The sequence below is a fragment of the Haliotis rufescens genome, unplaced genomic scaffold (assembly GCF_023055435.1).
Source record: "Haliotis rufescens isolate VD_foot unplaced genomic scaffold, xgHalRufe1.0.p SCAF_31, whole genome shotgun sequence".
Classification (NCBI taxonomy): Eukaryota; Metazoa; Mollusca; class Gastropoda; order Lepetellida; family Haliotidae; genus Haliotis; species Haliotis rufescens.
The window spans coordinates 1,880,419-1,952,507 of record NW_025964013.1 but is presented as its reverse complement, the minus strand read 5'-3'; the positions used below and the strand labels follow the sequence as shown (position 1 = coordinate 1,952,507).

General features: G+C 41.4%; 1 protein-coding gene and 1 non-coding gene across 2 annotated transcripts; one reads left to right on the top strand and one right to left on the bottom strand.

Annotated features, from left to right (window-relative positions):
• Nucleotides 1-37,409: 37,409 nt before the first annotated feature.
• On the bottom strand, nucleotides 37,410-54,777 carry LOC124136776 (EGF-like domain-containing protein 2). The gene is made up of 11 exons (XM_046502803.2): nucleotides 54,595-54,777; nucleotides 48,775-48,856; nucleotides 48,166-48,291; nucleotides 46,700-46,834; nucleotides 45,968-46,167; nucleotides 45,651-45,793; nucleotides 45,161-45,312; nucleotides 43,424-43,517; nucleotides 42,494-42,653; nucleotides 40,050-40,158; nucleotides 37,410-38,626 (listed from the first exon to the last, which is right to left on the bottom strand). The coding sequence occupies exons 2-11, from the start codon at nucleotides 48,821-48,823 to the stop codon at nucleotides 38,397-38,399; spliced, it is 1,398 nt and encodes a 465-aa protein (XP_046358759.1). The 5' UTR covers nucleotides 48,824-48,856; nucleotides 54,595-54,777; the 3' UTR covers nucleotides 37,410-38,396.
• Nucleotides 54,778-55,537: 760 nt separating this feature from the next.
• On the top strand, nucleotides 55,538-55,616 carry Trnas-gga. The gene has a single exon. It is a non-coding gene; the product is annotated as a tRNA-Ser (tRNA).
• The last annotated feature ends 16,473 nt before the right edge of the window (nucleotides 55,617-72,089 follow it).

Sequence of the window (72,089 nt, the reverse complement as noted above, 5' to 3'; positions counted from 1 at the left end):
AATTACTCTGATGCAATGCCCGTCGTGTACCATACGTTCACGTGTTTTTCTTCAGGTGAACAACTGACTCGGCTTGTATATGTGTTTGTGGAGGGTGCCACCGGAGAGGCAGGGTACGGCCACCTTTTCGTAAACACCTGATGTCACCACTATTTGAAGGAGATTCATTAACACATGCTCATGATATAGGCGGAAGCGTACAATTGACGCCTGTATTAGTATTAGATTTCTTACGATTGTAGAAAGGGTTTTATTGTCCACATTATCCTTGGGGATCTGGGCAGAGTAGTGACTTATGATGGTCTCACTGTGGTGATTCCGGTCAAACTTGGGCCTCAGGACTAACACAAACGAGGATCCGGTGGTTACAACCTTTGACTTGGCTGAGTGGAGAGGCATCATAGCCTTGGCCCAGAATATGAACAAGGCGTGGGATATAGCTCGTGTCGCTGACAGCGTAGTAAGGCAACGTTCCTTACGTGGCCACCAGCACAAAGGTGAGGGTCAACAGGTGCATATAGGAGGGGGGGGGGGGGGGGGGGGGGGGGGAGGTGCACTGGTGTCGATAACCTTCTGTTGTTCACCCATTCATAGATATTCACCTTGTCGGGAGTCCGGGGTAGAACCATTACCCAACGAAGACTCAATGTGTATCTTTTTGCCTGAAATGCCTAAATCGTTGCTGTCAACCACTCTCATATGATCAATCCAGACTTGACTATGATTTACAGGCCATGTGATATAGATGACCTAGTGTTGACTGCGTCGTAAAACAACATCCACCTAGAATTAGACTTAATTGGGACATGCCCTTCTCGTTACAGTGTGTTATAGTGTGTTACAGTGTGTAACAGTGTTATAGTGTGTTACAGTGTGTAACAGTGTTATAGTGTGTTACAGTGTGTTATAGTGTGTTACAGTGTGTTACAGTGTTACAGTGTGTTTCAGTGTGTTATGGTGTGTTACATTTTTTTTATTGTGTTACAGTGTTACAATGGTGTAGTGTGTTACAGTGTTACAGTGTGTTACAGTGTGTCACAGCCTTGTGGGGATTCCATGTCATGGTTGTCGTGAGAGCCCAGTGGATATCGGGCGGTCAGGTGCTGTGTAGTATATTCTTTAGAGAGTGTTGCTTGTGCTTTCTGTCCCTCACCCTGATTCTGTCTGACCAGATCTGAAAACTGACAGGCTCTCTTTACTGGAATAGTAATGGAACGGAAATATTGCTGTGGCGGCGCTGAACAACATTCATTCGACTACGTGCCATTGGTATATGAAGCAAACGTAAAGTGTTTTAAGAGAGAGATATTTTATTAGTTTATTGAAATAGCAGGCGTAGTGTTTACTGATCACTAGAACTGATTGTATTAATACCACATCCAACCACATATAAATATACACTGCATACACAAGTACATCATGATACACAATAAGACGACAGAGTGTCATATCATACAAGACATGGGGACTTAAGATAGCTCTATCTTCTGCTTATACCAATGTATATGTATGTATGTGTTTCACTATTGTCAATGGCCTTGATCTGTATACCAAACTCTCAGTGCAGACACAAAGTGTCTTAATCGTGCAAGGATCGACAGGGCTGGAGGCCTTATTCCAGGATGCTGTGTCTGTTACACTGTGTCCGCACAGCGTGCAGAGTACAGTCCCTTTGTAAAACCAGGATTTGTGAGCAGAGTTCCCGTGATCGTTGGCTTAACCGACGGTGGTCAACGTCTGTGAAGTGTGTCCTCCCACAAACCACAAATATCTTCACTCTCTCATTATACAATATAAGTTGGGAGGTATACGTAAATTCCGACGAGAGTAATGGTATCAGTGGTTCATGAGTGAGTGAGTGAATTTGGCTTTACGCCGCTTTTAGCAATATTCCAGCAATATCACGGCGGGGGACAACAGAAATGGGCATCACACATTGTACCCATGTCGGAAGCGAACGCTTTAACCACCAAGTTAACCGACCGCCCACTGTGGTTCGTGAAGTTACGTGTACACCCTGCGCAACTTTAAGCATTAATATTATAAGTGTGTCATACACCATCTATATCCAAGTACTGATTACATAAACTTCTGGGCTAAAAAGAGTATACACACATGTTTGATGGTGGCTAAAATTAAAAAAAAAAAATGGTTATTCGATGGTGATTTATTTTATACGGGCGTATTTGATACGCTTGAAATGTTTTGGTCAAATCAAATGTGTATACTTTCTTTTGCCCGTCAGGATATCTTGAGATGAGAGGTTCCCCTTATGTACAGAGTATCATCCGTCAAGCATGTTAATAAAAACCTGTTAATAATAAACGTTATTTCAATGTACATGTAACTTATATATTCATACGATGTATCCCTATGATGTAAGAATTAACAGCTTACTGACAGATGGGGTTAGATATACCGTCAGTTAAGCGAAGCTTATGTCGGTACAGTGTAACATTTATGTTCTTGAGTACCCTATATGATTTGCTACAATGTTCATGTCGTGTTTATCTATACAATTTTAACTTCAATTCGGTATGAAGGTTTTCATCATATAAACGTTTCCTTAGATCTGTTAGATCTTAGTGGTGTGAGGGAGTCAAATGGAAGAATGCGTCATCTAAGTTATTCATACAGGCAAACTGGCAGAAACATGTACATGTAACGGAACATTTAGGCAATCATTACGAGGGCAACAACTAACTCGGGTACCCACGATCCATCAATACTTAATGTGGACATAATGTGGGATACCAAGTATTTGTTGTAACAGAAGATCTCATGCGACATGAAGAACTGCAGTCAAAACATATCAGATGTACACAATGTTTTATGTGTAGCCTTGTGGACGAGCTATCCGAATATGTATTTACAGAGTCATCAGATTCATCATATCTTGTTGTAACACATTCTGGCATTGTAGTCAATACTGTCTCGTTTCCCTTTTCGATATCACTGTCACTTTTGTTTGGAGCGTTTCTCCCTTTTCGGTTTGGTCTTCGTCCTAACACCGTCATCTGTTTCTGATGTCACTGTATCTAATTCTGGATGGATTTGTGAACCTTTACGAAGCTTCTTCCTCCTGGTGCCGGAAACCGCGCCCACTTCTGACATTTCTGTCACAGATTTGTCCGGAGATATTTTACTTTTTACTTTATGTTTTTTCTTCGTTGAAACTTTACCTGCTTCCTTTGATCCGCCTTTGGCCTTGCTCCCTGTGCCGTACAGTCTGTTTCGGACGTCTTGGTCCCAGGCTTTAATTTTCTTTTTGTTCTTCTTGTCCCTGGTTGGAAGTCGTCCGTACATGCTAGAGTGAGGTGTTACCAGTTGTTTTCGAGCAACTTCGCGTAATTCCTCCTCATCTAACGAATCTGTAATAGTAAGAACTACTCGTGGTTTTCCCATATCAATCTGACTGTCACCGCTAGACTCCGTATCGGAATCATCAGAGTCGTCACTTTCTGTGCCATCATCATATCCGCTGAGTGTTCTGCCTCCAGCTCCTTCACTATCGCCAACACTGTCTGCCTGCCTCCCCACAGCGCCGTCCCAATAGGAGGTCCCGTCCCTTGTGTCGAGGACATTGAATTCACCAGACATCAGCATGTTGCTTAATTCAGCATTCATCGGCTCAGACACTGTAGATACAGTATTACGAGTCGCAATTTTGTCTGAAGTAACCGTAGACTGTGAAACGTCATCAACCAGAGCGGAGTCATACTGAGATGCAGTTGAGGAATCTTGATACCTGTCTGATTTAGGAGTTGGAGAACCATGACTGGCATCATCTTGCACGTTACACCTACTTGAAGTTCGTCCATTCTGCGAGACACCTGATGGTTCACAATTCTGCATTGTTGAAATCTTATCAGTGGAACCTTGACCACTTGAAGCTGACATGAAGGATTCACACATGAGTGATTCATCAAGCTTTGTTGATAGGTGTTTTCCTTTCCTTGTATTTGCTGCCAATTCCTTGAATTTCTTTTTCAGAAAGTACACTTTACCACCTGTTTTGTTAAACGCCAGTGCATGTTTCTGTAACAACTGTGGCGCTTTTCCTTTTTCAACCTCTTGTTGCATTATTTCTTCTACCTGGGACTCTTTAACTGCAACAATGTCGTTTTCATTGTTGACATTACCTGCAGAGTTGACTGATTGTCTTGCAATTTCGGTAAATTTCTTTCTGGCCATGTATACTGTTTTTGTGAGAGGGTTAATGCCTATTGCCATCCTTTTCACAGTCTCTTCAGCACTCGACTGGTCACATTCAAACCCTGCGGATATCATCTGTTCCAATTGATCCTGTGAGACAGACACCATCTCCTTGTCCTCCGCGTCTATGTCTTCTGGCAAACCTGCTTGCTTGTCTTCCATTAATTTCATAAAACGACTTTTCGCAACGTATGCGACGCCTTGCGAGTCATTAAAAGCAAGGGCATGTTTCATCAACCTCTCCTTATCTGTTCCTGGGTCATCAGCTGTTAGTTCTGCTAATTGCTCCTTAGATAACGCAATTATCTCTTCCTTCGTGTCGATGTTATTATCGGCTGATTTCATTCGTTTTGCCATGTTCAGAAATCTGTCCTTTGCCACATATGCTACCCTCTTTGTTGGATTAAATGCAGTGGCATATTGCTTTACAAGGTCTTCTGTTGACTGTTCTTCATTCGAACCAGTCAACTGTGCCAAAGATTCCTCAGGGACAGCTACCAAACCATCACTGCACACAATATCAACTCCTTTATTGCCAGCACTTTTAGGGGGCTGACAAAATTTGAGAAATTTACTTTTTGCAATGAATGCGGTGTTGTTATCTCCGGAAAATGCAAGTGCACATTTAGATAAGTCCTGATCAGATCCTCTCTCATGGACAATCTCAGCAAGCTTCTCCTTCGGCACCGCAATAACTTCATCTTCTTGTTTTCCAGTCTTTAAAGTACCAGCAACGTCTAGAAACTTTTTTCGTGCCATAAACACAGCACCAGTTGCTGGGTTGAATGCTTCTGCGTGTGCACGGATGAAGCTGCTTGCCCTATGAGTGCCCGTCGTGGTTAACATCTCTGTGAGTTGTTCTCGAGGGACTGATACCAACTCATCACCTTCTGGATCACATGTCTGCGATCTTGACTGTTTTTCTTTCATCATATTGACGAATTTCGATCTAGCAACGTAGACTTTGCCAGTGGTAGGTGTAAAGGCAAGAGCGTGCTTCTGTAGAAACGTCTCATTGTCTTCATCTGTATCAGCAATTTCGGCAGCTTTTTCTTTTGTCAACACAACCATGTCACTTCCGTCATAATCATAACTTGATAATTCAAGAAATGTTTTTTTGTCTATGAACACACTGCCTTTCTTTTCATTTACAGCTATCACTTGAACGTTGCTGTTACCCACACTTTCTGACATGTCATCCATAGTATCTTTTGATACTTCAAGCATCTCATTTTCCTCCACATCAGTGCTTGACCCCTTCCCAGATGTAGATGTCAAGGAAAGGAATCTGCTTTTTGCAAGGAATACACGTTTTGTTCCTGGCAAGAAGCCAAGGGAGTGTAGTTTCAAGGCAGTTTCTACACTGCCTGGGTCTGCGCCATTGGATGCTATTAGTGCCTCCAGATTGTCCTTCTCAATTTCTAATACATCATCAATATTGCCAGGCACCTCTTTGGGATTGGATAGCTCCATGAACCTTTTCTTAGCCATGTAGACGACACCAGTGGCAGGAGAAACAGCCTTTACATAGTAGTTGAGGGTTTCATTGCATTTGGGATTTTCGGAGTTTTTCTGCAACAACTCAGCGAGTTTGGGTTTTGGGACAGCAACCATATCATCAGTATTATTGTCATCTTCCTTATTACTGTTGACGAGGTCAAGGAAAGCTTTCTTGGTCATGAACGTTTCCCCACTTTCACCGTCCACACCTGATACAAACTGCATGACTGCACTATTTTGTTCAGCCCATGGATCCAACTTGCTTTGAATTAATTCCATCATATTGTCTCTGGGCAAAACCAACATCTCTCCTGATTCCTCTTCTCGATTCCTCACAAGATTGAAAAACTTTTCTTTGGCAATATACACTATATTCGTGCCTGGATCAAACCCTGATGCATATGCAAGTATTGCATCATTACTTGTGAGAAACGTGTTTGCTGTCTGGCTTTCCTTCAACATATCAAGAAATTTGTCCTTAGCGACTGCAACCATGGCATCTTCACTGCAGTTGAAACAACTTCCATCAAGAAGGGACATAACATCCAGAGTTGGAGCCTCCTTAGATAAATCCAGATCAGCGTTTTGAGTATGTTTCGTGAGCCCAAAGAATTTGCTTTTAGCAATTGCAACAATGTCTGTATGCCTTGAATCTAAATCTTGCTGTATTTCAGGAGCTTCAGATGGACTTTTCCTCAAGAAGTCAAGAAGTTTATCCTTGGCGACATACACCATTTCACCTACCTCGCTGTCAGTCTGTGGAGAAGGCTCCTTCAACTTCTCAAGAAACTTAGTTCTAGCCACAGATATCATCTCATTGTCATAAAGATTTACTCCAGAAGAATCGGAATAAATTTGGACTGGACTCGGGGAAGCTTCCTTTCGTCGTAATCTTAGGAATTTGCTCTTGGCAGTCAGTGTCATCTCGTGATTGGCCATTACACCCAGATCTGATGAATCAATAGCTGACCCTTTGCGATGTCCATCTAGGGGTTCAGGCACCTCATTAATCACATCAAGATGGCTCGGAGTAGGGGTTGATGACGACGATGAGGGGCCAGGCTTGACCTGACTCTTACTAATGTTCTTTTTAGCGGCTTGTTTCTTGATATTTTCCATGCCATGCAAAGCTGAAACATACACAATTATGTTTTTATTATCATTAATTGGACTTTACGAGTATGACATTTACAGGCAGAGAGAAAACAAGTCCTTATTGGTTATATAAATATCAATATTATTCCTGTTATGTATTGTAATTTTGCATCACAGTAATCTGGCTAACGCACCAAGAGTTTTAACCATCTCTCGTAGTTAATGAAACAGAGCATTTGTGGATATGACTGTTATCATTTTCGAATCTTTTGTTTTGAAGGTTCTAGTATTCATTTGAAGTGGAATATCCACGCAAGTAATCTGTCTGGAATTCTAGCAGAGATCCGAAGTTCCTCATGTGTGTTTAACACGTTAATCAACGATTAATAATTCTCGGAATTCTGTAGAGTACACGCATTCATAACAATAAAATTTAAAAGTTATATCTTCTGCCGTCTTCAAAAATATGAAATATGAAAATTCCTTGTTTATGTTTGTTTTCGAATTAAGATTTTTAAGGAAGTTTTTGTTAGTATTGTTTGGAATAAATGTTACTTTAACATCAATTACATGTGCATGAAATGTGAATATAGGTTTTACATACCTTCACTCTATATTTAGAAGCAAACAATAAATGAATCTGCCTTTTGTTTCAACATTATACATTTTAAAATGTTGCAATACGAGTTCTTTCGAGATAGGTTTCTGTAGAATATTGTATTCAATACCTCATTTATCGGTTCTATACAATTGTAAGCCAAGCTATCGGCGCAGATGTGACTGGAAACGAGTCTGTGGTATTTGTATTTGTATTGGTATGTCGCTGATTTCAGGAGAATACTGAAAATGGTTAGTATGGTCCACGTGACCCAAGACACAATAAGTAATTACTTGTATCAAATGGTCGATCCCTTAGAATATAATACTTAAATACGAACGCCAAAGCTTTGACTACAACATCAATAATGTCTTACCCGTTTCACAGCCTAGTGGCTCCTTCCTCTCAGGATGTTCGGCTGCTGATGCTTTCTTTAAACTATAACATAACAACGATGATTGTCTGATACTCTGTAATATACATGTTCTATACCTGTGTTTCAGGGGTTAAAATGGTATGTACACTTCACGTGGTTCTACTTTCGTGTATTTATTGATGAGTGAAACCGAAACTAGTAATGTTTATAGGTTTATTTCTTATAGATTACCACTTTTTTGCAATCTCTCTGTTGTTTTTCATCGTTCCGTTATTTGTATGAATAATATATGTACGAGTCGACGTTACAGTTATTATTCAAAATTAACTATACTGTTTTCTGGATAAAAAATGACCTAACTATATATACAATGATCATGCCTCCATCGAAATGCATTTCAAATGGACCAACACATCAAAAACATGAATTCTTCATCTGAAATGTTATAATAAAGACTTATGGGCCCAAAAACTTCTCACTGAGTTTGATTGTCAGTAAAGTGAAACAAAGACGAATAGCGTTGACATGAATGTGATCAATTAGGTCATCATCTGATAGTTTCACATTGGAATAATATAACGATACGGTGAGAATCAAGCATGTGAAATCCTGAGCACACATGGGTCCCAAAGAGACCGTTTTCATCCTGACTTGTAAATAAACACTTGTAAAACTGAAATTGTTTCTGTAAGTATTGTTTTGGCGTGACTAATTACGCGTGTATCCGCCACCTGCACTAATGTACGCTACCACACGTCGTCTTATTGATGTTGTCAGCCGTCATACGGGATTTTCCGCCATTACTCCAGAGGAGCATGTTCGAGCTGACTTCTGTAGACCAGTTGCAGATTCACGTCCGGTGAACATGCTGGTCATGGCAGGATCTGCACATTGTTGTTGCTTAGGTCGCCATGGACACGTCATGCTGTACGGGGTCTTGCGATGTCATGTTGCGAAATCTTCCCTGCGCCGTCCACATAACGATGTGACAATACAGCTGGCTGGAAAACATGATCTATAGGTCGCTGCCCGTTCAGTTTGCTGTTCACTTGGCGCGTTTTCAGGTCATCGCATATGTCTTCCCATCCCATATCTCGTTCGTTCTGGGCAACTAAAGGTTCTTACGGTATGCATCTGTGTCGCCCCCAATTGGAGCTATACATCGAAGTCTCTTTCTCTGCTCCAGTGATAATCGTGGCATTTTTCTTTTGTGTTTTTTTGTTTGCGGTACTACAGGACCGTAACGTCCAAGCCATATAACATTTCTGCCTTTGGTCCCAGTCCAGTAAAACCTGTTATACTATTTTTCGGAATTTAGTTCAAAACACGTCGGTAGTGTTTGGGTGAACATTTCAGCTCTGTATACGAGCTTTATGAGTTAAAATGAAACACAATTTCAGTGAGAAGTTTCCTTTGCCCGTCATTAATACATGTATGTGTAAATGATTACTTTCCCAGGGTAGCATATGACAAGTTCAACATACCAGCCACATCTCTTTGCAAGGACGAGAAGAACTGTCATGACAATGATGAGACCTTCCACAGCACAGGCGACCTTCAGGTAAAGTCCAGTTCTAGAGTCTTGTTGGGAGGTACTGGAAGGCTGGCACACTGCAATAACATACATAGAATAGAATCTGCCACAAGAAATCTGAGAAACAGAAAATCTAGCAAACTTTAAAAAGACACCGGCCTCTTCAAGAGGGCCTTTGACCAGATCAACCATGGCCTTTGACCACATAAATCATTGTCTTGGAGCAGTTTTAAATTGGACAATGCGCTATACATTTTCTTAATTTTTTTTTTTTAATTCAATAATATAGACGCCATCCGATTTTTTCTTGATCACATGTCATCGTGACTGTTCTTGGAGGTAAAATGGGGATCAACGTCACATTTATATTTGTGCATGTATGTATGGCGACGTTCACGTGTGTGGTTGCTGGTACTAGTCAGGACTTATGCAGGGATACCATGCCACAGTTTATCATGGATACCCGCTCACACATACTGACTGCGAGCCGTCCTGGACTTGTTTTATTTCCTTAAAGCCGTCAAACAACAAGTAGGAACTTTTGACATTCTTAAGTATAATGCGGTCAGGCGATCGAACAACCGACCTTCCGCTGCCCTAGCTGGTGCTATATCCACTGTACATAGGCGGACACCCGTGATTGTCAATAACAAATGAACATGACCAGAGTGATGTGATGGTTGGTTAAATCACCGTTCTTGTGGTTTTTTAAATAACACCATAAGTAATAATTCAGAAAGTTATGCATTCAGTTAAAAACCTTTGATACAATTAAATACAGATGTTAATCAATTAATTAAAATCAAAATCTTCACACTTACTAATTACGCACGAATGAGAAATAGAATTTACTGAATGATAATATGGTGACAATTAGGTACTAAGCATTATTATACACGGGGCATATATCAGTTTTTTTCCTATTCTAAGGACCAAAGACAATGACGATGTTCTCATTATCAGAGCTCCCACTACTACTCTTTTGGCTGGTGATCCTGTTCACAAAATTCAAGCCATTTCTTTAAAATACAGATTTTTTTATCGCCTTTAAAAAGGATTAAGGGACGAAATAAATACGATAAACAAAAACGACAAAAACTTTTCCATTATCAGTAGAGATCGCAACTCAAAACAGAGTCTATTGTACAATTCTGACTATGTCGTAAGCATATGTTTATGAATCACTATCAAATACTGATGACAGCAGGAATGTGTTCATCACGTTGACATGTTCTAAAAATAGGAAGGTTCGCAAGATTTTACAAAGTTTTATCAATCGAGTAGTTGATGTTTCACCAAATTACACCCCTCAAAAAAGATCGGACCACCAGATTCCGTCATATTACTATAGTTAATTAGTACATCACTAATCTGTTAGAATCGGGTGGTCCTTATTATTCTGACTAGACCTTGGCCCAGACCTTGGCCTCCCTAAGATGCTGAAGTATATATTCACCTGAAGGCCCTCTTCCTCCGGTGACATCGGGCACGTTACTTAGTATACTCTGCAGCTGGGAACCCTCCTCGTAGTCATCCACCCCGACCTTCACATTCTGGTCCATGGTCAGCACGCTTTGTCTGTGGTCAGTGGAGTCTTTAGTGTCCGTCACGGTCCCCATCTTTGAAGATTCTTCCTGATTTGTTTGTCCAGAAGAATGTGTTGGACTAGCGCCCGATGGCGGAGATGGTGTTGGCACCTGACAAGGGAGGTCTGTCAGTACGACTGCAGCTTGACTGGTAAGAGGAGGGTCGCCGTTGTCGTTCGCGGTCACAGTAATTACTGGAGGAATGTTTGTATCATTGCGAGGGTCTATTCCTGGTCGAAATTTCAACAGCCATTTTTCTGAATCCTTTGAGAGTCTGAAGTAGCGATGGGCTTCCTTTCCTAAATCTAAAGTAACAGCAGATGATCCATCACGATCGTGAACATCAAACGTCAGCAGAGGTATTGCAAAATTCTTGAATGTTTTAACACTTACTGTGTGTAACGTGTGATTAAACACTGGTTCATTGTCGTTTGAATTTCTAATTATAACTTTCAAGTATCCACTAATGATATGTTCTCCATCCGTCGCCATTACAAGGATGGTATAATAGTTTACCCCTCCGGTATCAAGATCACAGTCCAAGATGGATGTAGTTCTTAGCTGGCCAGTCTTCAGGTCGATTGTGAAAGGTCCGGTGATGTTTTTATCCTTATCTGAAGGGGAACCGTGATAATATTTGCAACAGTTATTCATTATACATTTGACCCGTAAAGAACATAGTTGCTGTAAAAGGCGACAAAGCTTGTCGTAAGAGGCGACTAACTGGATCGGGTGGTCAGGCTCGCTGACTTGGTTGATGCATGTCATCGTATCCCAATTGCGTAGATTGATGTTCATGACGTCAATCACTGGTTTGTCTGGTCCAGACTCGATTACTTACAGACCGCCTTCATATAGCTGAATATTGGTCGTTAAACAACAAACACACAAACATTATGCATTTAACCACGAACCATATCTCTACTGAGACATATATGTATATATGAAAAGATACTTTTTATTTACTTGTCTACTATGGTTTGGTGAAACAATTAATGGGGTATTGTTGACGACTTGTAACCACTCTGGTAACCATTTAGATTGGCGTCATAACTGATGGATGTAAATGTAGCAACCCGCTCTCTTATCGTTTCGATCAGAGTACCCCACAACAGTCATTTATAAAGGCGCGGCAGTGTATATGTAGCTTATTGATTTATTTTTAAGCGTTCGCTCCTTACGCCAACTCTTAATTTCCTTCCCCACATGGCCACACTGCGTGTTCTATATTTCTTGAGGTGTTCTAGCTAGAATACTACTACTGTCATCAAGTGAATGCTCAAGCATACGGCCGTGTTCGCTTGAGTGAAGTGATATGGCTCATCTCAGTCAAATCACGGTCTGCTAACTTTATGACAGAAAAATACGGGACCTGACACAAATTATTTTTCGTGAAATATTTAATATTTAACGTCAATGCCAGAGAATTTTACCAGTCTCGGTTATCCTGAAACAGTTTCCATTCGGCGCAAAAAGGGAAAAATAACGGTGAAAATTATATGAATAGATCACTGGAAACCAGTGATGACACCGGGTGCTCGCGGAAAGGGTAAGCATGTCCTGCCCTTACGGTACACGCACACAATTTCAATTGATAAGGATATTAAGATACCAAGTGAGGGTCGCTATCGAGACTAATCTAGGCCTGGAACAAGGGTGAGCGTCCTTGGTGGGGGTACAGAAGAGTGGAAGAGTTCTCTCTAGACGAGTAACGCAGCCTACCATCTGTCGTGGAGGCTATCATGTATGCCACCATCGTTCCCAGGTCCTTATCGTCAGCTACGAAGGTGTTCACCACTGTCCCCGGGGACGTAGACTCCGGCACCGTGACGCTCGGGAAGTTGTGTTTGCCGTCGGGGACGGGGGACTTCCACTGGGGCTTGTAGTCATTCACACGGCGTGGTGTCCTGTGCGGAAGCTGTGGACCAAATACCATTGGGTGAGTGAGTGACTTGGGTTTAACGCCGCTTTTAACAGTATTCCAGTTATATTTCGGCTTGTCAGCTTAATGTGGGAGGAAAGCCCGAAGTGATGCAGGTCTCAGACGTTTCACCATTTCGGTGAAACCCACGAGCACGGGTATGGTACCGGGATTCGAACTCACAATCATGCACAGCGAATTGCGGCGCCTGAGGCGACTGGGCCACACCCCAAATACCATTTGACTTAAAAACAAGTTTAACGGCTTTCAAGAATAACTAAACTCGTTTTTTTAACGTAATTTCAAAGATAAAACAGATAGGTAATTATGCCGTCAAGAATAACAGAATATAAAGGAAGAGAATTTATGGATGTCAACTTCTTTATTATGAGGAACACAACGTTCTCTATTCGCTGCCTCATAGTGTTTATTGCAAACCTTTGTTATCTCATTACTTTTGTTGTTCTTACAGGTACATATGTATTGTCCTCACAGCATTTATTCGCCTGATGAAGGAGTAAGCATATACCCCGAAACGTTGTGTTCCTCATGATAATGAAGTTTGACATCCATAAATTCTCTCCCTTATGGGTTTCACTTCTAAATGCCTTTCAAAGACCTAATAACAGAACAGTATTGATACCATCTGTATCGTCATGGCAGGAATAGTTTGAGTACTGAGTAGGTACCGCGTTATAGAGGTTACTGTTGTAGTATTTAGCAACAACTTTGCATGGAGGTATGATGATTTGGGACTTTATAATTACATTCCCAATTTTCTGCAGGGGATGTGTTCTCGCTATCTCAAGGTCGGCACATTGGTAAATTCATTGATTGGTAATTCAATGGCGACACACCCTTATAACAGACACGAGACACCCGTCGAGCAAGCATCAAAATCTCGCCACACAGACGCATATCACAACCAGTAGGTCAATGCTATGTAAACCATTTATAGATGAGGTTCCATAACAATAATTTCTATGATAAGCACGTTTGATAATCACGCTCTACTAGGTGGTCAAAGCGGTTAGGGAACACCCACAAAAGACGCATTAGCATTAGGGCATGCCTCTTAATGCCTTGACCTACTGGTACACCAGCCCTATCGAACACATGCTTGTCTTGCCAGCCACGCACCCTTACTACTTGAATATAATGTGAACTTAATTGAAAAGAATGACTTATTCTTCTTCAAGTATTGATACTTGGAACACAAACTAACAATGTCGTAATTGTTATAGGTAATTCTTACTGCATATAAAACTCACGTTGATGACGACAACAGCTGTCCCGGTATTTGCTCTTCCTTGTTTGGGCGTGTCTATTGCCAGGAGAGTGAGGATGTACACACTGCTCTCCCTCCTTGACGATTCTCTCCGGAGAGTATCAACATCTGCAAACAGGTCGAATGCCGCAAGCCAAAATTTCTTTCTGTAATCTCTGTGTTCTGCGCTTGGAACTATCCGCAGTGAAAACTGGCCGTTGCTTCCCTCATCGTCATCGGTACAGGGGATGTTCATGATAGCATGATCTGAAATGAGTTTGTTTGTTTGTTGTTTAACAATATATTCAGCAATAGTTCAGCTATTGATTGACATTACGAGCATCGATCCTCGCAGTTAAGATACAACCACAAACAATCAACCAAGTCTACGAGCCTGACCACTCAGATCCATGTAGTCGCCTCTGACAACCTCCCATATTCCTACCCGGAAACCTAAGTGCTGAATCAAGTCATCGAGCCTGACCACTCAGATCCATGTAGTCGCCTCTGACAACCTCCCATATTCCTACCCGGAAACCTTAGTGCTGAATCAAGTCACCGAGCCTGACCACTCAGATTCATGTAGTCGCCTCTGACAAGCTGGGGCCTGTATTCCTACCCGAAATCCTTAGTGCTGAATCAAGTCACCGAACCTGACCACTCAGATCCATGTAGTCGCCTCTGACAACCTCCCATATTCCTACCCGGAAACCTCAGTGCTGAATCAAGTCACCGAGCCTGACCACTCAGATTCATGTAGTCGCCTCTGACAAGCTGGGGCCTGTATTCCTACCCGAAATCCTTATTGCTGAACCAAGTAAACGTCCAATGGTTGCAATGGCAAGAGAGATAGTTCTCTGATGTAAAAACATCATTCGAGGATGATGTCACGCCGTTACCACATCCCATCACAAGAATATTCAAAGACATAATCACGAATGTGTGTGTGTGTGTGTGTGTGTGTGTGTGTGTGTGTGTGTGTGTGTGTGTGTGTGTGTGTGTGTGTGTTTGTGTGTGTGTGTGTGTGTGTGTTCATAAAACACCACATCCTTGTAGTTTTTAAGAACATGTACTTTAAACGTCATCAATAAAGTTGAGCCAAGCTGTGATTTTTAGATTCTTTAATAGAACGAATTATATTTTCACAGTATTGCGAGTAGTATGCAACGTTCTTAAACTCGTGTATTCCAGGAAGTGTCTCAAACAGACTGTCTATCCAAAATTCTTGTATGGTGGTCTGTCTTTTGCTGATATTAGTCTGATGTATATACTGAACAAAAACGATAGGAATCAGGAATATTTTGGGGTATATTTTGATGGAATTGTGTTCAGTCTTCCCTACAAGATAGAATTCTCAAATTATTCGTGGTCCCTAACTCTTTGTGTTAAGTATATATGGTATTGTTGTCTTATGATGTAATACTTGTCATCTTCTCCAACTAGTTGTAAGTCAATATGCGAGTTATTGTACCTCAGGACAGGGCTGTATATTTCATTTAAGTTTAATACAAAGTCACATAACGGCTGAAATATTGCCTACGTGACTTTCATTTTAACTCACTCACTGACCATAATTCAAATATTCGCGCTTTCATTAACTAAGGTAAAGCAGAACCCACCGCTGTTTGCGCTCGGTTTGATTGTCTTGGAGAAGAAGCCAGACGCACAGGTCGGTACGTTGTCGTTGATGTCGGTCACGATGATGGTCAGCGTGTAGGCCGAGTCGTGGTGAGCTTCATCTTCTACGTGTAGGGTCAGTTTGTCCAGCTTCTTCCGGCCATACGGTCCATCACGATCGATCCGGCGTTCAACTCTCATCAGCCCCGTGTCCAGGATGCTGAGATATTTACTGTCATCGCCTGTCAGTTGCAAATACAAAACATTGAAGCTAATCCTGGCGCTACCAAATATGATGGAATGCGGAATATTAATAACTTGCGTATGCAGTCTTTAAATAGTATCCAAAGAAGCACTGCATCTGTAAGATAAGTACATGTTGTATACCATGATCTGGCGCCATCACTGATTTTCAGTGATCTTTTCATATAACTTACGCTTCTTCTTTGCCTTTTACGCAAAACAGAATCTGTTTCGCAGAGGGTCGAGACTTATTATTCTCTGGCATTGACGATTTATATTTTAAGTTTATTAAATAGGTCGTTATCATTTTCCAGTAATTTGTGTATGTCGCATATTTTTGCTCGAGCCAAAAGGATAAACGTCAATAAATACTCGTACATGAATATATCAATTGTTCTCTACTCTGTATTCACGTTTCGAAAACTCCGCTGCTACCCCGCTGTGCCCATCACCTACTGAGATCAGCTGACGGTACAGATACATGTAGTTCATAGTGCATGGTGGATGATGACGGTTACGTTGTTGTACACATACTTAGATGAAAGGTTCATTCATATTTTGTTACAGGGGATAAAGATTACATTAAAACATTAATGACTTATCTCGAATAATGATTCACAGCTCCGACATTTCACAATCTCCAGATACATGTGTTTACTGTTCCATATTTTGGTACTTTCACGTGAAGATTTTTTTTACTTTTTAATGATTTCCTATAGTTTCATTCTTAGTTCAATGTTATCTCGACATGACAGAAGCGATATTAGTAGGCATGTTCACTGTCTTATGCATACTGTATGGAAAACTAGGAATGTTGTATGGAAAACTAGGAATACTGTATGGAAAACTAGGAATGTTGTATGGAAAACTAGGAACACTGTGTCGAAAACTAGGAATGTTTGTATGGAAAACTAGGAATACTGTGTGGAAAAGTAGGAATGTTTGTATGGAAAACTAGGAACACTGTGTCGAAAACTAGGAATGTGTGTATGGAAAAGTAGGAATGTTGTATGGAAAACTAGGAATACTGTGTGGAAAACTAGGAAAGTTGTATGGAAAACTAGGAATACTGTATGGAAAACTAGGAATGTTTGTATGGAAAACTAAGAACACTGAGTGGAAAACTAGGAATACTGTATGAAAAACTAGGAATATTCCTATCAAAAGTACATAAAGTGGTTTAACAATATTGAAGAAATGATGGTGTAAGTCTGATGACATGTATCGCAGTGGTAGCTCATTGCTTTGACACCATTGACATTAATCGCTAGTCATAACAGTAGGCTAATCATTATATTCATTATCATGATCAATGTCCAGATGAAAAAACACGTGTGCATTTAACAGTTAATTTTCTCTAAATGTTAAGATTCCCATATGGCGAAAACGTCAGTGACCATTCGTGTTACCTTCAAGTCTGTATGTCAGAGTGTCGTTGGCGTCCTTGTCATTCGCGGTGAACACTCCTCCAATGATGAAGCCCACTGGGAGTTCCTCTGGAATGTGGACACCTTCCCCCAGGACCACTTCCGGCGTCTCATCGTTCACATCCTCCACCAGCACGGTCAAGGTCAAGTTGACGTCCTGTTGTTTTGTCCTGCAGTGGATGACAGTCAATGATATATTCAATATAATTACGTACTACTGAAAACATAGTACCGTCATTAAACTTAAAGGGGTGGTGTTTAAATGCTTACATAATGTATTTAAGAGTGAGTGAGTTAGGTTTACATCCCGGCGTGTCAGCATAATTAGCGTGGGGGGAAAGTGATGCAGGTCTAGGAGGTTTACCACTTTGGTGACATCCACGAGCACCGGAAGGTGCTAACAAACCTAGAAACGTAATCGAGGCGAACCGGGATTCGAACCCACAGTCATAGGTTTCTGGCGTGCCCAGGGGACGCAACTCTGTACATCGAATTGCGGCTCCTCAGACGACTGGGCCACCCGTATAATGCATGATAGTGTGAATGATGAACATTGGGTTTTATCACGCACTACCCCTGGTTCACATTACATGTGGGAGCTTACAGCCATTTGCTTGCAAGTACGTGAAATAAAATATTGATCCAAGTATCAGTCTTTTGCTGAGGTTACGAGGGTGGATGAAAGGTTCTGAGCTGAAATATGATCGACGGCGAAGTATTTTCCAAAATCATCCCCTCCAAGGCCTACATACTCTGTCAACGATGCTGGAGTGCCCAGATCCCACTGGTGCAGAAGGCTCCCGGTAGTGTAAAAAGTCCTTCACAGCAGAAATGACGTTATCATTATTTGTATAATGCTTGCTAGCCAGTTCTTTCTTCGCGTTTTGGAAGAGGTGGAAATGTGACGGTGCCAAAGTGATCAAAGCTCAAATCTTCAGCATTGCATGTATCTGTAGTGAGTTTTCTACGACATTTAGCCTTGATATTCTCAAATAGTTACCAAACCAGATTTAGCATAATATTGGTCATTAATGGTTGGACATTTCAGGAGGTGGTCCTCTCAAAACTCTATTTGAATCCCCAAACACCGAGGCCATTACCTTGTCAGATGACTGAACAGACTTTACCGTCCTCCTCGGAGACGTTAGATGTGACCACTGCTCTGACTGTTCAGACTCATCCATGGTTACAAATCGCTCATAAAACTCAACTAGGTGTGCTTCAAAACGATGTAAATGCTCACGAGAGATGATGTATCTGGAGCGTGTGAAAGCCAAGAAACCCAGCGTGTTGAAATCTTCGTCATGCCCAGTTCATTTATCAGAATTTTCGAAAGTTTCTCATGAGCTATTGGCTACGTGTCGTGTGGTCAGTGGTCCATCCTCCATAATGAGATCATGTATTCATCAACAATGTCCTCAGTGGTCCATCCTCCATAATGAGATCTTGTATTTATCAACAATGTCCTCAGTGGGCCATCCTCCATAATGAGATCATGTATTCATCAACAATGTCCTCAGTGGTCCATCCTCCATAATGAGATCATGTATTCATCAACAATGTCCTCAGTGGGCCATCCTCCATAATGAGATCATGTATTCATCAACAATGTCCTCAGTTGTGGCAGTTGAAGGTCTTCCTGATCTTTGATGATCTTCATCTTCATCTCTTCTCCCCTTTCACTCCGCTGCACACCTCTAAACAAGCAAAGGAATTAGCATCATCCCCTAAAGTCCCTGCCGTTATGGCCATGGATCGCTGTGGAGTTGTCCCTTTCTGTTGGTAGCCGATTTTGTCAACTTTCATTAACAGAGAATACCTAGTCACTTTAATGCCTCCAAAAATATGTTGCCTGGTTGTGTATTGGGTTCAACTGCAACCTTTAGGCATTGGACGTATTGTACTTACTATACACTCTTCGTACAATACATCCTTCAGCCACCACTCGTCACAACAAGTATATATTTATCCATTTAATTCGAATGTCAAATCGGGCCTGGTCTTACCTACCTACGTGCGCTTCTAACTTGAATATGCAAGTATACATTGCTTGCTGTATATACTTGCAACATAAATAGTGTTGTACTTAAGAAATAAAATCTAAAAATATAGTTTGCTCTACACTCAGCTGTAGTAAAATATATTTATGCCTTAAATTATTATGGTTAAAGTACGATGACGCTTTAAATATTTCGCTGCAAAATTGTACTTTATTACATATTGTACACATGGGGAAGAGCAAACATTAGAATTCAATTATAAAATACCGAATTTAAGTCTAATGGGGTATTTTAAATGGGTTTAAAATCAACTCTTTAGAAAGATGCGCCATAAAGTGAAAATCAGTCCACTTGTTGCAGAAAGACATGTAGTCCACTGATCTGGTGCAAGAAGACGTGTAATCCACTGATCAGGTGCAGAAAGACATGGAGTCCACTGATCTGGTGCAAGAAGACATGTTATCCACTGATCAGGTGCAGGAAGACATGTAATCCACTGATCAGGTGCAGGAAGACATGTAATCCACTGATCAGGTGCAGAAAGACATGGAGTCCACTGATCTGGTGCCGATAGACATGTAATACACTGATCTGGTGCAGAAAGACATGGAGTCCACTGATCTGGTGCAGAAAGACATGTAATCCACTGATCTGGTGCAGAAAGACATGGAGTCCACTGATCTGGTGCCGATAGACATGTAATCCACTGACCTGGTGCAGGAAGACATGTAATCCACTGATCAGGTGCAGGAAGACATGTAATCCACTGATCAGGTGCAGAAAGACACGGAGTCCACTGATCTGGTGCCGATAGACATGTAATACACTGATCAGGTGCAGAAAGACATGGAGTCCACTGATCTGGTGCAGAAAGACATGTAATCCACTGATCTGGTGCAGAAAGACATGTAATCCACTGATCTGGTGCAGAAAGACATGAAGTCCACTGATCAGGTGCAGAAAGACATGTAATCCACTGATCTGATGCAGAAAGACATGGAGTCCACTGATCTGGTGCCGATAGACATGTAATACACTGATCTGGTGCAGAAAGACAAGTAGTCCATTGATCAGGTGCAGAAAGACATGCAGTCCACTGATCTGTTGCGGGAAGACATGTAATCCACTGATTTGGTGCAGAAAGACATGTAATCCACTGATCTGGTGCAGAAAGACATGGAGTCCACTGATCTGGTGCAGAAAGACACGTAATCCACTGATCTGGTGCAGAAAGAAAAGTAGTCCACTGATCTGTTGCAGGAAGACATGTAATCCACTGATCTGGTGCAGTAAGACGTGTAGTCCATTGATCTGTTGCAGGAAGACATGTAGTCCACTGATCTGTTGCAGGAAGACATGTAATCCACTGATTTGGTGCAGAAAGACATGTATTCCATTGATCTGGTGCAGGAAGACGTGTAGTCCATTGATCTGGTGCAGAAAGACATGTAGTCCACTGATCTGTTGCGGGAAGACATGTAGTCCAACGAGTTGGTGGAGATTCATAAGCCACTGAATCAGCGAAGTCACATACATGTAGCACCCGATTCAACTAAGTTGCCACTAACGATCAACAATAGGTTGATGGAGACCTATTCCAACCCTGGTCGACATGGGGTGTCATTTTTAGGAGTCTTCTATAAAAGGAACCTCTCAAAGCTCCCAAACAACACGCAATGCACCTGAAATGAAGGTATTATCCCGATAGTATGAAATAGGCAAACGTCATTTTCCTTACCTGAAGCGAAGGATAAAAAAGCTGTCTTTTTCAAAGTCCAATTTTGCTGTAGTCAGCATTTCATTTCCGGTAACCTTGAAGTAGGATGTGTTTGTTGTCATGACAACGTCGGTGCTGGGTGTGCTTACAAACGTATATAAGACACTGCCAACAGCAACGTCTTCCTTCACAGACACCGTGGACGACCCGTCTGGCTGGGGAGCAGTAAACACGACATCTTCCTCTGTAAAAAACAAATGGGAAGGTAGCCACAGACAGAACAGTATTTTGAAACATTAGACGCAATATGCTCATACTACATTATTGAGAATATAAGGTGCAATAGCTGAAAAGGAAAGCTATTTTATTGACTTGCCATCATTCTTGGATATATCTTATTTCTTCTATTTTCATCAAAATCACTTTAGTTTATTTAAGGTTTCGTTGTTTAATTTAAGCGGAAATAATCATGCAATCACAGTTTTATGTGGAGTCACTGTTGGTGCCATATAGTGTTTTCATATATGTTACAGTTATTGCAAACAGAAGGTCGATATGAACATAGCTGCCACCGATGTTAATAGGGCAATCAATCTGATTTAAGACTCACTAGTTTTGTTACAATGATATATTGTTTTAAAACTTGTTAAACTTGTTCATTTTAGCTTGTGCAAATAACATATGCTTATTGATTATTCATCATATAATATTGTTTTTTTATGGATATTATATTATATTATCCTGAAATATGTGGCAATTGCTAATTTTAGCAGATTGTTATTCAAGGTGTTTGATTGTATTAATTATGATATACGATGCGTGTATTTGTAATGCATCCGTTGAAGCATGATCTAAGGCTACATTAATAATAATGGTAAATAGATCAGTGCGGACTCATTGACGACACCCTTGGGAATAGACAACTCAACTGACTATGTGGCGCTAGAATTGACTATGTGGCGCTTGAAGGGCAATCGACGAGTTAGCGTATCACACTACCCAGCTTAACTAAAGGGCCAGCTGATTGTTTCATATCAATATAGTAAATCTGTCATGGCATGACGTGTGCTTTTATTTCCTTGTTCATTACAGGATGATAAGTGCCCATTTTCACACTGAGGATTTCCAATTTTAAAGTATTGTCGTGAAAATCATCACACATGTTCAAATAGCTTGGGACTAACCTTGTTTTCTACACTTGTTAATTGTATACTTCATTCGAGAAAATGGAGAAAACACTGGCTGGTGGCACACTGATTTCTGCTCAAGTTCGCCAAGTGAACGACCACAATCCATGGTAGTGTTGCACCATATGTAAATGGTTGACGATACGTTAAACTAGATTCCATTGCATAAACCATTACGTTTTACCACAAACTATGTGAGATATTTGTAATAAGTAATCAACAAAGCTCTTTTGGAAATACCTTTCCCGAAAAGCGGGTTTTAGTGTATTATAAACACATTTCCATTGAAGTCGTCACTAAGAGACCGACCATTTGATATTCTAGTGGGGAGCTGGGATTTTATCGAAAAAAATACATTGTTGTTAGGTATATTTCTTTAAAAACAATTCAGGCTCATGGTTTTACATAAAAACATATCTGGTTTTATTGTTATCTAAAATATCTCCATACAAAAACACAGCCCCCAAAATGGGGGAACTTTGCCTCCAAGCCTCGTTTTCAATTCAAGATGGCGAAAGCGGTAAAAGGTCCACAAGTCTTTATGTACTACGCGCTCTAAGCAATAACATTTTACCGAGCAGTTGGATGAATAATATATTGTAAGAGAATCCATCGCAGACAAAATTAGCTGCATTCCTCAGACGATACAACAGCGAGGGCAATGTTGTTTGGGGTGTTTTCAATTATGCTCATGTCAACTACATATCTGAACTGAGAATCCTATCAGAGGTTATGATTAGAATCATTTACAGGTATCGGTATTTCAGTTTCCGTTTACTTATTTCGCCCCACTTAATTTTCAAAGCCAATTTGCCCATTACGCCCAATGGATTGTTTCTATGGCCTTGACGTTTTATGTTTAGGAGATATATATTTCATTTCGTAAGATTTGCGTTATGTTATGCTGAATGAATGTACGGAAATTTCATTTGAAAACGACGCCGAAACGAAATATTTATCGACATTGTGACATGAACGTTAATTAAAATCGATGTCTTACTTTACATCGCCAGTTTGCCCTTTACACTCAATGGATTGTTTCTTATATTTATTTATTAAGCATAACTGAAGTCGTATTATATAGTTCTGATGATCATCTTAACTGTCACAGTTGCAGTCTACCCTCATGTCATCTTTCTGTCATTGTACATGCGTAACATATTTGCTCGAATAAAACATGATAATGACATATACCCTGCTTTAGTTCTCAATACAGACCGCCTCCGTGGTCTAGTGGTAGAGCGTCCGCCCGGAGAGAGGAAGGTTCGGGGTTCGATTCCCGGCCGCGTCAGACCAATATACGTTAGAAGATGGTACTTGTTGTTACCCTGTCTGGCGCTCGTCATTAAGGGGCTAAAACAAGGACTGGTCGGCTCGGAGTCAGTATACTGTGTCTGAGTGTGGTGTTCATGTTACACTGCGGCATGGTATCTCAGTGAGCTAGCACTATAAATCGGCATCAGTCCGGACTAGTACAAGTAGCCACACACACACACGTGCATGCACGTCGCTATATAAGTGCAATAATCTTGGACGCGACGTGACACCCCATTTCACCTCACCTCACTTTATTCTCAATACAGGGTGTTCCATGTCCGCTGCATCAAACATAAAAACGCAGTATTGAACCGCATGCTCTTTCACAATAATAAACAATACTAATACTCACGTAGCAGGAATTTCCATTTGTTGGGGGGTCTAATGGTTGTCACCAGTGAAAACCTGACTGGAAACGGGCGATCAGATGTGTACTCCATCAGCATATTCTCTCCTAATGTGGTTCCTTCCCCGAATCGCACTGAGCTGGTTCCATCCCAAGACAGCCAGAACGGTTTGTAAGTGCTGCAGTCTAATATGGTCTTCTTTATTGACTTCTTGGGTTTACATCCGAAGCAGGAATCTAGTAAATCGACCTTTGTATTTCTGTTCCTGCCTAAGTATATCATAAAGTACCTTCCTGTAGTTTTGGTTATTCCAACAATGTCGGATAAAGCGAGGATAGCGCCTCCACAACTCATTAACTTGAAGACGAAGGAGTTCTTGCTGAGTGGCGAAACACCAACTTCGGAGGTTAAACGAAAAGTTCCTTTGGTCATGGTTACAATCTCACGCTCCACAACTGAAATAATATCCATATCACACAGCATTATTATATGTTGTCAATATCTCGCACTTGTTTGTCTAGAACAAAAATGCGAAATGCAGTAAACTACTCTATAACAAACACGCTTATACAGAACTGACGAGCAAAACGAACGTATTGTTTGGTCCCGACCATGTGTTATATACATGCTGTACATATGCTTAGAACGAACTACGGTTACAAGAAACTAAAATAAGGGGTGCCTTTGAGTTTGTTATAACCGTACTTTACTGCATAACAGCATTTTTTATCATTATTGTCAGAGTTATGTTTAATTCGCTGCCATGAGTTTATAAGAATTAAAACATAACAGTACATATGCAGAAACGTGAATACAACCTCTAAATCAATCATTGTATCTTAATTATCAAGCGAGGAATATGTATCCTTTCAAGGATGTGTCCAGCTGTGTATGGAAGTAATTAATATGCTAGTCATCATTTTCCTATTCAATGTAATAACTGTTGATATTGATCAATTATTCACAACAGAAAGGTACCCATGATGTTCTTACGATATATTTCCCTCCCAGGTGGGATACATTGTATTTTATTAAGATCACGTGAAGCAATCAGATCTAATCATTCTGACATGGAGGTATGATAACTGCTTTTAATATATTCAAAGAAATTGATACCATGTGGGCCTGCTTGATTTCAGCTGAGGAAAACACGTTGAATTATGTCAAAATATTGCATTCACTTTGTACAACACTATCTCAAACGAGAAACAGCGCCTCTGTGGTCAAGTGCATACAGCATCTGTACGGAGAGCGGAAAGTCCGGGGTTCGATCCCCCGGCCGCGTTCCAAAGACGTTAATATATGGTACTAGTTGTAACCCTGCTTGACGCTCGGCATTAAGGGGCTAAATCAAGGACTGGTCAGCTGGGAGTCAGTATTCTATTTCTGAGTGGGATGTCCATGATATACTACGGCATAGTATCTTATTGGATAGCACAAGTAAACCGGCTTTAGTCCGGACTAGTGCCTACATCCACACACACACACACACACACACACACACACACACACACACACACACACACACACACTTGGAAATGAAAGCATATTGTGCAAGAAACATCTATTGACATTGGAGAAAGAAGTAAGCATCCCCCTGGGCATCGACTGTATTCACCTTCTTGCTGATCTGTTTCTTTATGCCAGGAACAGAATTTCTGCTCCAAATAGGTATTTGGCCAAGAAGTTTAACTTAAGCTTTAGGTATATCTATGGTCTAATATCATTCAATAACCATCAAATAGCCAATTCCCTTTCACTGATTTATCCAGTGAAGTGAAATGAGTGCATAAAGAGTGACAATAACGTTCCACAAGACTGTATGACAAGAGGGATGACTTCAACTTTCCTAATGTCAACGCTCACTTTATGAGGTTCAATCGAGCATGCCCTTTTTAACAAGATTTCAAAGAGCGTCATGTGAATGTTGCTCAAACGTGGTTTGATCAGGGTTACAACATTCATGCCTCAGTAAAGATTACAAAAGGTTTTATGGTAGACGCGTGGGGGATATTTCTAAATTTGATGCATTAGTGACAAAATGATGTCTTATACAATACGTATATAGACATGTACCATATGTTCCCTTGGGATTTTTTCAGGTGAACCTTTGACTTGCCCTTGCATGTGTTTGCGACGGGTACCACCCGTTGGACAGGACAGGACAGCACCTATATCGCCACTATTTGATAGTGATTCATAAATATAAAACGTCAACGCCAGAGAATATCCATTCCCCGAAACATACTCCGTTGGACGTTACAGGCAAAATAGCATAATACGTGATGGATCACTGAAAATGAGTGATGACACAAGGTGTTCGCATAAACACATGCTTTTGACATAGTCGGAATCGTACAATGAACTCTCCTTTCAACAGGGCTTTCTTATGATAATGAAGTGGGTTTGGTCGCTGTTATAACCTTTATCATCACTGACTAACCACACAGCGTTCCTTGGTAGTACTCTCTTCATTTATTCCTTATTGCTTTATTCCTTATTGCTTCATTCCTTAATGCTTTATTCCTTAATGCTTCATTCCTTAATGCTTTATTCCCTAATGCTTCATTCCTTAATGCTTCATTCCTTAATGCTTTATTCCCTAATGCTTCATTCCTTAATGCTTCATTCCTTAATGCTTTATTCCTTAATGCTTTATTCCTTAATGCTTTATTCCTTATTGCCTTATTCCTTAATGCTTTATTCCTTATTGCCTTATTCCTTAATGCTTTATTCCTTAATGCTTTATTCCTTAATGCTTCATTCCTTAATGCTTTATTCCTTAATGTTTTATTCCTTAATGCTTTATTCCTTATTGCCTTATTCCTTAATGCTTTATTCCTTATTGCCTTATTCTTTATTGCTTTATTCCGTATTATCACAGGTAATCAGCGACTCCATATACTTTTGTCTGCTGAGGTAATCCGCATTTACGCGTATCCATGGTGACAGTGACTTTGGTTGGGGGGGGGGGTGATCTTATTTCAAAATAATTTGACTAGAAATAAAACAAGTACAAGATAAATGTCCTTTTGTACTTCAACCTTGTCTATTTCAAACCAATAAACCATCTTTATGTATATAACCCTCACTTCATCGTGTTGTACATCACTTGATTACAGTGGAACCTCGCCTCACTTGAACTTATGTTTCTCCTTAAGAACTTCAACATTGTATTGTTGAATCAAAGTACTTTTTTCTCCTCCTTTCAATAAAAAAGTATTGTCTCCAACAAAACTCCCAGTATCCTACCTTTGCCGAATAGAGGGTAGCAAGCACAATGCTTATAGAGATTATTACTTGATCAGTGTGTTATGCTGATCTTTCGAAACGAGTGTCTGAGTTATTTGTATTTCCCGAGCGAGAGCGAGGCTAATACATGAACTCTTACACGAGTTTTGTAAAATTAGTATGACCTCCATGCGAGTGTAATAATGTCTTTATTACTCATTGTATCTAAATCAATGACCCTCTTTCGAAAAATGCACTGATCACGTCCACCTTCTACGAAAACAACAGTTGTCAAATGACGTTAACTAGTCGCTTCTTGTGTGACGTCCTTCCGACCTTACGTCACAGTAAGAATCGAATGACGTCAACAATGCCGTCCGGAAGACGTAAACAATACACTGGTGCGGGTGGAGTGATATTTGCAATGGAGAACGGACGAATTTTTATGAAGTCAGTTATTTCGAACCCTAAGGGTAATAAAAGCTGCTACTTACAACTGGCAAGGGTGACGCTGATGACGCCCATCAGGACTACAAGACAGACAGTCTTCATGATGCCTAGGCCGCTCCTGGTGGACATCCTGAAGTATAAACATTGCATTTACAGATCGAGTCACACTTTACCCACACTCTACCCACACTCTACACACACTGTACAGACACTGTACACACACTCTACACACACTGTACAGACACTGTACACACACTCTACACACACACACAAGATAATTCAAAACGTCAACACTAGAAGAATAAACAGTCTCGATTATCTGTCGGCACAGATTCAACAACAGATACACGTTATAAGACTGACTCACTGTTAGCGATGCCACCAGGTGTCGGGGAAAGGGCTGGGCATGCCCTGCTCTACCAATAGGGATGTGTCATGATAACCAAGTTCAAGTTTACAGTGTTAAATATGCCGTGATACATTTGCGTTCGTGAGATTGAATTGTTCAATGCTTTAACGTTTGTTATTGGCTTCTCTACTTATAAGTCCATTTTTCTAAGTCTAATGTTTATGGTTCGAGATTTGGCGTTGCTCCTCACATCAAATATGTATATAGTATCGAGTGAGCCAATGTGAACAGTTAACGAAGGCGACTTATTATGTTACAAAATCGATTCAGCCAAGGCACCGTCAGTTTGTGATATCCTATATCAACGCTGTTAACAGTCATGTCCACTGTCATGCGGGATGCTGAACGTAAAACACGACATGATCTTTCACATTTTACACCGGAATCAATCATTAATTCATCCTTTTTATGGCCCAGTTATTAGAGAAAATGAATGTCTTTTACATGCATAATAAATGAGTGTCAATACCAAAATACAACATGGCGCCTGCGAACTGTCAGTAGCGTTTTGTGCTGAGATGCCAGAAGTTCTGGGTTTGTAGAAGCAGCGTCATGATTAACTGAGATGTCAAGAAAAGTAAGTGCTGAGATGGATCAATTAAATAGTGGTACATGATTTTATCGAGTCCATTCATTATGGTTGTTAAACGAGGATATTGATGCTGCTGCGCACACGCAGCTTCTATAACCCCGTACCTTCCCACATTCGTCACCACTCGCCCCTTTCCGCAACCTGCAAGAAGTCTCGTCCCCCTATCGATGAATGTTATGTGCGAAAATACGACAAACCAATCAGAATGCGCGAATGAGTTCAATTACTTCGGTCAAAGAATCCCTCTCGAATATTTTTAATTTTACATATGTCTTGCCATTCATACTGTATAAATGCCTTTAGTTCCGATGTTTCTTAAACAGTATCTGGAATATATATCGAATGGGGGGAAATATACGTGAATCATTACGCAACGAGTTGACAGTTCTTTTAACTATGCCCGTTTTCGCTAAGACGGAACCACAAAAATGACCATGAGAGATGCACGATTCGCTATTCGGCTTGTCCCGGAATAACACGAGTTGGTCACGAATGATCTTCCCATAGCCAACATCATCTTGAAGATAGTTATACTCACTCGCTCTACCGCAACTTGATTGTCTGGTTTGTTTACAGGCCGCTGTCGCATGGTCAGAGTACTGCTGTGCGGTGGCAGGAAACAAACACATGCTTTTTATACAATTTGTGCTGGTGGCGTTCGCTACCTTTCCGCGAGCTCCTGGTGTCATTACACCGTAAACCAGATAACTGTAAAGACGCATGTGCCCAGTGAACGTCTGTGAGAGGGATCTTCTGTTTCAGCCCATGCTGACAGGGATATAACGGAAATATTGTTCAAAGCGGGGCTCGCCCCACCTCACTTGGTTTTACGCCGCTTTTAGCAATATTCCAGCAATATCAGGGCGGGGGACACCAGAAATGGGCTTCACATATTGTACCCATGTCGGGATTCGAACCCGGGTCTTCAGCGTGACGAGCGAACGCTTTAACCGCAAGGCTACCCGACCGCCCCTCACCTGATATGAGTGGACATGATATAATATTCTAAATACAAATCCATGGTTAACTTTTCAGAAAGAAAAGAGTATGTATATAGGTATGAACGACAAACCGCTTTCAAAATCAGAAGAAAAACCTGCTGAAAACAGAATTCATTAGCGAATCCGACCATAAAAGTGGTAGGGTAAGTAGGGTGTGACGTGGGTGTTAGCAATATTGTCATGAGCTTTAACGGTATCAGCTAAACAACGTTGGTGACACCGGAAAAGGACCGTATGGGAATCAAACCCGGGTCTTCGGTGGGAGTAACTAACGTTGTAGCCACTAGGCTAACGCCAACCACAATAACAATGTCCACTATGCGATTTATTTGACAATGTTTGTTTGTTGTTTAACGCCGCACTCAGAAATAGTCCAGCTATATGACGGCGGTCTACAAATAATCGAGTCTAGACCAGAAAATCCATTGACTGGCATCATGAGCATCGATCTATGTAATTGGGATACGGTGACATGCATAAACCAAGTCAATGAGCCTGACATATCGATCACGCTAGTCGCCTCTTTCGACAAGCGTTGGTTGCTGAAGACCAATTCTAACCTTCTTCGCGAGAATCGCTGAACGATAATAACCGATAATACATCATGTTTAAATGTGTTGTTGTCTATAGAGATAATGTGGACAAAAGTGATATTTGTGTTTGCGCATCAAACAATACTTAGAACAAAAGATGGCCTTTCGGCGGACGCACATTAGTGTTTGATTAAATGATGAACGCTATGAACAACGTGTCTGTCCATATTGACACAATGAGAGACGTTACAAAGGTTAAACACAGCTTCGTTTCAAGCTCCGGTTTTGTTATTATTCCTATTGAACATGTAATTAACTGTGCAATATTATAACGCCTTTAAAAGGTATCTTAAAACGAGAGAATGTAATTCACTTTGAAGATAAAAGTGGTTGCTTGTGTTCTATTGGCCTGAGCTAGTTTCAGTGGGTCACACAAATACGTATTGAGACGGCACCAAGCTGCCTTGAGGTTATTGTGTGCACAGCTTCGCGACTAATATGTAATGCCACAGGGTCCATCACACGATGTTATTTATCAAGAAGCTGTAATGACATTTATATATGTGCTACTGTTTGTGAAACCTTGATATTCATATAGCCTAAGTTCGTAGTCACAATATAGCCAGCTGTATCAGGGCGACTTATATCGATTATAGTCCAGGCAAACCGATTGCTAAAGGCGCCTCACGTGGTCTTTATAAAATCATGTTGAATTTGTTAATACGGTCTTGTACTTGTCCAATGGTGAATCTTAGGTAGATCCATGTCTTATGCGCACTTATTATGCGAGTAAGTGTGTGAGTGAGTTTAACGCCGCTGTGGATAGTAGCTCAGGGTCAGCTTGGTGTGTAGATTGACTTTACGTGGCATTTTGACAATTAAAGTTTGTGCACTTAGATATTAACTTTTCAAATACAGCAGCTGAAGATACATTATGTACTTGCATACCTAGTGACTGTTATGAAGCACTTGATTACCAATAACGTTACTTGAGGTTACTACAGCTGTGCAGAAGGAACAAAATCAAGAGATGAGATTGTTTTGTTCGAGTATGTAGATATTTATTTAGGTATAATAGGACCAGACACAATTAGAATATTTAAGAGTATACCAGACTCAGGAGGCTGCCAAGCTTGTTGGTCAGTCGGTTCATTTAAACCCTTGCACAGGAAAGTATCTGCAAATGATAGTAATATCTACAGAGGAATTACCTTTTAAGTAGTTTTGGAGGATTGTTTACGAAGATGCTAAATGGAAGGCTTTGTGAGATACCTGATACGTCTACCTGATTTCAGATGCGCAATTGGTGCAGGGATGTGGAACTGGAGATGCTCTATCTATTTTGGATAGATTATTAGAACGTGTGTTTAAGGATAAGGAAAAACGTCATGTGCTTTTTATAGACTACCGGGCACATAAACTTGGTATGGGGGAATTTATTCACAGTTGCAATTGTCTTACAATTTTAAAGTAATGTAAGCTCACGTCTTAAAAATATGATAATGAAAACAGTGACAATTTTTGCTGAAACACAGGGTGAGGGTTTCTCTCCAGTATTATTTATAAAGGGTAAAGAGTGAGTGAGTTGTATTTAACGCCGCTTTTAACAGTATTTCAGTTATATCGCGGCGCGAAGGATATATAAGTAAAGTTACAAGAACATGTAACATCAGGTGAAGCTATAAATGCTCTCATGTTGAAATTATTGCTTTTATCCGAATATATATATATATAATTAGGAAAGCAGGATGTATATTACAAGCACAATTGGATGGTTCTTTAGAATATTTTAATACCTCGGGACTACAGTTAATATTGACCAGACTAATGACACTTCAATCGAATTGTCCAGAGAAATTTGTTTTTCATTGCTGAGCAATACAGTTAGAATGTGTGAGTGGATTTTGCTACTTGGGTTTATTGCTTGGATTTGTAACTTTTATCCTACACCACATATACTGGGGCTCCACATCACATATACTGGGGTGCCACACCACATATACGGGGGCTTCATGCCACGTATACTGGGGCTCCACATCACATATACTGGGGTGCCACACCACATATACTGGGGCTTCACATCACATATACTGGTTCGCCAGACTACATATACTGCGGCTCCGCATCACATATACTTGGGCTCCACACCACATATACTGGGGTGCCACACCTCATATACTGGGGCTCCACACTACATATACTGGGGCTTCACATCACATATACTGGGGCTTCACATCACATATACCTGGGCTCCACACCACATATACTGGGGCTCCACGCCACATACGGCAGTGTGGAGCATGCAATCATTGCGACTTCATCAATCACTTGTGAAATGACGAATACCTACAACTCCGATGCGACATTCACACACAGAACCTGTAACCCTTCCTTCACACCCGCCCACCACACCCTTCCTTCACACCCGTCCACCACACCCTTCCTTCACACCCGTCCACCACACCCTTCTTTCACACCCGTCCATCACTCTCTTTTGCACACCCTTCTATCACATCCTTATTGGCACCATGTGACCAACTTGGCGCAATGACTAATACCAACTGTAGTGCCACGTTGATATAGATAACCTTTAACGTGATGCCTAAATTGCAAAGCACAAATATAAATAATTCGGGAATCATTTTGCTTCCGTCGTGATGTTAAAGAATGTCACTATTTCTGATCACCTTCATGTTTGTATATATAGTATTGTTGTGGACTCACCTGTTTGAATGCTGGCACAAACCATCGGATATGTCTCCAGGAACACGCCCTAGCGTCGTCTGAGGTATTTGCAAAGTTTACAGAAACGTAACTGATACGGAGACGTCATCAATATTTGATATGTTGAAGATCGATACACGCACAAGGACACATTTCCAGAAAGGTCATACTGCTTTTTTTATACAGTTAGACGTTCGACCATACCTACAGTTGGTGTTGGTTTTATTTGACAACCTTAATAGTGTGGCCCTCACCAGCATATCTGTACCATGATGTCACGGTATTCAGCTTGTCTCGGGCTATGACTCTTCTCAGGGCTTAAAGTTGGCGGGGCGTACTGTAATTCTTATTTGTATTTCCATATATGTAATGGAAATAGGTCGGGGAGGGGACTGTTTCGCTGTTCGCTGTGTAGAGTTGCATCCCCTTGCCTAGCAGTCATCCTAGTATCATTGATTCGAAGACAAACTTCTACCAGATTATGAAGTCTGTCAGTACCTTATCGGTGTTCATGGGTTTCACAATGCTGCATTTCCTCCCGAAGACTGCCGTGCTAAAGGAAGTATACACTTGTAAATTGGCAGAAAACATTCCAAACAGTGCAAACTTTAGGTAAAAAAACAACTATGATACCCTTGTGAAATACATCATTATCGAATAACCATTTCTTGTGGGTTTTTTGTCATTTGTAGCCATCATCAAACATGGGGGTATATTTAATTTTGTAACTGAAATATTGTACTCGCATTAGCATAAATTATGCATGAAGTCCTTATCCATACTTCATGTATATTGCTCGGGGTCACTGAGATGTCATCTTTGAGCGACGTCTTTCTATGTAGGTTTCTTGTCTTTTACATTTCGCAATTTTGATGTGATTATTTTATCTAATGCTTTATGAAAAATAAATTTAATGCCACTGGGAACTAATAATGTAGAATGTGCGACAGAAATAATATTGAAGACGAATACCATGTCCTTCTTATCTGTACACATTTTCGATATCTCAGGAATCATTATATTCCATCGAAATATACGCCCTGTCCATAAATTAATACATTTTGTATACTTGTGTCAGTAGAAAATGACCAGCTTCTACTGACTTTGGCGACGTTTATACACCATGTACTGTCAAAAAGTAAACTTACATGTATCACGCGCCTTTAAAATACCTGTAGTTGAACTACGGGTCTTTGGCCTAAAGTTTAGGAATAAACAGACTGGTTGGTCTTTTACAATTATAGTTTTGTTGTTGATAACAACAAACCAGCTGTTGACAACAACAAACAAGTTATCAAAAATGTTGCTGTGGATCATGTTGATCTAGGTTGGAAGATGGATATTAATTCCAAAATGGATGCCAATTATATTAAACCAGTCATATCAAGCAAAATTATTGAGGAATCAGAGGATTTGAAAAGTATAATTATCAGCTCACAGTAAAGATTTCATTAAGTAGAAATAACATCTGCGATACTTCCTAGAGATTCTTATACAAATAGGCCTTCGGGCTATCCCCAACATGATGAAGTTAACGTTGAAGGTATAAATGCACCTACACCAATCTCACAAATTAATGAGGTAGAAAAGAAAAATAATTTAGCTATAAAATAAATGTTTCCGGACATTCTAAAGGAACAGTTGTGCACAAGATAAGCTCTGCCCCAGAAAATTATGGTTACTATGATTATACCTGCATAAAGAGTTTAGGCAGACAAATATATGACCAAACTATATGTACACATCCGGAAAAGAAATATTACCGTGAAATATAGATACTGCACACATGATCGTTTGGAATCAAATAAATGAAACTGTATATGTGTTGTACAGACTGCTATAATATGATAAGCATATACAGTAAAATACGTTTATAACAAACACGCTTATAACGAACTGACTGATATTACGAATTTATTTCTTCGCCGTGGCCATTTGCTGTTAATATTCTGTTTATATGCTTATGACGAACTACGGTTATAGCGAATTGAAATTAGTGGCTGGCCCCTTTGAGTTCGTCATAGCCGTAGTTTTCTGTATTAAAATTTGATCACTGTTATTATCAAATTCCAGTACCATACATAACTGACTCTTACTGTGAAGCTCTCATGACACAGATTGAAAATGCTTAACACAGTTGAAATACTGAACACAGTTCACAAATTGAATACAGTCACACATATAAACTCATGAACATAAGGTTTGCGGGGTTTGATATATAGTTGTAAGGTATGATGGAAAGACAAATGCTCCTGTGATTTACAGAGGTCCCGATGCAACAGAAAAGTTCCTAGAATCTCTACAAAATGAAGAGAGAATAGTTACTCAGGGAAAATTCATCGCATACGAAATCTATGTGTATGGCAAATGATGATTGGAGAGCTTGATAGGAGTTTGTAATAAATCTCTGAATGGGGATATTGTTAGAGAGCAATGTCACATTACAGGTAAATATATAGTAGCTGCACATAATGAGTGGAACTTAAAACTAAAAATAAATCCCCAAATAATACCAATCCTCGTATTTCATAATCTTAGAAGATTTGATTATCATGACACCATGCAAGCTATCTCAAAGACTGATGGTGGATTAACACGTATTTCTTATAATATGGCAAATAATAGTCTTAGATTCATAGATAAAGTACAGCTTCCGTTATCTTCCCTGTATAGTGTAGCTAATGCAAACAATCCTGATTACTTAGCTATAACAAATCAATATACTGATAAGATAACTCAACATTTGTTGCTATAACGGTATATATCTTTATGAATATACGGATGGTTGGCCTATATTTGATTAACTAAATTACCACCTGTTGAATCATTCTATAGCAACTTAACTGAATCTAAAATAACCGATGCTGATTGTAGACATGTTTTCAATGGGTGGAATAAATTAGGTTGTAAGAATTTAGGTGATTATGATCTATGTACTATTATTCTATATCAGAGATTAAGACAGCATGGCATGGATCCAGCATGGTGCTATTCCAGTTCCGGACTCTCGTGGGATGCATTGTTGAATGGAGGAGAACTAAATTCTAATTCATATAATCAGAATACCTCTCCATTATCCTGTCATGGGGTTATCTAGGTTGCTAGTCTGGCGGCTCTAAGTTATTCAGTGTTGTAATAAATAGGTATATCTACGGTTTCTGCTGTTCAGATTTCTCTTTACCGAAAATTCGGCTGTGCACTTAGTTCACTGCACACGTTGTCTTGGTTACCGTGATACCACCCATACGGCAACAGCTCATTTGTCGAAGAATCACATTAGCCATTTTATTTGCTAATGCCACATCCAATGCCTGGTGGAACGTATAGTCCCTCGGTAACAACTTCCTCTGTGTGCGTGCGTGCGTGCGTGCGTGCGTGCGTGCGTGTGTTCAGACATGATCCCTTTCCACCGAGTTCTCCCCCAACACACTGACAAGAGCCTGCCGTTTTCATCAGATGAGCAGCAGGGCAGGAACTGATTGATTACAAGTTCTTTTGGTGCAATGTGTCATTTTAATATAGCATAACATTTTAATATAGCATAACTGTACACATCCCTTTACGGTAGGCCTTTCAGGAAAACACAAATGTCGCACGTGAACATGTGACGCACCTCGCACGTGAAGAGATACTCCACAGAGTTACCTCCCCTACATCACGACGTGCCTGCACAGCAACTGTACCACCTACCACAAAAATGATTTTGTTGCAAGGTGGTTTTCTTTCCAAATATTCAGGCTCATAGTTTTAAATAAACAAATCTGGTTTTGCAGCTTAAAAAATATCTAATTTCGAAATATAATCCCAGCACCACGTTATGGTTTTGTCGCTTTTATACATCAGTTGTGCGGTACTTGATTAATAAATAAACCTTCAAAAGAGACAGAAATTACACAATTGATGCCAGATCTTATACTATAATCTTCAAAATCTGGTTCCAATATTACCGGGACCAGTATGGGCAACACGTGTGTATGGGTAATCTCATCAGTCTGGGGACGGTCGGGTAGGCTTGTGATTTAAGCATTCTCTCGTCACGTCGAGGACCCGGGCTCCATTCCCCACATGGGTACATTGTGTGAAGCCCATTTCTGGTGTCCCCCGTCGTGAAATTGCTGGAATATTGCTCGCTCACTCACTCACCACTCACTCACTCACTCACTCAAGGAAATATTTCACTCATGGAAAAAGGCGTTCCCAAGAATAATTGCCCGGAACTCGCCATTTCCCGAGTAACGGACCTTCGCTGTTGTGTCCAATGTAGGATCAGTGCCATATGTGCGCAGTATGTACTAAATGGCGGCAACCACCGTACGCCGAAAATGCCAAAAGTCAACAGACGGCGTACCGTACATGAAGAGCGCAGTAAACACAGACCAAGGTGACCGAACACCTGACAATCTCAGTAGAGCTACCCTGCAAATACCCACTCGGGAATCGCTCAGCTGCAGAAGGCGTTATCTGCTTGGTCGTCTGACCGTAGCTGTATCGGTAGAGAACATGATTTATGACAAGTCATCTGTTTGGAATTTTCTCATTTTATTACCTAAGGAATCAGACGAATTAAGAATACAATTTAAGTTGCAGAATTCAATTCCAAACATACTTTTGTTATTATGACTATCATTAGGACCATTAATGTCATGGTATAAGGAAAACTGTCCTTCTGGTATATCATTTCAAAACATTGCATTATATACTGAGTATCAAGGACGTAATGATCTCTAAAGAAGTATTTGAATTCAGCCAATCTAGATGCAGCAAAAATAGATACAGACAAGCGGAAGTTCTTGCCGCATTTCAAAACCAACACAATCTGAGGATAATCTGAAAATGCATATTTTCGTCGTTACGTAGTCAGAGACACAAACGCTAACAACTGACAATACAACACGTATCACAGGACGCTGGTTAGAGTAAATACTATATACGAATGTTTGTGACGAGGTCTTACACAGAGAAAATAATTGATATATACATTCTATGGCATATATAGGTATAGAAAAGTCCGTGTTCTCGCTAGCCATTCCTTTACAGATGACTGTTCGAATACATTTACACAAGAAACTATCAGTTCATTTTTCCGCACATGATCCCAAAGTTCTATTTTAATATGGTGCACTTTCGCACTTGTCTTTTCACGAATTTGGCGACTCAAAATAATAGAATAACAAATTGTAAGTACCAAATGCTGACTTCTTTAGGAGGACTAAGTAAGGATAGGATATATGGATGAACTACTGCTCCTAATTCTCATAAAGGATTGTTCATCCATATATCTTAACCTAAATTAACATATGCTTATTCTGCAAATGGCTAGTTTGTGAATAGGGCTATGACTTGGTTACTATTTGAAGCAACGTACATTAATTTTAAAAGACTGCGGTTTTTTGTAGATATTGTGAAAATTCTTGAATATCTTAAAACTCGAAACAAGTGAATAACCCAAGTACATAGGAGGGCCTAACTGCCATATCTGTAGTAGTACATGGTCACGTGATGGCTTGTTTTAACACTTGTTGCTGACAAGAGTAGGGAGGTGCGGGAGTTGGGCGGTGGAGTTGGTGTCGCTGGTGTCGTCGCGGTTGCCGGTGGTGTCCCTGCGGTGGAGGATGGCCTTGACGACGAGGACGATGCAGAGGATGAGCAGAAGCAGAAGAGCCACGGCCAGGGCCACAACTGTGGCGGTCATCTCCCAGGTCAAGTAGCACGCCTTGTTCTCCTTGAACTCGTTGAGAGCTGCAACAAACAGGTACACGTGTTCTACCCCGATTCGATAGTGAGTGAGTGAGTTTTGGTTTAACGCCGCTTTGAACAATATTCCAGTTATATATATAAATTGGCCATGCTGCATATATATGCGGTATATATTTACGTAACTTACCTCAGAACGAATAGGAAGTCCTTTTAAAGTTTCAGTTTTAAGGTTCAAGGGTTGAGTTATGTTTTAACGGCGCTTTTAACAACATTCCAGTTATATCGCGGTGTGTCAGCTTAATGTGGGAGGAAAGCCCGAAGTGATGGTGGTCACTTCGGTGAAACCCACGAGCACGGGTATAGTGCTTACAAACCTAGAAACATAATCGGGGCGAACCCCGATTCGAACCCATAATCATAGGTTTAGGGCATGCCTAGGGGACGCAACTCTGCACAGCGAATTGCGGCGCCTGAGACGACTGGGCCACCCGTGCTTAATGATATGATAATGCGAGTTTGAATAGACGGATACATTGGTCCAAAATGGAATTAAAGACCGTTCTTGTGCGTTACGACAGACTGTCAGTTAAGACATTCTCAAACATAAAACAATCTGTGTTTACCATCCAACTGAAGCCTTTTAGGGCTTAAGTTGAAATTTCAAGATACTAAGTTAAAATTTCAATATACTGACTTGAAATTTCAAGACACATACTAAGTTGCAACTTAAGACAATGATCTTGAAATTTCAAGATAATAAGTTGAAATATCAAGTTATTATATAAAAAATTGAACTTAAAATTTTGAAAATATCTTGACATTTCAACTTAGTATGTATCTTAAAATTTCAACTTAGTATCTTGAAATTTCAAGAAATTTGTCGTGAGAGGCGACTCTCGGGATCGGGTGGTCAGTTGACTTGGTTGGTGCATGTCATCGTATCCCAATCGCGTGGATCGATTCTCATGATGTCAATTACTGGATTGTCTGGTCCAGACTCGATTATTTACAGACCGCGTCATATAGCTTGAATATTGCTGAGTGCGGCGTTAAACAACAAACAAACACAATCGTGTATGTATGCGTATCTTGCCGCACGTATATCAGTTGCTGAAACAAGCAATGTGTCTGTACATGTCAGACATCAATACAAACACACTCTACCTGACTTGATTTCGATATCTGTTTAACACCGCTGTCAGCCGCTTCCCAGCTACATAACGGCGACCTGTCAAGTCTGGACCAACCACACCGATGGGTGATAGCATGATCATCTCCCCATCCCGGCGAGGTTTGAACACACACAACAAGCCATGTCCAAGAGCCTACATTGCTTTACTCAGTTTATCGCAGTGCCTCAGACGACTGGGCCCTCAAAAGGCATGTTGGACTACTATTAATACGCTAAAATACCGCTATATCAAAATAGATTTGGCTCAGTTTGGTCGCAACATATTGTACGTACTTGCAGCGGCGGTAGCGAGGGCAAGTGGGTCGTTGATGTTGAATGATCTTTGCAGGACCTTGTCCGGACTGGTCCCCGCCTCTCTCTTCTTCCTTCGTGAACAGGTCACCTGGCAAAAAAAAGCACCATGACTTTAAGTAAAATACAAGCGACTAAACCCTTTCCATGATCATAAGGGGGCACGGGTGGCCCAGTCGTCTAAGGCGCCGCGATTCGCTGTGCAGAGTTGCGTCCCTTGGGCACGCCAGAATCCTATGATTGTGGGTTCGAATCCGGATACGCTCCGTTTCTAGGTTTGTCAGCACAATACCCGTGCTCGTGGGTTTCACCAAAGTGGTAAACGTCTGAGATTTGTATCACTTCGGGCTTTCCTCACACATTAAGCTGACACGCGATAATATAACTGGAACACACTAACCGCCAGCACACACAGTCAGCGATCTAACCCACTCAGCCACTGAGGCTTCCACAAAAAAAGCCCGACAACTGGTAGTCTAGATCACGTTCTTTGAGTACCCCTCTGACAAGTGTAAATTGGCACGGATCCCATGGATAAAAGCTGTGAATGCACAATGCCATTTAGAAAGTTGTCAAATATAACAAATGTTATATTTGGGAAAACACTTTCTTAGTAAAGTACAGATTCTCGTCCTTTTTTAGGGTTGAGTCCCGTCCGCAAAAGAAACCTCACCCTAAGTAACATTGCATGAAAAGTTGTCATTTAAATATCTGGGTAATTTTTGTCAAAGTTTCTAAAATTTAACATTACCTTTGTTGATACAAAAAACAAAGCAGATGACAATATAATAAAACCGATCGCCCAAACGCATCACGGCAACAGCCATGGTAACCCGATGCACGAGAGTTCCGTGCAAATTGAAATGCACATGCGTTCCCCCATTTTTTGCCCTATAAAAATCCATCCAGATCGGATAACATTCATTCGTTATTGAATTGCTACCACATGCCAAGTTTGACAAGAAATCAGCGACACCAAGCCCTTGACGATTGCAAGCTGGACAAACCGCCCGGCAAGAACCCATTTCAAGTCCACGTAAGGACCATATACTGGCTCCGGCAACGGTACCAGACCACCAACACTACAGATGACCGACCACGTAGTGGACGACCAAGGGTCACCACCCGACGTAGGGATCGTCAGATTGTGCAACAGCATCTTCAAGATCGCTTTGTTATTGCTGCGGAAACTGCTCAACAAACCATGGGGACACACTAGCGACACATTAGTGCGGACACCGTGCGTCGGCGATTGACGAGCAGACACTTCCACTGTCACAGGCCACATCGAGGACCCATTCTGACACCACGTCATCGCCGGGTCTTCAGTGGGCAACACATTACAGCACCAGCATTGGCGCCACCAGCAGTGGAGAAGAGTCCTCTTCTCAGACGAGAGCCGTTACTGTATCTCAACAGCAGATGGCAGAGAGAGAGTCTGGCGACGCCGTGGGGAACGTAATGCGGATGCGTAATGTGTTGTTGAGAGAGAGACTCGTGGGGTGGTCCGAGCATCATAGTGTGGGGTGGAATTGGTCTTGCACAGAGGGTCGGCCCTGTGGTCTTCCAGAACATCGGTCCAGAGAGAGGCAATTGTGTCACAGCAGCTCGGTACATTGATCAAGTCTTGAAACCACACGCCATAGCTCATTTGGCACGTCGCCGCAACCACGAGTTTCAGCACGATAACGCCCGTGCCCACACCGCGAGAGCAAAAAGAGACTTCCTCTGGCAGAATGACATCAGAACCATGCAGTGGCCTGTCCTCAGTCCCGATTTAAATCCCATTGAGCACCTGTGGGACGAGATTCAAAGACGGCTGAATGACGTCCGACCAAGGCCGACAAGTGCAGCTGAACTGCGTCAGGCGTTCCTCAGAGTGTGGGCTCAAGTGCCTATGGCTTTCATCAACCGCCTTATCCATTCCATGTTTCGACGTTGCACGGCAGTCATCAATGCACATGGCGGACATACGAGATACTGACTTGTGATGCCATTTCGTCAGAGACTAGTGTTGTGTTTCACTTTAAGAACACCTTACACTTTAATTTTAACCTTGATAATCAGTTTTGCGAAGTTTCATCTTTTTAATATGTCTCAAAGTATGTTTACAGTGTTTGGACAAATTAGGTTTCTCATATATCTGTCCATGGTGACGTTTCTTTTGCGATTCAGTATATATAATATTTGTTACATTTGACCACTTCTAAATGGCATTGTGTATTCATATATAATACCTGGAGTTTTCCTGAATGAAAAGGTTGTATTTTGTATTTTCATCGAATCAGCACTTTGTGCAGCTTTTACAACGACAATGATGTTAATTGAGTGGCGAAAAACATACGCAGAAAAAACATCAGGCAGCCATAATATAAAGGGTATCGTAACTAGGGTATCGTCTTCGTATTCCGGAACGCGTAACTTACCGGATCACAGTCGGTGGACACTGCACATGCTTTGATGTCACAGGTCACGAACAGAGTATCCGAGCCAGTGAACTTGAAGGCGTCGAAAGTGAACGTTTTGCTTGTGGCGGGCCCAGCGACAGGGACCAGCATGACACTCTTCAGGTCAGCCGCAGGACAACTGGAACGATAGATGTCAACTACAGGATGTGTGTGTGCCTGTGTCAGTGTGTGTGTCTGTGTGTGTGTGTGTGTGTGTGTGTCAGTGTGTGTGTCTGTGTGTGTGTGTCTGTGTCAGTGTGTGTGTGTGTCTGTGTGTGTGTGTCAGTGTGTGTGTCTGTGTGTGTGTCTGTGTGTGTGTGTCTGTGTGTGTCTGTGTCAGTGTGTGTGTCTGTGTGTCTGTGTGTCTGTGTCAGTGTCTGTGTCTGTGTGTGTCTGTGTGTGTGTGTGTGTGTGTGTCTGTGTCAGTGTGTGTGTGTCTGTGTCAGTGTGTGTGTGTCTGTGTCAGTGTGTGTGTCTGTGTGTGTCTTGGTGTGTTTCTCGTCTGTGTATGTGTGTCTGTGTGTGTGTGTCTGTGTCAGTGTGTGTGTCTGTGTCAGTGTGTGTGTCTGTGTCAGTGTGTGTATCAGTGTGTGTGTGTGTGTGTCTGTGTCAGTGTGTGTGTCTGTGTCAGTGTGTGTGTCTGTGTCAGTGTGTGTGTCTGTGGGTGTCTTGGTGTGTTTCTCGTCTGTGTATGTGTGTCTGTCTGTGTGTCTGTCTGTGTGTGTGTGTGTGTGTCTGTCTGTCTGTCTGTGTGTGTCTGTGTGTGTGTGTGTGTTTCTGTGTGTTTCTGTGTGTCTGTGTGTTTCCATTTGGAATAGCTTTGATGAGTAACACGTGGATCAAGTTACAGGCCCCGTACTGGACATTCTGAATTAGCAAATAAATCTGAATGTATTTCAGCTTACAAACCTTGCTGTGATGAAATCTCTCGACTTATACGTTCCAGCACCGCTTGTGGCTTCGTTCGCGGCATAGCACCTCGTCAGTCGAATAGCCGCGAACTCTGAAAGCATTCATCCACAAAATGTACATACATAACGTCCTGCACTTTATTGAACATATTCCATAGCTCTTCAACAGAAACAGCACCGTCGTCTTGGCGTCGCGTTTGTTCTTATATATATGAACTTTTATGCATTTGCTTAGAGAAGAAAGCCGTGGCCATGTGCTGATGACAATACATTAGTGGGGGGTGGTAAGTTAGGTGCCACTGGATCTCCCCCATGTAGTTTTGTGTTGCCGGCCACAGTATACAGTCAGCACATGAAATGACACAACATACAATGGTGATCGACACTAGGCGTTTCAATTGTTTGATAGGCATTACTTAGAAGTTGACTTGACAAGATAGACACAATTTTTATGGATAATAACTTCTTTAATACTGGGAAAAGCGTCGTTTCAGTATAGATCCTTGTACCGTTGTCAAGCAAGACTGAATGAGGGACATAGTACAGAATATATATATAGTGGGTGGAGGATGGGGAACAGGATAAGTGATTATTGTTTGATGAGTTAATAGTAGGCGGATGGGATGAAATAGCCTTGATCTTTGTTGATTGATGGCTTGTGGCGGCGAATGAGGACTACTTCAGTTAGTTTTCTTTTAGTGAAATCATGGAGATTGTTGTTGACGTTTGTTCAATGCCTTCCACGGTCCCTCTTCAAATACAAGGCCGAAATTTCATCTCGGTGCGTGAAACGACACCCAAAAGGGTGAATATGAATATAAGAATTGAATGTTGTCAGCAGTTGGCTAACCTTTGCAACATCTAACGTATGTGTACTTGTGCGTACATGTCTCTGGGTGAGGCGTTACCAAAGCGAAGGCAGTGTATTGTCAGAAAAGCACAGAGGTGCTGCCACACACACATCCCAGCCCCCCCCCCCCCCCCCCCATGGACACATCTTCGTACACACCAACCTATACGCACGGACGTACACACACACACACACACACACACACACACACACACACACACACACACACAAAGAAACCCTCACACGCGCACACACAAACGCACGCACACCACCATCACACCAGCCACACTTCCTAAAAAGACCAAAAAAACTATTCTTCTCCGAACGATATAGGCATCTACAGATTCCGGATATACTAGGAATAAGATCTGGAAGCAACAGACCGGCACTGGATAATTGGCGAAGATGGGTTCAATCATTATGCCACTTCCAGTATAGTATGTCCTTAAATAATACGTTCGCGTTCAATTTTCTGTTTTTCAATTTTCGTAGATCCAGCTATGCATAGAACATTTGAAATAAAATATACATTCATGGGATTCTTGAAAGGAAAATATTAGAATATTAACATGTTAGATTTGTCAGAAGAACATTTGTTTTGTAGCTTCGTTGTATGAAGAATGAAGTTATAAAAGAGTGTTATAATTCACACGGATGATGCAGTACTGTACAACCAATAAACATGAAGCAGAAGTAACGACCGGGTCATAATATCAGCGTATTTTCAGCCACAAAGCTTTTCTAAAGGCTGATAATAATGGACATTTCATCCTTGGCAGTCTGTAGATCATGTCATATAGATATGTGGTTCATAGAAAGGTTTCCAGGGAGCTTGTCATGACGTGCTGCCGCCAGTGTTAAAACAACGAAGGGAAACGCACTTACTGGCACTGCCGGGAGTAGTGAGTGCGACAGTCACAAGGATGTCTGCACCAAGGTCAAGTGTCGCTCCGCTGGCAGAACTACCGCCGGACGTCAAGGTCAGATCGATGTCGGCGTCCAGGGGAACGTTACTGACATCCTTTGTACCTAGATTGCTGTAAACATCATCATCATAATCATCACCATCATCATCATCATTATCTAATAATATTTCGCTCTATGATTTAGATCAGTCCATGTTGTCATGTGTATGAATACACTGAAGACCCGTCAATACAGTAAGTCCTTGTTGTCAAGTCTACATGTGTACACTGAAGACTCGTTAATACAGCCAGTCCCTGTTGTCAAGTCTATATGTCTACAGTACGTTAGATTAACAATTTTCAAAATTACCAAATCTAGGTACATTGTGGTTTTATCTTTAACTCGTTGCGTGCCATTTAGGACAATAGGCACGAGCTCAACGGGTGTAGGGTGACGTAGCCATGGTTACCTTTCAACATTCTGGATGGTGACAGCTCCCGACGACTGTGCTATTTCGTCACTGGTACCGCAGGTGAAAGTGATCAGTTCATCACGGGTGGTCAGTGTGTCCGTTCCGAACTGGATGATGATTTCTTGGACAGAATTGGTTCCCTTCAAAACATAATTTTCACTTCAAGAATGACATTATGTTATTTTAATACGTTGGTAAGGGAGTATAGCCATGGAGGAAATACAGTGATAGATATAACTGGAATACTTTTAAAAACGGCGTTAAACCCAACTCGCTCACTCTAACAGAACGCCAGTAAAGGAAAGGGCTTTTACCGTTGTTGTTGCGCCGCAGGTTGCGTCGTCAATGGCAACAGCAGTGGACATGTAAACCCCCGTCCCTGTCGCTGTTTCAGCTAACGGACATGGCGTCTCCTTATTCTTGTGATAAACTTTCCCAGAAAACGAGGATACATGCGGAACGACCTTCATCGTCATTGTATCTGGATTGGCGGCGGTGTCACACGTCAGCATGTCTGTCAACATAAACAGCAGACAATGAGATCTGTTTCCGAATTCAGGGCTCATTAATGGCTCCGAGTAAAGTCTGCATACACAATAATCGTTTAAGTAACACGGGATATAACACTTGTGCGAGTTCAAACAATCTTCGTGGACGCTGTCCATGTAACACGTAATACATATAATACGGTATACGGTCAACTATGTACCCGCATACGTGTAAACCGGGTATATAAGGAAGAGGGGGATCTTACATCGCTTGTTGTGGCAGGTCGGGGTAGTACGGGTACTTGTTGACACAGGCGGAGTAGTCAGGGTATTTACATCGCTTGTTGTCACAGGTCGGGGTAGTTAGGGTACTTGTTGTCACAGGTCGGGGTAGTGAGGGTATTGCTGTCACAGGTCGGGGTAGTTAGGGTACTTGTCACAGGTCGGGGTAGTGAGGGTACTTCTTGTCACAGGTCGGGGCAGTAAGGGTACCTGTTGCCACAGGTCGGGGTAGTGAGGGTACTTGTTGTCACAGGTCGGGGCAGGGAGGGTACTTACACCGCTTGTCCTCACAAGTTGCTCCCACATAGTCCGGGGCACAGAGACACGTGGCGGCGGAGGCAGCACCCGCCTTGTGGCAGGTCCCGCCATTAATGCAAGGGTTGGTGGTGCAGGCAGCGTCGGCTTGGTCAGCTGAAAGGAAATACCTCTACCTAAATATACACGTTTCAAATGTAGCTTACTGAACGATCCACACATATGGAAGTAAATAATAAGTATAACTGATTTCTCACCAAATGTTTACACTGAACATCTATCGTGTTACGATTCATCCTATATTCCATATCCCTGTCTCGCCGTATAGAGTGAGTGAGTGAGTGGATTAACGCCCCTTTTAACAGTATTCCAGTGATGAAGGTAACAGACGTTTACCACTTTGGAGAAACCCACGAGCACGGGTATGGTGCTGACAAACCTAGAAACATAATCTGGTCGAACCGGGATTCGAACCCACAATCATAGGTTTCTGGCGTGCCCAAGGGACGCAACTCTGCACAGCGAATCACGGCGCCTTAGACGACTGGGCCACCCGTGCGCCCTCGCCATATAGAACACACCCTTGTTGTTTCAGAGTATTCTTCGACAGTGAATCTATCTAGTGTACATGATGAAATTGCAAGTGACATGAGGCCATTTGCCGCGTAACAGGCTTACTGTTTCACGTGTGTCAATGAATACTACAGGAACACTAACTTGTTCAGCTACAGCCATAGGTTTAGGATTTGAGATCTTTATATGAATTGAATTGGATGTTGCTTTTTTCTCCCGAGAAGTAAACATGTGGAAAAGTGGTGAGGGGAAATGGGGTGTAACGCCACGTCCAAGTTTTTGCACTGACATAGCGACGTGCATGCATGTGTCTGTGTATGGCTGCCCGTACTAGTCCGGACTCAAGCCGATTGTATAGGGTTAGCATATATACCATGCCGCAGTTTAACATGAACGCCCCACTCAGACACAGAAAACTGACTCTGAGCCGATCAGTCCTTGTTTAAGTCCTTTAAGGCCGAACGCCACACAGGGTTGCAACAAGTGCCATCTTTGGACGTTTTTTGGGGTATGACGCGGCATGGGATCGAACCTTCCGCTCCCCGGGCGGGCTGTCTACCATTAAACCACGGAAGCGGTCAAACATGTGCAAAGTGTTTAGCAGATGGCGGAAGGGGACAGCAACGTGGGTCAATGTATCGGACACTGGTGTGGGTGAATTTTACGCCGCTTTTTTTAAGCAATATTCCAGCATTGTAACTATGTGGGCAATCGAACCCGGGTCTTCGACGTGACGAGAGAACGCTTTAACCACGAGGCTACCACACCGCTCCGCCGGACACCTAAACGCACGTCTGGATACTGCTAGGTCAACATAAAGAAGTAACGATGGTGATCTATAGCATTAGTAATCAAGTAAAAGGTATTTGTTTCATAAAGTAATAGGTAAGATCATCGGTTGTGCTAAGACGTACCAATTACCACAGAGCAGTCGTAGCCTGTGTATGATGCGTCACACGAACAGGTTCCGGCAGCCATATCGCACGTGCCGCCATTCTGACACGACCCAGTCTCTCGGGCGCAGTCAAAGAGTGCGGACACTGAAATAAACAAAATGTATATTAAAGATGATCAAATCGCAATAATCACTAAATCTGCCAAACTGGCGCCCATATGAAACTTTACTGTTTCAAAAGTTTAACAAAAAGTGTCATTCCGTAAGAAAGTCTGAACGGAATAATTGACATCACCTCGTGTACAGTGTAAATAACCAGGTCGGGGATCTATCAGCTTCATATAGACGTGTCATTCTATTGATTGAACCAAGACAAAATGGAGGTTATATACGTTTACCAGTGTGGTAAAACCCACAGTCAGACACGGTGATGATGTACAAAGGATGGACGTGAGTCTTGTATTTAAACCCACCATTGACACAGTACACTGACGCGGATCGAACCTCGGACCTCCCGTTCTCCGGGCGGACGCTTAACCACTAGACCACGGAGGCGGTCATATGTATAAGTGAGAATGGTCTACCCTAGTCACCTGATAAAAGTGCTTATACATTAAATAACACCCACCTGATCCAAGACAGAAGGAGATCATTAGACACAGAGTCACCCTCATCATGATGGTTAGGTACACAAGGGGGGCAGGTGTTATCTGTAAGATAATAAAACAGATTATAGTAATGGATCTAAAGCACGTTTACAAAAGACCCAAATTACAATAGTTGAATCTGATTTAAATGCACACAACTATTACCCCGGTGATTAATACGTTTAATCTTATTTTGTATTATCAGCTCCATGGGGAGTATACAACAATATCTCCCTGTCGGGCGGTCAAAGGTAAATATGTTAACACATTTGCATTATATTTTTTCGGGTATTTATTCTCTGCTGAGTAAACAGAGACAAACATTGGACAAAGTCACTCGTCAAATGCAGTGATGCATAACATTGTGCCACAGGACAGAGAGAGTAGCATAGCATGTGTCTTTGAGTGGCAGGTTCAGGCTCTCCACGGATCAAGTTAACATCATGCAGTGATGCATAACATAGTGCCACGGACCGAGTGTGCAGCATGTGTCTTTGAGTGGCAGGTTCAGGCTCTCCACGGATCAAGCTAGCATCATACAAGCCACTGAGAAACATTGACAAATGTACCATTGAGCAACATTATCATATATATCATTGAGCAGTACTGACAAATGTACCATTAAGCAACATTGACATATGTACCACTGAGCAACATAGTCAGATATATCATTGAGCAGCATTGACAAATGTACCATTCAGCAGCATTGACATATGTACCACTGAGCAACATTGATATATTACCATTGAGCAACATTATCATATATATCATTGAGCAGCATTGACAAATGTACCACTGAGCAGCATTGACAAATGTACCATTGAGCAGCATTGACAAGTGTACCATTGAGCAACATTGACAAATGTACCATTGAGCAACATTGACAAATGTACCATTGAGCAGCATTGACAGATGTACCATTGAGCAACATTGACATATTACAATTGAGCAACATTGTCATATATATCATTGAGCAGCTTTGACAAATGTGCCATTGACCAGCATTGACAAATATACCATTTAGCAGCATTGACATATGTATCATTGAGCAGCATTGACAAATGTACCATTGAACAACATTGTCATATATATCATTGAGCAACATTATCATATATATCATTGAGCAGCATTGACAAATGTACCATTGAGCAGCATTGACAAATGTACCACTGAGCAACATTGACAAATGTACCATTGAGCAGCATTGACAGATGTACCATTGAGCAACATTGACATATTACAATTGAGCAACATTGTCATATATATCATTGAGCAGCTTTGACAAATGTGCCATTGACCAGCATTGACAAATATACCATTTAGCAGCATTGACATATGTATCATTGAGAAGCATTGACAAATGTACCATTGAACAACATTGTCATATATATCATTGAGCAACATTATCATATATATCATTGAGCAGCATTGACAAATGTACCATTGAGCAGCATTGACAAATGTACCACTGAGCAACATTGACAAATGTACCATTGAGCAACATTGACATATGTACCACTGAGCAACATTGACAAATGTACAACTGAGCAACATTGACAAATGTAGCATTGAGCAGCATTGACAAACGTACCATTGAGCAGCATTGACAAATGTACCATTGAGCAACAATGACAAATGTTCCATTGAGCAACATTGACAAATGTACCATTGAGCAACATTATCATATATATCATTGAGCAGCATTGACAAATGTACCATTAAGCAGCATTGACATATGTACCATTGAGCAACATTATCATATATACCATTGAGCAGCATTGACAAATGTACCACTGAGCAACATTGACGAATGTACCATTGAGCAACATTGACATATTACCATTGAGCAACATTATCATATATATCATTGAGCAGCATTGACATATTACCATTGAGCAACATTGAAAAATGTACCATTTAGCAGCATTGACATATGTATCATTGAGCAGCGTTGACATATGTATTATTGAGCAGCATTGACAAATGTACCATTGAGCAACATTGACATATTACCATTGAGCAAAATTGTCATATATATCATTGAGCAGCATTGACAAATGTACCATTGACCAGCATTGACAAATGTACCATTTAGCAGCATTGACATATGTATCATTGAGCAGCATTGACAAATGTACCATTGAGCAACATTGACATATTACCATTGAGCAAAATTGTCATATATATCATTGAGCAGCATTGACAAATGTACTATTGACCAGCATTGACAAATGTACCATTTAGCAGCATTGACATATGTATCATTGAGCAGCATTGACAAATGTACCATTGAGCAACATTGTCATATATATCATTGAGCAGCACTGACAAATGAACCATTGAGCAGCATTGACATATGTACCATTGAGCAACATTGACATATGTATCATTGAGTGACATTGACAAATGTATCATTTAGCGGCATTGACATATGTACCACTGAGCAACATAGTCATATATATAATTGAGCAACATTGACAAATGTACCACTGAGCAACATTGTCATATATATCATTGAGCAACATTGACAAATGTACCATTGAGCAACATTGGCATATATATCATTGAGCAGCATTGACAAATGTACCATTGAGCAACAATGACAAATGTACCATTGAGCAACATTGTCATATGTACCATTGAGCGACATTGATATATTACCATTGAGCAACATTATCATATATATCATTGAGCAGCATTGACAAATGTACCACTGAGCAACATTGACAAATGTACCATTGAGCAGCATTGACAAGTGTACCATTGAGCAACATTGACAAATGTACCATTGAGCAACATTGACAAATGTACCATTGAGCAGCATTGACAGATGTACCATTGAGCAACATTGACATATTACCATTGAGCAACATTGTCATATATATCATTGAGCAGCTTTGACATATGTATCATTGAGCAACATTGACATATGAACCATCGAGCAACAGTGACATATGTACCATCGAGCAACAGTGACATATGTACCATTGAGCAACATTGACATATGTACCATCGAGCAACAGAGACATATGTACCATTGAGCAACATTGACATATGTACCATCGAGCAACAGAGACATATGTACCATCGAGCAACATTGACATATGTACCATCGAGCAACAGTGACATACGTACCATTGAGCAACATTGACATATGTACCATCGAGCAACAGTGACATACGTACCATTGAGCAACATTGACATATGTACCATCGAGCAACAGTGACATATGTACCATCGAGCGACATTGTCATATGTAGCATTGAGCAGCATTGACATATGTACCATCGAGCAACAGTGACATATGTACCATCGAGCGACATTGTCATATGCATCATTGAGCAGCATTGACACATGTACCGTTGAGCGACATTGTCATATGTACCATTGAGCGACATTGTCATATGTGCCATTGAGCGGCATTGACAAATGTACCATTGAGCAACATTGTCATATCTACCATTGAGCGACATTGACATATGTATCATTGAGCAACAGTGACATATGTACCATCGAGCAACAGTGACATATGTACCATTGAGCAACATTGACATATGTACCATTGAGCGACATCGACATATGTATCATTGAGCGGCATTGACAAATGAACCACTCAGCAACATTGACATATGTTCCATGGAGCAATATTGTCATATGAATCATTGAGCAACATTGTAGCAACATTGACATAATTACCATGGAGCAATATTGTCATATGAACCACTGAGCAACATTGTCATATACTCCTGACATGTGAAACTGTCCTGTGAACAAACGAGTCTGCACCAGACAATTCAGTGATTGATATTATTAACGATCCACGGCGTCATGGTACGTGCCACACTATCAATCACACCACCTGGCCTGACCACTCCATCCTTGTGTCAGTAAGTAGGTGTCAAAAAGTTGTATGGCCAACTGTAGAAACCTGAAGTGATGCAGGTATTATTAAATTTATATGAATGGCGGGTGCTACCGGGAGGGCAGGACATGCGAGCCCATGTCGCGAACGGCTAGTGTCATTACTGATTTTCAGTTGTCCATTGATATACTTGATTTTTTTGCATTTGCCAAATGGAATCTGTTTCGAAGGTTTACCACAACGAGCATGCGTGTGGATGACAAATCAAGGGTTATACTGGGGACAAACAGAACCTCCCCTACACACACCACACCATATCCCTCCCCAAACACACCCCTACATGCCTGGTTAGGTTTTTATGTTTGTTTGTTATTTAACGCCACACTCAGCAATATATTAGCTATATGACGGCGCTCTGTAAATGAACGAGGCTGGACCAGACAATCCAGTGATTGACACATGAGTATCGATCCACGCCACTGGGATACGATGACATGCATCAACCAAGTCAGCGAGACTGACCACCCGATCCCGTTAGCCGCCTCTTATGACAAGCATTGTCACCTTTTACGGCAAGCATGGGGTGCTGAAGACCGTTTCTTCCCCGGATCTTCGCGGGTTTAATTAAGTTTTTTTATGAAAGTCAGCATGTGACCCTGAATTAATATATCCGTTACTCAGTATTTAAAATAGTTCTTTACAGTGCATACCACATGAAACCAACGACTGGCGTCGTGTCGTCACCCGCACAAGCCCTGTCACGTAACTAGTGGAAGAACCGGTTTGTCCCTCCCACACAAGCCCTGTCGGTGAGCAACCGAGTTGTTTACCATGGCAACAGGCCAAACCATTCCACTCTTCTCTATTTAGGTCCTAATTATTTCTTAGTTTGGACCTGTTTGGTTAGTTTCTTGGTGCCATCATCTCACCGATGAATGGATTTTAACATTTGTATTGATGTCAACATATAGGCATGTAGTTTTGTGGACCCGTGTGTTTCAGGACCAACAGATACCCCAACCTTTTTAACCTGGGATGCATATTCACAAAACTATTGACACACCTGTGTCCTGACACAAATCATTTTGCAATCATTATGTTTCACCTTTTGTTCCCAAGGCGGGTGCTTATGACATTCCACTGGCACAAACTAGTGTAAGCTTTTTAACGCTTCAATACGACGTAAACACATCTCAAACTGCTTCAGCTGATGAGATGTTACTGTCTGAGGCTAACGTGCCGATGTTGGTTCAGTAATAATCATCGCTTCTGAACAGGTCATCGGTTCATGTGACAGTCAGTTCAAAGTTTACTTTAAACAACATAGATCCTGAAGACAAATTGAGGACAGGATTGACTTATGAACTTTAGTTTCCTTTATTCTATCAACGCCGTGTTTTGGTACAGGTGTTAGGGGCCGAACATTTGGTATTCTGGGATTTTGTCTGAGATTAGGATCATTCAGGTACATGTACATCTGCCAAACCAGATATTTATTAAATTACAACTATGAGCCTCACTATGTTTTTAAAGGAAAACACCTTTCTACAATGTTATTTTGTGGCAAGCCATTTTTTTTTAACATTCTGAAGAATTCTTTTTCAAGAATTTTACGGGACAATTGAGTTTTTTCGTTAACTTCCATGCCTCATCCCCAGAATAGTAAATGGTTGGTCCCTATATAACATGCGTCAATCCCGTCCACATAGATTCAACATTTATATGTCACTCAAAGATATAATGAAAATAAATATCAAACAATATTTACGATATGAACACAACACGCGCTTTCATAATGCATCACACACACATTATATAGGAGATTATTACAAATATGTTAAAAAACAATCGGATTATTACTTTTAAGTCTATACATAATACGTGTGTTGAAACAGAAAGACGTATAGCATTAGATTTCGTCTTGGAAACGCCTCCTTACCTGAGATGGTGGTTTGGTTCCTCTTACACCTGTCAGATCTACCTGAAGCTACTTCAGGTGATGACTATCGATCAGTTCGTTTTGGATGCAGCGGTGGAACTGATGCTGGGTCTACAGCAAGCTGTGATATATCCATCCCCTTGGTTGCTGAACCAAACCTATTGTCATAACAAACCTGTCGCTGGCAGTGACATTAACATGTTAATGAACTTTTGTCTTCGATGGAGCCAATGAAACTCTGATTAAAACAGGATCGAACAGGGTCGGTATTGAGATTAAGTTCATTGGGTAAATCGATTTCCAATATCCCTCGGAACCAATCACTTTTTGACGGGCGCTATTCGTCATGTGGACACGAGGAACATTTACAGGATGATGTAGAATCGGTACATAGAGTTGAACACATGAAAAATAAACATAAGGTACCGATCAATTTAACATCATCGTCGTCGTCGTCGTTAGTAGTAGTGGTAGTAGTAGTAGTAGTAGTAGTAGTATGCATGTATGTATGTATGTATGTATGTATGTATGTATGTATGTATGTATGTATGTATGTATGTATGTATGTATTATGTATGTATGTATGTATGTATGTATGTATGTATGTATGTATGTATGTATGTATGTATGTATGTACAGATTAAATTTGTAAACATGCAGGAAAAAGGGTTTGGGTAGTCCTGGCATAGTCAGGCTCATCAACAGCTCAGGGCCCTTCCACCCTCTACACGCAGCCGAGACAGCGAATGGTATAAATGATATCATTGGATTTATCAAAAGATCAGGTTTGTTGGCCTGGATACGTCTGAGGCTGGAAATGGGCCTATTTATTACATAATCTACACTCATATTTACATTTTGATGGAAAATCACACATTGACATTGACGTTCGGAAGTGACTGGTCCTGAGCAGCAAACAGAAAGCCTTCTGTTTCAGTTTTCAGGCGACCGCCTCGGTGGTCTAGTGGTAGAACGTCCGCCCGGAGAGCGGAAGGTCCGGGGTTCGATCCCCAGCCGCGTCATACCAAAAGACGTTAAAAGATGGTACTTGTTGTTACCCTGTCTGGCGCTCGGCATTAAGGGGCTAAAACAAGGACTGGTCGGCTCGGAGTCAGTATACTGTGTCTAAGTGTGGTATTCATGTTAAACTGCGGCATGGTATCTCAGTGTGCTAGCACTATAAATCGGCATCAGTCCGGACTAGTACAAGCAAACACACACACACACACATACACGTGCATGCACGTCGCTATATAAGTGCAATAATCCTGGACGCGACGTTATACCGCATTTCAGGCTAGCCGCACTTTTCAGGCTAGCCGACTTTATCTAAGTTAAGGACTCTGCAGACTATACCAGGTCAACTCGTGTATGTGTCAGCGGACTATACCATGTCCACTCGTGTATGTGTCAGCCGACTATACCAGGTCCACTCGTGTATGTGTCAGCCGACTATACCAGGTCCACTCGTGTATGTGTCAGCCGACTATACCAGGTCCACTCGTGTATGTGTCAGCCGACTATACCAGGTCCACTCGTGAGTGTGTCAGCCGACTATACCAGGTCCACTCGTGTATGTGTCAGCGGACTATACCAGGTCCACTCGTGTATGTGTCAGCCGACTATACCAGGACCAATCGTGTATGTGTCAGCAGACTATACTAGGTCCACTCGTGTATGTGTCAGCGGACTATACCAGGTCCACTCGTGTATGTGTCAGCCGACTATACCAGGTCAACTCGTGTATGTGTCAGCAGACTATACCAGGTCCACTCATGTATGTGTCAGCGGACTATACCAGGTCCACTCGTGTATGTGTCAGCGGACTATACCAGGTCCACTCGTGTATGTGTCAGCCGACTATACCAGGTCAACTCGTGTATGTGTCAGCCGACTATACCAGGTCCACTCATGTATGTGTCAGCGGACTATACCAGGTCCACTCGTGTATGTGTCAGCGGACTATACCAGGTCCACTCGTGTATGTGTCAGCGGACTATACCAGGTCCATACATAATGACATATTGGAATGATTTATACATTGTGTGCCGCTCAATTCTTCCATCAAAGAAAGATCGGTCGATGCGATGTTAAAGACACACACACACACACACACACACACACACACACACACACACACACACACACACACACACACACACACACACACACACACACACACACACACACTTCCTCTCGGTCCCAGAACTGATATGAAGTTTGTCTAACCAGGGAACATAGTTAAAGCGTTCGCTCGTCACGCCGTACACCCGGGTTCGATTCCCTACATGGGTACACAGTGTGAAGCCCATTTCTGGTGTCTCCCGTCGTGATATTGCTTGAACATTGCTAAAAGCGGCGTAAAACCATACTCACTCGCTCACCAGGGAACATAGAACATGTTGCTGTTTATTCCATAGTGTATCATATCCAAATATCGAATAATTTGCATCTTAAAATAGATCTGATTTATTACATACCAATAGCTGTCAAATATTTGTTGATTTTATATGCAAATTTTCATTCCATAATTGATTTTGCGAAGTTACACATAAAAATCACATAATAAATTGGTGTTCAATAAATGTAATACATCTTTGGATTCATTAAAATGTAGTTATATTCAGTATAAGGCAAATTACAAAGGAACCAGGCCAAGTAATCAATCACAAGTAGAACATCAAGTGGTTTTATTAAAGTGGCATGGGATCAGTTTGCATGTTTGGCAATTCACGCAGTCTACGATATTGTAGTCACATCTGACTGTTTGCTTGACAAAATCCAGGAAGGCGTCTTTTCGTCCTCAAACAGTCTATTTCCACATGCACGCTTGTTCTTGTTGTTCAGCAACGCCATAGATGTAGTAACCAACTAAAACATGTTGGCATTATTTCTAACCAACGTCAATGTGTTGGGTCTGTTTCCGGAGTTTTCTTATGAATACAGAAAGGGTATAACCGCTTTCATTTGATACGCATTCTCCACCAAACACGTCCATATACCTGCCCATGTAAATACATGTTTGTATACTAACAGCATCGATGTGTACCCTGTTAGATTCACGTGGATAATTGTGCAGCTAACGTTGATAAAGTAACTGCTTGCATCTAATTTTCCTTAGTTTGAGACGAACAAATAAAGGAAAGACATTATCCCCGACGAAGTGCGCTGTTATTTATTGATATTTACTAATGATGAATGGGTGCTGGCTATGGAACCGACCATATGATATTCCTGAGGGGGAAGGACGCCTGCGGTTGGGGTGGGGGTGGGGGTAGGGTAGGGTTTGGAGTTGGAGGCGCAGAAGCTTATTTTGTTATTTCTAAATTCATTTGATCCAGAATATACTGATAAAATATAATTTTGTTCCAGGCTTGGCAAAACAAATTGTAAACTTAACAGAATATTACATTGTCCCAAATGACATTATTACTTTTGAAATTATTATACAATGTAGGTGGGGTCGATTGTTACGTAGACTACTGTACTGTATGGACTGATGGAGCCTGCAGTGTGGGCACAGCGCCAGCATCACCATCTGTGGTGCTTGTTTTGTTGTATGTTTACTCCACATGTTAGCAACAGTGCACAAACAAGGCATCGCTATAACGTTATAATTACCACCAACTTGCAATACCTGTTTATTTCCGTTTCATTACAGATCTCACAGACCTGACGCGTTCCCGGCGTTCACGTTCACAACATTTTGTATTCTTGTTTGTAACCATGTTTCGGTGCCACTTTTGGAGCTTTCATCAGATGGGCGAGTTGGAAAAGTATAAAAACATGAGTGAGTGAGTGAGTGAGTGAGTATGGTTTTACGCCGCTTTTAGCACTATTCCAGCAATAACACGGCGGGGGACACCAGAAATGGGCTTCACACATTGTACCCATGTCGGGAATCGAACCCGGGTCTTCGGCGTGACGAGCGAACGCTTTAACCACTAGGCTACCCGACCGCCCCTATAAAAACATGAAATGTTGTTTGTAAATATAAGCTTCGAATCCATTTCTATAATCTTAAAAATGTCTGCTGAAAGCAAAAGTTCTAATGACAATATCATAATCATGTGTTTATGAATCACTCTCAACTCAGGACAGGTTATCTGCCCTTCCGGTGACACTCATCACAAACACATGCAAAGGCATGACAACTGTTCATCTGTAAAAGAAACCTGGAATGTATTGGCCACTGATGCGTCAAATCTGTTACACCATGTACACGGCGTTATATGGTTACTTCTTGACCTTTCATTTAAGGGGCACTGATCTCTGACAATTCACCGGAACGGGTTGTTGCCTTTGTTGTTGTTTCTCCCCGTGGATATACAGATGATATCCCAGAAATCTCGACTAGTTTGCGAACTGTGCTGCATCAAACGTAAGCGATTTTGTCCCTTTATTGATAGTATAGGGCGTACCGTCACATTGATCAACAAGATACAGTTTTGTTTTGGAATTAATAAGGAAATGTATGTATCTTTGGAGTTTTCTGATCTTGGAGTCTTGGTTGGTGGTGAGGGCTCTGACTTTATCCCACTGAATGCTGTGGCTTGAGTTGTCACGGATATGGTCTGATAGAGCTGATTTAGAGTCACCTTTGGAGACTGAGCTTTGATGTTCGGGTTAGTTCGGGTTTTGACGGGCCTAGATGCTTCTCCTATGTAAGCTTGTCTACAATTGCACGGAATGAGGTACACTCCTCCTGGTGGTTTTAGCTTGTGGCTAGATGGTGGTTTCCTTGTGGCTAGATGGTGGTTTCCTTGTGGCTAAATGGTGGTTTCCTTGTGGCTAGATGGTGGTTTCGTTGTGGCTAGATGGTGGTTTCGTTGTGGCTAGATGGTGGATTCCTTGTGGCTAGATTGTGGTTTCCTTGTGGCTAGATGGTGGTTTCGTTGTGGCTAGATGCAGGTTTCGTTGTGGCTAGAACGTGGTTTCCCTGTGGCTAGATGGTGGTTTCCTTGTGGCTAGATGGTGGTTTCCTTGTGGCTAGATGGTGGTTTCCTTGTGGCTGGATGGTGGTTTCCTTGTGGCTAGATGGTGGTTTCCTTGTGGCTAGATGGTGGTTTCCTTGTGGCTAGATGGTGGTGTCCTTGTGACTCTTATTGTGTTCTGAATGGTGTAAATTCTCCTGAAAACTACATCAATGTTATCCTCTTTCTTTAAGAGTCTCTGGACTTTGTGGCTAACTGTTCCAAAGAAGGGGAGGCTGACTCTTGACGGGGGGGATTTCTGAAATTTCTTGATGTTCTGTGTCGTCGTTTGTACTAGCTGCTCAGGGTAGTAGTTGTACTGTGTAAATACTTGCTATTACATACCCCCATTACATTAAAAAACCCATTCAGTCATAATCCTGTTGTTTATGTTACCGACTTCGCCGATACTTGTCTTTACTACCCTTGTGTGTACATAACAGGCTTCAACTACATCTGATATCTACTCTACTGTATAAACATTACCTCCTACCTGCATATATACTTGTCAACCATACCCTGTACATCACTTGCTTGATAACGGTGTTAGAACCTACACCGAAACGTCGCTCTTTATTGTAATAAAGAAGTTCAACCATAAATGTTATCCTTACTTAGTACTCCAATTTCTAAATGCATATCTAAGAAGTTGTTAAATAAATGGACAGATTTCAGACAATTTTTTAAAATGACTGAAATATTTAGACATTTAATACCTGCCCAAGTAAATCATATGTTACTCACTGACTCTAACATATACACGCCCACAAACAAACAACGACTTAGTGTCGTCTGTCTCGCGTCGAAGAACTACCCAACGATAACGTAGGGGAACAAGAAGGATTCTGTTCAATGCTGCAGCAAATGAATGAAAACAAAATGTTGTAATTACAACCGACAATACTCCTATGTACACTATGAGGCAGTTCCCTTGTTCGAGGAAGCTCTGTCAATATCCACATACAGGAACAATATCACATATATCTGCAGCTGTGCAAAGAAACTTGTCCGATGTCACGTATCTTTGTAACAATCTAATATGTTAAGATATATATAGCGTTTCTGGGGATTATGACCAAAGTTATTTTCTCAACTGAGCACGTAATTTGTTTCAGGTGTGTCACATACATGTACGTGTCAAGTCTCATTGGTCAGCGGAGATACCACACGTGACAACTATTTTCATGATGTCCACGGTTCTTTAAAAATATCCATTGAGTTACATTACAACTATCAACCAATCAACGTGTTATCGGCTAATCTTTAAACAAAGCATGTTGTTTTTAATTCAATAAAATATACTGAAACGGGAAATAACCCCAAGTAACATTGCATGAAAAGTTGTTATTTAAATAATCTGTGTAGTTTTTGTCAAAGTTTCTAAAGTTGTACATGGCCTTGACGGAACAACTGAAATTTGATGATAAAAAAACAAAACAGATGTCAGTAAAACCGATCGACCAAACGCATCACGGCAACGGCCATGGTAACCCGATGCCCGTGAGTTCCGTGCAATTGAAATGCACATGCGTTCCCCCATTTCTTGCCCTATAAAAATCCACCCAGATCGGATAACATTCATTCGTTATTGCATTGCTACCACAAGCCAAGATTAACAAGAAATCAGCGACACCAAGCCCTTGGACGATTTCAAGCTGGACAAACCGCCCGGCAAGTAGCCAATGTATTTCAAGTCCACGTAAGGACCATATACAGGCTCCAGCAACGGTACCAGACCACCAACACTACAGATGACCGACCACGTAGTGGAAGACCAAGGGTCACCACCCGACGTAGGGATCGTCAGACTGTGCAACAGCATCTTCAAGATCGCTTGGTTACTGCTGCGGAAACTGCTCGACAGACCATGGGGACACACCAGCGACACATTAGTGTGGACACCGTGCGTCGACGATTGACGAGCGGACACCTCCACTGTCACAGGCCACATCGAGGACCCATTCTGACACCACGTCATCGCCGGGACAGTCTTCAATGGGCAACACAGCACCAGCATTGGCACCACCAGCAGTGGAGAAGAGTCCTCTTCTCAGAGCCGTTACTGTATCTCAACAGCTGATGGTAGTGGGAGAGTCTGGCGACGCCGTGGGGAACGTTATTCGGATACTTGTGTTGTTGACAGAGACTCGTGGGGTGGTCCGAGCATCATGGTGTGGGGTGGAATTGGTCTTGCAGGGTCGGCCCTGTGGTCTTCCAGAACATTGGCCCAGGGAGAGGCAATGGTGTCACAGCAGCTCGGTACATTGATCAAGTCTTGAGACCACACGCCATACCCCATATGGCATGCCACCGCAAACCACAAGTTTCAGCATGATATCGCCCGTGCCAACACTGCGAGAGCAACAAGAGACTTCCTCTAGCAGAATGGCCCTCAGTCTCGATTAAAATCCCATTGAGCCCCTATTGGACGAGATTTTAGAAAACGGCTGAGTGACGTCCGACCAAGGACGACAACTTCATTTGAACTGCGTCAGGCGTTCCTCAGAGTTTTGGCTCAAGTGCCCTTCATCAACCGCCTCATCCATTCCATGTATCGACGTTGCACGGCAGTCACATGGCTGACACACGAGATACTGACTTGTGATGTTATTTTCTCAGAGACTAGTGTTGTGTTTAACATTAAGAACATTTAACACATTAATTTTAACCTTGATGATCAGTTTTGCGAAGTTTCATCTTTTTAATATGTCTCAAAGTATGTTTACAGTGTTTGGGCAAATAAGGTTTCTCATATATCTATCCATAGTGACGTTTCTTTTGCAGTTCAGTTTACTTGAATCTGTACTGTACTAAGACTGTGATATCCCTAATATAGCATTTGTTACATTTGACCATTTTCTCCATGGGAGCCGTGCCAATTTACACTTGTCAGAGGGGTACACAAAATACGTGATCTAGACTATGAGGGTTTTTTCGGTGGCCGACTGACTTTGTGTGCTGGCGATGAGGTGCCTCACTCTGGGATTGTGAGTTCGAATCCCGGATGAGACTCAACCAAAACTAGTACACGAATCTTTACTTTACAGAGAAAGTGTTTCCCCAAATATAACATTTGTAACCAATCAGTGTTCAGAAAAGCGTACAGATATTGCCTCTAAGTTTATTTACGTTGTCCTTACAGACGGTGGCTAAGTCTCGTGTCATTCCAGTTGAGTTAGCCAGCAAATCCACCCACGGTTGGTTGGTTGGTTGGTGTTTAACGCCGCACTCAGCAATATTCAAACTTTATGACGGGGGTCTGTAAATAATCGAGTCTGGACCAGGCAATCCACAAATTGATATCATGAGCATCGATCTACGCAGTTGGGATACGATGACATACATCAACCAAGCCTGACCACCCGATACCGTTAGTCGCCTCTTACGACAGCTGGTGGGCCTAGCGGGCAGTGTCACCCGGGTAGAAGTCAGAGATTAGTGCCCCTTTAAATATTATTACCCATGTTTATGTGTATAAGCCACGTTTTACCTGACGAACATTGATAAACAAATGGGTCAAAAACAGGAAACATCAAAAGTACCCCAAAAATAAGTATTTATTTGTATCTAACGAGTGCTCCATCTTCATTTCGCAAGACTGTGGGCATATACGTTGTTTTATGGGATTATTCAAGAGAAGATGTATTGACACCGTTGTACAAAATTAGAGTCAAAAGATTAACAAATCTGTGTTCGTAAACCATTATGTGTCACCTAAATCACTATTGGAAACTGAACTCTTTATAACCTCATGCGAAATTTCGATGTTTAGCACATGGTTTAAAAGTACAAAAACAGCACTTCAGCAAACAGTTTATACAACCTGAATTAATATTTTGTGATAATTGTGATTTATTAGAATACGAGGATGAATATCACTTTGCACTAGTTTGCCCATATAACGAGAACAGCAGAGATAGTTTAATTCCTCGATATTGGCATCATTGTCCATAAAAAAAATGTTACTGTTTTAAGGGGTTTTCTTTTTTTCTAGAGAGAAATTTGCCAGTTTACCTTTAAGCAGAAGTGTTAATCTGTATTCAAGATATTTGTATTCATAGATATATACTTTTATATTTAGAAATTACGTAATCCATCCACATGCCACTATCGTACTCATGTTATATGAACGAAATTGTACTCTTGGCCACGAGGCCTTCAATACTAAATAAACTCTCTCTCTCTCTAATTCAAGTCAACTGAAAATAGAACGGTGTTTTTGTGTTGTTGATGTCGTTGCCAAGCAGGGCAGTTAGGCGTTACGCCCGTCCACACGCCTCACTGATAACGTCAAATATGTATGTGTGTTTGACTGTAAGACATAACATAGTGTTCGTCTTGTATCAAGCATGACGCACCGTGTCGTAGTTTAGAGACTATGGCACGTGAAGCACATCATTCATCAATATGCATAAGGTCTCTAGATAACTTCAGTCATCTCTTGAGATTATTTTCTATGAGCTATGTGTCATTTGCATACAGAGTCTGCCTGGGAACATTTCGCTTCGCGTTGAGGTTGCAAAAACTCCATCTACGGATGCAGCCAAGGACTACTAAAACTAAACATTTATTTTGAAACTCTTACTAAACTTAAAGTACGAGAAACTAAGTTAAGTTTCGAGATGATAACTTGACTTGTCAACATGTTGAATTAACTTCAGATTCTCGGTTCAACATTCAGAATAAGATTTAATTATCCGGTTAACAGACCTGCTTTGAAACGTTATTTCAATGTAGAGAATGGTAAGTATAATGAGATGAAAAGTAATTTCATCAATGATGGAGTTCAATTTAGTGAAAAAAGTGTCTTTACGTCTTCACAAAATGTTGTCCACAGTAATAGAAAGGCGTTTGAACGTTTAGGCTCATCCTGGCAAGTTTTAAGGCTTTCTGGGACTTGTTTACCAACTATACCGAGTTGCGGGAACATTTATCAACGCTTATATACTTTACATTCTAAACCAATTATTACGTTTAACAGCTTCGTATTTAAAGACAAAAGGCAGACAGTTTGATGGTAAAACCTGGTAGGCCTGTCAGAGCATTGTACTGGGTATCACTCCCTCCTATGGTAATTTACTATAATGGCTTAAACTACCTAGCCAATACTTGATGGACGGTGTCCGGGAAAATGGTTAGGGGTCATGTTGAGTTGATTAGTATGGCAACTTATGTCCCCTCGTTACAGAAACTCCACATAGCCCTGCTGTACCATACCATGCTATGGCAAGGCGTACCAAGAAGGGCGATGGGGTATCTTAGTGGTTAAAGCCGTAGACCCGGGTTCGATTCCCCACATGGGTACAATGTGGAAAAACCATTTCAGGTGTCCCCCGCCGTGATATTGCTGGAATATTTGTAAAAACGGCGTAAAACCAAACTCACTCACTCACGAAACATGAGCAAAAACAACTCTTCTTAAATATATGCACACCGCATACGGTAGCGTCCCTGAGTATTATTCCAGCATTATCACGATTGAGAACACCCGAAATGCAGAATGTGGACAATTGAAGTTCCCCTATACGCTACACACAACCAAATGTTTTCCAATTGACTTCTATAGTAATGTTTTATTATATTTTTAAAACTAGCTAGGCATTCAACAGCCATTACCTGTTCATGTGTGCAAAGTCTGGCCTTAAAGCTGCAAAAAACAGAAATTCTGGCCAGGTGAGCCAGTGTCTATAAATTTATACAGGTGAACGCCCGCCCCTTAACTAAGGGCCTGATAACGTTATATTAAGAATGGTAAATGACACCTGACGTCACCAGTATAAGTTTACAATAAATCAATGTGGGCTTTTATTAATTTGCCGTTTCAGTTTTTTCTTTTTTGATTCTTTTTATGTGACAGAGATGTTAGAGATACATTCAAACAATGAGGTTGTAAAAATGTATTTAAAACAAAATAGTGGAAAAAGTCAAAATAGGGAATGTGGTCACAAATACGTCACATTGGGAAATGACCTGCATATGTCTATCATAAAACATTTTGAAAGCGTCAGTAAGGCATTGAATTGTTTAACCCTGATAAAACAACGTTTTAGCTAGAGTTGCATGACGCTCTTCGCAGAAAGAGCATGATCGATTGTACTTCAAAAGTTGTAAAATGTAGACACCAAAAGATAGTGCTGCAGGAATATTGCTCGATACAAAGGGATGGTTGACCATTGGAAAGTTGAAGTCATCCCTGTGTCACAGAATAGTGAGTGAGTGAGTTTGATTTTACGCCGCGATTTTAGCAGTATTTTAGCAATATCACGACGGGGGACAGCAGAAATGTATTCATGTCGGGAATGTAACACGAAGAGCGAACGCTTTCACCACTAGGCGACTCGTCCGCCCCCACACAATAGTGGGGATACTGCACTGCCAACCGGTATCCCCGCCCCAGCCGGGCGGCTCCATTGGTCCCACCCATCTCCGGCCCAGGTGGGTAGATCAGCGTGACCAACGATCGGTATCTGACTGACGATACAGCCCGAGTTAAACTGCTTGTCCAAATTCACGTGTTTTGATATTACCAGACCGAAATGTCGTAGCGGGTCTATATTATGCATGAGGAAACATACCCCTACAGAGGGGAGCACCATTGGTGCCCGTAGGGATGCCTACTTGCCAAAATTTCTTATCCCCATAACTGACATAGATGTTATCTATGAGCGTGAGTGAGTGAGTGAGTGAGTGAGTGAGTGAGTGAGTGAGTGAGTGAGTTGGGTTTAGCATCGCTTGTAACAGTATTCCAAGTATATGACGGCTCGTCAGCTTACTGTGGGAGGAAAGCCCGAAGTGATGCAGGCCTCAGACGTTTACCACTTCGGTGAAACCCACGAGCACGGGTATGGTGCTGAAAAACCTAGAAACATAATCGGGACGAACCGGGATTCGAACCCACGCTCGTGGCCCCTTATCTATGAGCGAGTCTAGCAATTCACATATTGTTTTCAATAATCAACCTTATATTTTGTACAGCAATTACATAGGAACTGTGCATAAAATAACATGGTGATATTTTAGTACTTCATGGTGTGTCCTCGCGGTAATGCTGAAAGCAATTGTTCCATTATGAGAGGCCCTGGTCCTTTGATTAACTGTTATCGACCGTTCCCCAGATATCGTGTATCGGGCCGTATAACGGATAAGGCCCCCACCAGTGAGGTACAATAAAATAGGCACCCGTGCTATTATACATGCTGGCTGATATTCGATTTTATATAATCTTCTAATATATCAAGTAAAGCCATTGTGAATCACGTTGCACCACGCTAATGCCTCTATAGCGGCGCTGGAAGGTTGACCGCTGGCATAAACAAATAGCTACTTATGATCAATACTGTTTAAAACCAGTTAATAACTATGTGCGTCAATGTTGGTGGCACCCAGACTCACATTAACTCATTCACAGCTGTAGATACTGTAAACAACATTACTTCTCTTCTATCCTGTACAAATCCCCGGGCAATGATGCACAAAATGTTCTCCTCAAATGTTCATGCTGGGTACAGTTTGCCGACGATCTGATGTGGTGAACTCGGGATGTCGGAGGATCAACCGTACTGTGGTCATGGTGCGTCATTTGATACTGGGGACGACGTTTACCTGATTGATTGAGCCCACAAAACAGGCTGCCATGAACCATAGGTTGGCCTAATCTGATATTGAACCAATGAACCATGCACATGTTTAAAGATTTAATTCTGCAAGCCGATATCGCCTCCGTAGGCGAGTGGTAGAGCGTCTGTCCGGAGAGCGGAAGGTCGGTGGTTGGATCTCCTGACGCGTCATGGTAAATGACGTTAAAATATGGTACTTGTTGTTACCCCGCAAGACGTGTGCGTGCGTGCGTGCGTGCGTGCGTGCGTGCGTGCGTGCGTGCGTGCGTGCGTGCGTGCGTGCGTGCGTGCGTGCGTGTGTGTGTGTGTGTGTGTGTGTGTGTGTGTGTGTGTGTGTGTGTGTGCAATGCTCTTGAAAGCGACCTTAAACCACACTTCTCTTCACCTCTGCAAGACCAGTGCCCCTAAGACGAAGACAAATGTATGTACTCCCTTGATCATCAGAATACCGTGCCCTACGACAAGTTTACACCCTTCATCCATCAAACACCTTGATACGATATTGATCACCTTAACACATTGCCCCAAATCGAGTGATTTCTTTTTTATCATAAGAACACCTTGCCCCAAGTCGAGTGTACTATCTTGTTTAAAAGGACGCCTTGTCCCAAGTCGAGTGTTCTATCTTGATAAAAGAAACGCCTTGTCCTAAGTCAAGTGTACTATCTTGTTTAAAAGATTGCCGTGCCTCGACATGAATGTACCTTTATATCACAAGAACTGCTTACCCGAGGACGAATTACCCCACACACACACACGTACGCGCATACACACACACACGCACGCACATACACACTCAAACTTTGAGGAGTGTACCATCTACTTATCAATACAACACAATGCCCAAAGACGAATTTGGTTTGTTTATCAACAGAGAACCTTGCCCAAAGACGAATGTATTTACTTTGCAATCTGAACACCTAGCCCCAAGACGATTGTACTTCCTTGATCATAAGAACACCTTGCCCCAAGGCGATTGTACTTCCTTGATCATAAGAACACCTTGTCCCAAGACGAGTGTACTTCCTTCATCATAAGAACACCTTGTCCCAAGACGAGTGTACTTCCTTCATCATAAGAACACCTTGCCCCAAGACATGTTCACTTCCTTGATCATGAGAACACCTTGTACCAAGACGAGTGTACTTCCTTCATCATAAGAACACCTTGCCCCAAGACATGTTCACTTCCTTGATCATGAGAACACCTTGTACCAAGACGAGTGTACTTCCTTCATCATAAGAACACCTTGCCCCAAGACATGTTCACTTCCTTGATCATAAGAACACCTGGCCCCAAGACGAGTGTACTTCCCTGATCATAAGACCACCTGGCCCCAAGACGAGTGTACTTCCTTGATCATAAGAACACCTTGTCCCAAGACATGTTCACTTCCTTGATCACCTTGACCCATATAGCAATATCTGTGTAAACTTTATTACATTTCTCTGCAAGTAAGATTAATTCATTGATAATAACATATTGCATTCAGACAGTTGGTATTAACAGTATTAATAATAATTAATATCTATCTTCAGTACATCTCTACCGGTTCCATCCAGTATCAAATGAACCGGTTTCCTGATCAGTTAATATACTCATGGCAGAAACAAATGCTGCTGAATTAGAACAGTTACGTTAAATATCACCTATATCGACTAATACGATACAACGATAGTCTCAAGTCTCTACTTCAGGTCGTCAACTTTGCGAAAACTGGTTTACTACACACACTGACTGGAGAGAATTTTCATACAGTATTATTTGTTTTCATCAATTATATAAGTTTAATGACATTGTCCTTCACACGCAGTTCTATCCCCACCTGTCACGCACGTTTATTTATTGGCATCAGCGCTGAGAGTGCGGAAACACAACGTGTTCGTAAACATAGACGCAAAGCAGGCCAAACAGCCACCACGTTCAAAGAACCCACCTTAAACCTCTCAAATGAGGGTTTGAAAAAAAAATTTGATGATAATTAAGAAGTAATCGTATAGAAATAACAAAATTGACTTTGCTCTGAAGCAACTTTAGGTCTTTTGAGAACCGGATTGGGCGGATAAAGCTACAACATTCAAAACCTCTCAAAGGAGGGTTTGTAAAAAACAAAATTATGAATAACAGCATAGAAATCTTGATTTTCACGGAAAACACTTACGAAAATGCACATGGTCGTGAAACATCAATGGGTGATAGAAGAACCAGTCTTGGCGAACCAAGCAACAACATCTTTAATAATTAACCGTTAATCATGTTCTAACACGAGACAATATTGGTAATCGGCTTGATTTCCATTCAACTGTCACAACATCTCATGTATAATAGACGATACATGATGCCAAAGGTAGGCAGTGTCTGGTACAGCTCTGCAGCAATGAATACACCTGTGGCTACTGATGCTACACATGTAGGCATTGTTTCACCTTGTGTTGGTCGTAATGGGATGATACGATCAATTATACAGGGGATAAAGGTGTTCCTATAAACACACGTGTACTTCCTTGAACTCAATGATTCTTTGGCGTCAGTGTCCGCTGTTTTCGTGTTATTTAATAAAATAAACACGAATACGCCCAAATGTTTTTATTTGTTTTGTTTTTTTGCTTGGTGACCGCTGTCGTGAAGTAAACTGTACATTCGCCATCGAATAACCGGAGTGGCGATATTACACCGTGAGCAAATGGAACTCTATCGGGATGTAAAGTCTCGTTTTGAAAGGCATCTTAGAAGTGATACGCATAAGGAAGAGAATGTATGGATGTCAACTTCTTTGTTATGAGGAACACAACGTTTCGGAGGGACACAACGTTTCGGAGTATATGCTTACTCCTTCATTTAGTGAATGATGAAAAAGTAAGTATATACTCCGAAACGTTGCGTTCCTCATAATAAAGAAATTGACATCCATAAATTCTCTTCCCTTATATTTTGATAAACATCTTTGTTGTGACAAATGACCTTAGAGAGCCCGCCGTCATATAGCTGGAATATTGCTGAGTGCGGCGTTAAACAACAAACCAACCAACCAACCTTAGAGAGCAGTTTCCCATTGTTCTAGCTTGGGATGACACCAGGCTCGTCAATGGGATCGTTCAGATGAGAAGTTTGTATCACCCGAGTGGTTGGTGGAGGTGAAGCTGGAACAGAGACGTATTGTGACGATATCAAGAGGCAGTAAACCGAATCTGTTTGTTTGTCATGAGGCGACGAACCACATCATGGGCGTCTTGTTTCAGACTTCCATTGTGTCCATATCCTTTCACCATTACCATCTGGGGTGTGCAGTGCTGACGATAACACCAAAATATTTGTCTTGTTGATAGGACAACTATTGAAATAGATATACACTGCTGTTCACGCCCTCCAAGTGCATTGTTTAGACGTTTCCTTCCATTGTGCTTTCTTTTAAGGAGCTATTTTGTGTGTCAGTTGGGCACTGTGATCTCTGGACCATGGTCATGATCAGTGATCACGATGTCCTTGATGAAACAGAATAGTGATGTTATTAACCGTGCGTATCACTGAACGTATAGGTCAATGACCTATAACGAACTTTACATATTAACCTTGTCTTAAAACAAGCAAGTGAAAAGGATTCAGTTATAGATTATGCTAATGGATCATAACAGAACGTCAAAGACTACACAACAATTACATAGTAGCAATGTACACAGAACGTCAAAGGCTACACAACAGTTACATAGTAGCAATATACACAGAACAGTTATCATTCCAATTATAAAACCGTAAGCTAACAATTTAGGTCAACACATGATGATAACAACCTTTAAACAATGTCCGACGCTGTAAAATAACACATTGTTTATTCTAGTCGTATATACGGGACACGCTTTTCCATGTGTTTCGGTAGGGCAGAATACGCCCTCCTTTCCGTCAATACCTGGTGTCAGCACTATTGTGTTTTACATATGCTTATGACATATTGCAAACCGTACAACAGAATCTGCCTCTCAGTAGAGATTTTTTGGGCTTTTTGCAGAATCTCAAAACCTTCCGTATCAAAGTAATTCAAACTTAACATTTCGGGTTTTTTGTGTCAACAAAATCAGAAAAGCGCCATCGTGTCACTGTATTGTCAGGTCAATGGTTGCTACGGTGTTAAGCAATAAACAACAACTTACTTTTTTAATGCAATTGTATATTAAACTTTCAAATTGTGAATTTTCCCTTTTTGTCGATCAATATTCCAGCAGTTCCAGCTTTCGGTGTCTACATTTCACAACTTTTGATTTACAATCGAACATGCCATGTCGACGAATATTTTATAGTTGTGAACTTTTCCAAATTTGATGCATCATTGACAAAGTGATATGCGATGCAATTATCTATTTTGTCTTGCACCGTATGTTCCAATGGTTTTTTTGTGTTTTTTGGGGGGTGGTGGGTACTAACGGTGGTACAGGATAAGCTCACCTTTTCTCGAACACCTCGTACCATCACCATTTGATAGTGATTCATAAATGCATATTCAAGATAAAGTCGAATTTTGCAAAGATTTCTTATGGATATGGAATTTGGCGCTTTTATTTACGATTCTGGAAAGGATTTTGTGGCTATGACCAGGAATGTGTAAGGCTGTCATCACGCTGGTGCTAAGCGCCATTCATGTTTCTCAAGTATCAAGCCGTTCCTTTGTCCATTTATCAACTCAGTGGCTATTGGTGGTATTGTTTTAGGTTTGTACTGTGGGTGCCATTACTATTTCTAAAACGTTCGCTTGAATGTTAAATAACTACATGCTGCTCTCTGATGGGCAAAGTCCACATCATCACAAGGCAGTACTACGTATAACTGCACAAACCTGTAAATGAGCGAGTGAGTGAGGGAGTATGGCTTTACACAGCTTTTAGCAATATTCCAGAAATATCATGGCGGGGGACAC

Coding starts and splice junctions, on each gene's coding strand:
- LOC124136776 (XM_046502803.2), bottom strand. CDS start 48,823: ATGATGAGGGTGACTCTGTGTCTAATGATCTCCTTCTGTCTTGGATCA. Junction 46,168..46,699: donor AACTTGTGAGGACAAGCGGT/GTAAGTACCCTC, acceptor TTATGTTGACAG/ACATGCTGACGTGTGACACC. Junction 45,794..45,967: donor CCTGCGGCGCAACAACAACG/GTAAAAGCCCTT, acceptor TATGTTTTGAAG/GGAACCAATTCTGTCCAAGA.